General features: G+C 38.4%; 1 protein-coding gene across 1 annotated transcript; it reads left to right on the top strand.

The window, feature by feature from the left end:
• Positions 1-31981: 31981 nt before the first annotated feature.
• Positions 31982-41678, top strand: AVPR1A (arginine vasopressin receptor 1A). The gene is made up of 2 exons (XM_059082215.2): positions 31982-34443; positions 36682-41678. The coding sequence occupies exons 1-2, from the start codon at positions 33459-33461 to the stop codon at positions 36966-36968; spliced, it is 1272 nt and encodes a 423-aa protein (XP_058938198.1). The 5' UTR covers positions 31982-33458; the 3' UTR covers positions 36969-41678.
• Positions 41679-72089: the final 30411 nt, after the last annotated feature.

Genomic DNA, 72089 nt, shown 5'->3' with positions numbered 1-72089 from the left:
TTGAAGGAATCAAAGAAAGAATTATAAAGTATATTTTGAGCTATAAGAAAGTGAGAGTACAACACATATTTGTGGGATACCACTAAAGAAGTACATGGGGGTAACCTTAGAGCAGTAAATGCCTATGTGAGAAAAGAAAGGTCTCAAATTGACGACTTACTTTTCCAATTTGTGGAGAGCAAAGTAAAAGCTTACTTACTCAAAGTAAGCTAAATAAAAGAAACAATATCAAAGGAAAAACTACAGAAACATGAAATAGATAAGAGGAAAAAAACATAGAGAAAATCAATGAAAACAAAATTTGGTTGTGGTAGGGAGAATCCTAAAATGGCCCACCAACATTCAGTCCCCTAGTCTATCCCCCCCCTCAGAATCTTGCCATAATCCTCTCTCCTTGAGTGTAGGAAAGACATGTAACTATGATAGAATATCGCTGCTGTGATTATGTTACATTATATAGCAAGAGAAAGTTTGCAGGTATAATTAAGGTCCTTAATCAGTCAACTTTGAATTAATCAAAAGGAAAGCAATAATCCCTTAAGGTAATACTTGAGGGATAAGAAGCAGTAGTAGGTGCTCCCATGCTGGTTCAAGAAGTAAGATAGCATGTTGGGAAAGGAAGAGACCATATGGCAAGATTCTGAGGAAGGCCTCTGGGAGCTGAGAGCAGTTTCTGGCTAACAACAAGAGAGAAAATGAGGACCTCAGCCATACAGTCACATGGAAAAGAATTCTGCTGTCAACTAGTGAGCTTGGAGGAGGATCCCAAGCCACAGAAGAGATTGGAGTCCTTGATTTCAGCCTCGTGAGGCCCTGAGCAGATGACTCAACTACACTCTGGCCAGACTCCTTACCCAAAGAAACTACAAGATACTAAATGTGTATTGCGTTAGACCACTAAGTTTGTGCTCATTGTTAATGCAGCAATGAATACAATGGTTCTTTGAGAAGATCAATATAATTGATAAACCTCTAGCCAGAGTGATCAGGAAAAAAGAGAGAAAATGCAAATTAAGAGTATCAGGAATAAGAGAAAAGTGAATCACTAAAAATTCCACAGATATTAAAAGGATAGTAAGGGAATATTATGAACAATTTTATGCCAACAAACTCAACAACTTAGACAAGATGGACAAATCTCTTTAAAGACATGAACTATCAGGGAGCTGGGAAGATGGCGGAAGAGTAAGACGCGGAGATCACTTTCCTCCCCACAGATACATCAGAAATACATCTACACGTGGAACAACTCCTACAGAACACCCACGGAACACTGGCAGAAGACCTCAGACTTCCCAAAAGGCAAGAAACTCCCCCAAGTACCTGGGTAGGGTAAAAGAAAAAATAAACAGAGACAAAAGAATAGGGACAGGACCTGCACCAGTGGGAGGGAGCCGTGAAGGAGGAAAGGTTTCCACACACTAGAAGCCCCTTCACGGGCAGAGACTGCGGATGGCAGAGGGGGAAGCTTCAGAGCCACAGAGGAGAGCGCAGTAACGGGGTTCAGAGGGCAAAGCAGAAAGATTCCCACAGAGGATCGGTGCCGACCAGCACTCACCAGCCTGAGAGGCTTGTCTGCTCACCCACCGGGGCGGGCAGGGGCTGGGAGCTGAGCCTCGGGCTTCGGAGGTCAGATCCCATGGAGAGGACTAGGGTTGGCTGTGTGAACAAAGCCTGAAGGGGCTAGTGCACCACAGCTAGCCAGGAGGGAGTCCGGGAGAGGTCTGGAGCTGCCAAGAGGCAAGAGACTTTCTCTTGCCTCTTTGTTTCCTGGTGCACGAGGAGAGGGGATTAAGAGCACTGCTTAAAGGAGCTCCAGAGACGGGTGCGAGCCACGGCTGTCAGTGCGGACCACAGAGACGGGCATGAGACACTAAGGCCACTGCTGCCACCACCAAGAAGCCTGTGTGCGAGCACAGGTCAGTCTCCACACCTCCCCTCCTGGAAGCCTGTGCAGCCTGCCACTGCCAGGGTCCCGGGATCCAGGGACAACTTCCCCGGGAGAACACACGATGCACCTCAGGCTGGTGCAATGTCACGCTGGCCTCTGCCACCGCAGGATCACCCCGCACTCCGTGCCCCTCCCTCGCCCTGGCCTGAGTGAGCCAGAGCCCCCGAATCAGCTGCTCCTTTAACCCCGTCCTGTCTGAGTGAAGAACAAACGCCCTCCAGCGACCTATACGCAGAGGCAGGGCCAAATCCAAAGCTGAACCCCGGGAGCTGTGAGAACAAAAGAAGAGAAAGGGGAATCTCTCCCAGCAGCCTCAGAAGCAGTGGATTAGAGCTCCACAATCAACTTGATGTACCCTGCATCTGTGCAATACCTGATTAGACAACGAATCATCCCAAATTGAGGTGGTGGACTTTGAGAGCAAGATATATTATTTTGTCCCCTTTTCCTCTTTTTTTGAGTGTGTATGTGTATGCTTTTGTGTGAGATTTCATCTGTATAGCTTTGCTTTCACCATTTGTCCTAGGGTTCTGTCCGTCTGTGTTTTTTTAACTTAAAAATAATGTTTTTTCTTAATAATTATTTTTATCTTAATAACTTTATTTTATTTTATCTTACTTTATTTTATTTTATCCCCTTCCTCCCTTTCTCCCTTCCTCTCTTTTCCTTCTTTCTTTCTTCCTTCCTTACCTCCTGCCTCCCTCCCTCCCTCCCTCCTTCTCTCTCTCTCTTTCTTTCTTTCTTCTTTTCCTCCCTTTTATTCTGAGCCATGTGGATGAAAGGCTCTTGCTCCAGCAGCTAGGAGTCACTGCTGTGCCTCTGAGGTAGGACACTGGTCCACAAGACCTCCCAGCTCCACGTAATATCAAAGGTGAAAATCTCCCAGATATCTCCATCTCAACACTAACACCCAGCTTCAATCAATGACCAGCAAGCTACAGTGCTAGACACCCTATGCCAAACAACTAGCAAGACAGGAACACAACCCCACTCATTAGCAGAGAGGCTGCCTAAAAACATAATAAGGCCACAGACACCCCAAAACACACCACCAGATGTGGACCGCTCCACCAGAAAGACAAGATCCAGCCTCATCCACCAGAACAGAGGCACTAGTCCCCTCCACCAGGAAGCCTACACAACCCACTGAACCAACTTTAGCCACTGGGGACAGACACCAAAAACAACGGGGACTACAAACCTGCAGCCTGCAAAAAGGAGACCACAAACACAATAAGAGAAGCAAAATGAGAAGACAGAAAATCACACAGCAGATGAAGGAGCAAGATAAAAACATACCAGACCTAACAAATGAAGAGGAAATAGGCAGTCTACCTGAAAAAGAATTCAGAATAATGATAGTAAAGATGATCCAAAATCTTGGAAATAGAATAGAGAAAATGCAAGAAGCATTTAACAAGGACCTAGAAGAAATAAAGAGAAAACAAGCAACGATGAACAACACAATAAATGAAATGAAAAATACTCTAGATGGGGTCAATAGCAGAATAACGGAGGCAAAAGAACAGATAAGTGACCTGGAAGATAAAATAGTGGAAATAACTACTGCAGAGCAGAATAAAGAAAAAAGAACAAAAAGAACTGAGGACAGTCTCAGAGACCTCTGGGACAACACTAAACACACCAACATTCGAATTATAAGGGTCCCAGAAAAAGAAGAGAAAAAGAAAGGGACTGAGAAAATATTTAAAGAGATTATAGTTGAAAACTTCCCTAATATGGCAAAGGAAATAGCTAATCAAGTCCAGGAAGCACAGAGAGTCCCATACAGGATAAATCCAAGGAGAAACACGCCAAGACACATAATAATCAAACTGTCAAAAATTAAATACAAAGAAAACATATTAAAAGCAGCAAGGGAAAAACAACAAATAACACACAAGGGAATCCCCATAAGGTTAACATCTGATCTTTCAGCAGAAACCCTACAGGCCAGAAGGGAGTGGCAGGACATATTTAAAGTGATGAAGGAAAAAAAACCTACAACCAAGATTACTCTACACAGCAAGGATCTCATTCAGATTTGATGGAGAAATTAAAACCTTTACAGACAAGCAAAAGCTGAGAGAGTTCAGCACCACTAAACCAGCTTTACAACAAATGCTAAAGGAACTTCTCTAGGCAAGAAACACAAGAGAAGGAAAAGACCTACAATAACAAATGCAAAACAATTTAAAAAATGGGAATAGGAACAAACATATCAATAATTAACCTAAATGTAAATGGATTAAATGCTCCAACCAAAAAACACAGAATGGCTGAATGGATACAAAAATAAGACCCACATACATGCTGTCTACAAGAGACCCACATCAGACCTAGAGACACATACAGACTGAAAGCGAGGGGATGGAAAAAGATATTCCATGCAAATGGAAATTAAAAAAAAGCTGGAGTAGCAATTCTCATATCAGACAAAATAAACTTTAAAATAAAGACTATTACAAGAAACAAAGAAGGACACTACATAATGATCAAGGAGTCGATCCAAGAAGAAAATATAACAATTGTAAATATTTATGCACCCAACACAGGAGCACATCAATACATAAGGCAAATAGTAACAGCCATAAAAGGGGAAATCGACAGTAACACATTCATAGTAGGGGACTTTAAGACCCCAATTTCATCAATGGAAAGATCATCCAAAATGAAAATAAATAAGGAAACACAACCTTTAAATGGTACATTAAACAAGATGGACTTAATTGATATCTATAGGACATTCCATCCAAAAACAACAGAATACACATTTTTCTCAAGTGCTCATGCAACATTCTCCAGGATAGATCATATCTCGGGTCACAAATCAAGCCTTGGTAAATTTAAGAAACCTGAAATCATATCAAGTATCTTTTCTGACTACAATGCTATGAGACTAGATATCTATCACAGGAAAAGATCTGTAAAAAATACAAACACACAGAGGCTAAACAATACACTACTTAATAATGAAGTGATCACTGAAGAAATCAAAGAGGAAATCAAAAAATACCTAGAATCAAATGACAATGGAGATACAACGACCCAAAACCTATGGGATGCAGGAAAAGCAGTTCTAAGAGGGAATTTTATAGCAATAAAATCCTACCTTAAGAAATAGGAAACATCTCGAATAAACAACCTAACCTTGCACCTAAAGCAATTAGAGAAGGAAGAACAATAAACCCCAAAGTTAGCAGAAGGAAAGAAATCATAAAGGTCAGATTAGAAATAAATGAAAAACAAATGAAGGAAATGATAGCAAAGATCAGTAAAATTAAAAGCTGGGGCTTCCCTGGTGGCACAGTGGTTGAGAGTCCTCCTGCCAATGCAGGGGACATGGGTTCATGCCCCAGTCTGGGAAGATCCTACATGACGCAGAGCAGCTAGGCCTGTGAACCTTGGCCACAGTGGCTGTGCGTCCGGAGCCTGTGCTCCTCAATGGGAGAGGCCACAACAGTGAGAGGCCTGCATACTGCAAACAAACAAACAAAAAAAAAAACCCCAAAATTAAAAGCTGGTTCTTTGTGAAGATAAACAAAATTGATAAACCATTAGTCAGACTCATCAAGAAAAAAAGGGAGAAGACTCAAATCAATAGAATTAGACATGAAAAAGGAGAAATAGCAACTGACACTGCAGAAATAAAAAAGATCATGAGGGATTACTACAAGCAACTCTATGCCAATAAAATAGAAAATATGGAAGAAATGGACAAATTCTTAGAAATGCACAACCTGCCGAGACTGAACCAGGAAGAAATAGAAAATATGAACAGAGCAATCACAAGCACTGAAATTGAAACTGTGATTAAAATTTTTCCAACAAACAAAAGCCCAGGACCAGATGGCTTAACAGGTAAATTCTATCAAACATATAGAGAAGAGCTAACACCTAGCCTTCTCAAATTCTTCCAAAATATAGCAGAAGGAGGAACACTCCAAAACTCATTCTACAAGGCCACCATCACCCTGATACCAAAACCAGACAAAGACGTCAGAAAGAAAGAAAACTATAGGTCAATATCACTGATGAACATACATGCAAAAATCCTCAACAAAATACTAGCAAACAGAATCCAATAGCACATTAAAAGGATCATACACCATGATCAAGTGGGGTTTGTTCCAGGAATGCAAGGATTCTTCAATATATGCAAATCAATCAACGGGATACACCATATTAAAAAATTGAAGGAGAAAAACCATATGACCATCTCAATAGATGCAGAGAAAGCTTTCGACAAAATTCAACACCCATTCATGATAAAAACACTGCAGAAAATAGGCATAGAGGGAACTTTCCTCAACAGAATAAAGGCCATATATGACAAACCCACAGCCAACATCATCCTCAATGGTGAAAAACTGAAACCATTTCAACTAAGATCAGGAACAAGACAAGGTTGCCCACTCTCACCTCTCTTATTCAACATAGTTTTGGAAGTTTTAGCCACAGCAATCAGAAAAGAAAAAGAAATAAAAGGAATCCAAATCGGAAAAGAAGAAGTAAAGCTGTGCTACCGGAAAACTACTAGAGCTAATCAATGAATTTGGTAAAGTAGCAGGATACAAAATTAATGCACAGAAATCTCTTGCATTCCTATGATGAAAAATCTGAAAGTGAAATTAAGAAAACACTCCCAGGGGCTTCCCTAGTAGCGCAGTGGTTGAGAGTCCGCCTGCCGATGCAGGGGATACGGGTTTGTGCCCTGGTCCGGGAAGATCCCACATGCCACGGAGCGGCTAGACCCGTGAGCCATGGCTGCTGAGCCTGCAGGTCCAGAGCCTGTGATCTGTAACCAGAGAGGCCACAACAGTGAGAGGCCCTCGTACCACAAAAAGAAAAAAAAAAAAAAAAAAAAAAAAAAGAAAGAAAACACTCCCATTTACCATTGCAACAAAAAGAAAAGAATACCTAGGAATAAACCTACCTAAGGGGACAAAAGACCTGTATGCAGAAAATTATAAGACACTGATGAAAGTAATTAAAGATGATACAAATAGATGGAGAGATATACCATGTTCTTGGATTGGAAGAATCTACATTGTGAAAATGACTCTACTACCCAAAGCAATCTACACATTCAATGCAATCCTTATGAAACTACCACTGGCATTTTTTACAGAACTAGAACAAAAAAGTTCACAATTTGTATGGAAACACAAAAGACCCCGAATAGCCAAAGCAATCTTGAGAATGAAAAATGGAGCTGGAGGAATCAGGCTCCCTGACTTCAGACTATACTACAAAGCTACAGTAATCAAGACACAAAAACAGAAATATAGATCAATGGAACAGGATAGAAAGCCCAGAGATAAACCCACGCACATATGGTCACCTTATCTTTGATAAAGGAGGCAAGAATATACAGTGGGGAAAAGACAGCCTCTTCAATAAGTGGTGCTGGGAAAACTGAACAGGTACATGTAAAAGTATGAGATGAGAACATTCCCTAACATCACACACAAAAATAAGCACAAAATTGGTTAAAGACCTAAATGTAAGGCCAGACACTATCAAACTCTTAAAGGAAAACATAGGCAGAACACTCTATGACATAAATCACAGCAAGATCCTTTTTGACCCACCTCCAAGAGAAATGGAAATAAAAACAAAAATAAACAAATGGGACCTAATGAAACTTAGAAGATTTTGCACAACAAAGGAAACCATAAACAAGACCAGAAGACAACCCTCAGAATGGGAGAAAATATTTGCAAATGGAGCAACTGACAAAGGATTCATCTCCAAAATTTACAAGCAGCTCATGCAGCTCAATATCAAAAAAACAAACAGCCCAATCCAAAAATGGGCAGAAGACCTAAATACACATTTCTTCAAAGAAGACATACAGATTGCCAACAAACACATGAAAGAATGCTCAACATCATTAATCATTAGAGAAATGCAAGTCAAAACTACAATGAGATATCATCTCACACCAGTCAGAATGGCCATCATCCAAAAATCTACAAACAATAAATGCTGGATAGGGTGTAGAGAAAAGGGAACACTCTTGCACTGCTGATGGGAATGTAAATTGATACAGGCACTATGGAGAACAGTATGGAGGTTCCTTAAAAAATTACAAATAGAACTACCATATGACCCAGCAATCCCACTGCTCGGCATATACCCTGAGAAAACCATAATTCAAAAAGAGTCATGTACCACAATGTTCATTGTGGCTCTATTTACAATAGCCAGGAGATGGAAGCAACCTAAGTGTCCATCATCGGATGAATGGATAAAGAAGATGTGGCACATATATACAATGGAATATTACTCAGCCATAAAAAGAAATGAAATTGAGTTATTTGTAGTGAGGTGGATGGACCTAGAGTCTGTCATATAGAGTGAAGTAAGTCAGAAAAAGAAAAACAAATATTGTATGCTAACACATATATATGGAATCTAAAAAAACAAAACAAAAAAAACGGTCATGAAGAACCTAGGGGTAAGACAGAAATGGAGACACAAACATACTAGAGAATGGACTTGAGGATGTGGGAAAGGGGAAGGGTAAGCTGTGACAAAGTGAGAGAGCGGCATGGACATATATGCACTACCAAACGTAGAATAGATAACTAGTGGGAAGCAGCCGCATAGCACAGGGAGATCAGCTCGGTGCTTTGTGACCACCTAGACGGGTGGGATAGGGAGGGTGGGAGGGAGGGAGACACAAGAGGGAAGACATATGGGAACATGTATATATGTATAACTGATTCACTTTGTTATAAAGCAGAAACTAACACACCATTGTAAAGCAATTATACTTCAATAAAGATGTTAAAAAAAAAAAGACATGAACTATCAAATCTCATCCAAGAAGAAATAAATAATGAATAGACCTATACCTGAAATTGAATTTGCAGTTAAAACATTTCCTCAAAGAAAACTCCAGGCTTCTGTTATTAGTTCTACCAAATATTTAAGGGAGAAATAATGTCAACTCTGTACAAACTCTTTCAGAAAATTGACAAGGAAAGAGTATTTCCTAATTCATTCTATGAGCCCAGCAATACCCTGATATCAAATCCAGAAAAAGACATAAAACGAAAGGAAGCCAAGACCTGAAATCATAAAACTCCTAGAAGAGAACAGGCAGTAAACTATTTGGCATTGGTCTGAGCAATATTTTTTTGGAGCTGTTTGCTCAGGCAAGGACAAGAAACGTAAAAATAAATAGGACTACACCAAACTAAAAAGCTTTTGCACAGGGAAGGAAACCATCAACAAAATGAAAAGTCAACCTCCTGAATGGGAGAATATATTTTAAATGATATGTCTGATAAGAGGTTAATATCCAAAATACTTAGGAATTCATACAATTTAGCATCAAAAAAAAAATGGGCAGAGTGTGGCGAGCATTGCCCTCTGAGGAATGCGCCATTAAGACCCTCATAAGCCTCAGGACCCGATTGTACTCTCCTTGGTATGCATCCTGGACTTTATGGTATGAACGTAAAAAAGGAGATGGCCTTTGGCCAGATCGCCCCAGGGACCTGCTCAGTTAATGAGAGTGCCTGGTTGTTCCCTAAAGCTAGGAAAAGCAACCCTGGAGGGGAAATTGGTGCCTTTGTCGAACAAACGATAAACCCGCTGATGCAGATATGGTGGCGACTAAGCCTAAGATGAAAGACTAGTTCTATAGAGCAATGACTATGCAAAGTCCCTGCTTTAGGGGTATATATATGGCTATGCTTTGTTATTAAATTTGCCTTGCAACCATCAGTTGTTTGTGCCCTTCGATCCCATACCTTGGTGCTTTCCGTTCCCTAGCCCCTCTCGTTGATTGTTGCTGCACTTTGAGGACTCGCCGCGGCTGGTGGCAGCAGAGCACCTGAATAGACATTTTTCCAAAGAAGATATACAGATGGCCAACAGGAAGATGAAGATGCTCAACATCACTAATCATCAGGGAAATGCAAATCAAAATCACAATGAGATCTCACCTCATACCTGTCAGAATGGTTATCATCAAAAAGACAACAAATAAGCACTGACAAGGATGTGGAGAAAAGGGAACCCTCATGCATGGTTGGTGGGAAGGTAAATTGGTATTATGAAAAACAATAAGGAGGTTCCTTTAAAAATTAAAAATAGAACTACCATATGATCCAGCAATTCTACTCTGGGGTATTTATCCAAAGAAAAAGAAAACACTGATTTGAAAACATATATGCACCCCCTATGTTCACTGCAGCATTATTTACAATAGCCAACATATGGAAGGAACCTAGGTGCCCATCAACAGAAAATGGAAACAGGAGTTGTGAGATATATATATATAGTGATATATTATTCAGCTATAAAAAAGAATGAAACCTTACTATTTGCAAGAACATGGATAGAACTAGAGGGCATCATGCTAAGTGAAATAAGTCAGACAGAGAAAGGCAAATACCATATAATTTTACTTACATGTGGAATTTTAAAAACAACACAAAAGAACAACACAACAAAACAGAAATGGACTCACAGATAAGGAGAACAAACTAGTGGTTGTCAGAGGGGAGGTGGGTGGGGAGATGGACAAAATAGGGTAGGGGAATTAAGAGGTACAAAACTTCCAGTTATAAAATACAGAAGTCATGGAGATGTAATATACAGCATAGGAAATATAGTCAATGATATTGGAATAACTTTGTATGGTGAAAGATGATAACTATACTCATGGTGGTGATTATTTGGCAATGTATAAAAATACTGAACCACTTTATTGTACATCTGAAACTAATATAATTCTGTTAGCCAATTATACTTCAATAAAAAGAAAGGATGCTACAGACCAATATCTCTCATGAACATAGATGCAAAATTTCTAAACAAAATGATAGCAAATCCAATCCAATAATATATAAAAAGGAAAATACATCATAACCCCAGGATTTTATCCCTAAGTTTGCAATGCTGGTTTAAAATTTAAATGATAATCATTATAACTCCCCATATGAACAACAAAAAAGAAAAAAACATGATCATTTTAATAGATGCAGAAAAACCATTTGACAAAATCCAATACTTATTCATGATTTAAAAATAATAACCAGCTCTGTGTGTGTGTGTGTGTGCACTTGCCCATGTAATCTATCTTGGGTTTTGCTACCCAAATACTTCTCAATTTATAAAAGAATATAGAATCTTTCCTATTTTTTCCTACTCTAAAACATTTTTCTACTCTAAACAGCATTGGATAAATCTCTTTAAATATTAATATACAATCCCTCTGAGAAATCTCTGAGCCTTCTGCTATAAGGGCAGTGGCTCTTTGATAACTCTATTTATTCTATGGTAATTGGTATGTTTATATTCACTCTTTCCTCTGGAGTCAATTTTGCTAAATTTTATTTTCCTTAATATTATCAAATTTATCCAGGTTTTCAAATACTTACACAGGGTTGAAAAACTTTAAATATTTAAGAAATCAAAAGAAGTAGTTTCTTATGATTCTTTTGGTTTCCTAAATATCTACATTACTTTTTTTTTTATAGATCTTTATTGGAGTGTAATTGCTTCACAATACTGTGTTACTTCCTGTTGCAGAACAAAGCAAATCAGCCATATGTATACAAATGTCCCCATATCCCCTCCCTCTTGAGCCTCCCTCTCATCCTCCCTATCCCACCCCTCTAGGTCATCACACAGCACCAAGCCGATCTCCCTGTGCTATGCTGTTGCTTCTCACCAGCCAACTATTTTACATTCAGTAGTGTATATATGTTGATGCTACTCTCACTTCGCCCCAGCATTGCCCTCCCACCCCATGTCCTCAAGTCCATTCTCTATGTCTACCTACTGCCCTGCAACTAGGTTCATCAGTACCATTTATATTTTTTTTAGATTCCTTATACATGTGTTAGCATATGGTATTTGATCTTCCTCTTTCTGACTTACTTCACTATATGACAGGCTCTAGGTCCATCATCTCACTACAAATAACTCAATTTCATTTATTTTTATGTCTGAGTCATATTCCATGGTATATATGTGCCACATCTTCTTTATCCATTCATCTGTCAATGGACACTTAGGTTGGTTCCATATCCTAACTATTGTAAATAGCGTTGCAATGTACATTGTGGTACATGTCTCTTTTTGAATTATGGTTTTCTCAGGGTATATGCCCAGTAGTGGGATTGCTGAGTCATATGGTAGTTTTATTTTTAGTTTTTTAAGGAACCTCCATACTGTTTTCCATAGTGGTTGTATCAAGTTACATTCCCACCAACAGGGTAGGAGGGTTCCCTTTTCACCACACCCTTTCCAGCATTTATTGTTTCTAGATTTTTTTTGATAATGGCCATTCTGACCTGCATGAGGTGATACCTCACTGTAGTGTTTATTTGAATTTCTCTAATAATTCGTGATGTTGAGCATCTTTTCATGTGCCTCTTGGCCATATCCCTATGTCCTCCTTGGAGAAATGTCTATTTAGGTCTTCTGCCCATTTTTTAACTGGATTCTTTGTTTTTTTGATATTGATCTCCATGAGCTATTTGTATATTTTGGAGATTAAACCTTACCTGTTGTTTCATTTGCAAATATTTTCTCTCATTCTGATGGTCATATTTTTGTCTTATTTATGGTTTCCTTTGCTGTGCAAAAGCTTTTACGTTTAATTAACTCCCATTTGCTTATTTTTGTTTTTATTTCCATTACTCTAGGAGGTGGGTCAAAAAAGATCTTGCAGTGGTTTAGGTCTAAGTGTGTTTTTCCTACATTTTCCTCTTAAGAGTTTTATAGTGTCTGGTCTTACATTTAAGTCTTTAATCCATTTGGAGTTTATTTTTGTGTATGGTGTTTGGTAGTGTGCTAATTTCATCCTTTTACATGTAGCTGTCCAGTTTTCCCAGCACCACTTATTGAAGAGGCTGTCTTATAAATTAGGTGCCCATATGTGAGTAGGTTTATCTCTGGACATTCTATCTTGTACCACTTATCTATATTTCTGTTTTTGTGCCAGTACCATACTGTCTTGATTACTGTAGCTTTGTGGTATAGTTTGAAGTTGGGGAGCCTGATTCCTCCAGCTCCATTTTTCTTTCTCAAGATTGCTTTGGCTATACGGGGTCTTTTGCATTTCCACATGAATTGTAAAATTTTTTGTTCTAATTCTGTGAAGAATGCCAGTGGTAGCTTGATAGGGATTGCACTGCATCTGTGGATTGCTATGGGTAGTACAGTCATTTTCACAATATTGATTCTTCCAATCCAAGAACATGGTATATTTCTCCATCTGTTTACATCATCTTTGATTTCTTTCCTTAGTGTTTTACAGTTTTCTGAGTACAAGTCTTTTGCCTCTTTAGGCAGGTTTATTCCTATGTATTTTATTCTTTTTGTTGCAAAGGAAAATGGGAATGTTTCCTTAATTTCCCTTTCTGATTTTCTGTGGATGGTGTATAGGAATGTCAGAGATTTCTGTGCATTAATTTTGTATCCTGCAACCTTATAAAATTCATTGATTAGTTCTAGTAGTTTTCTGGTGGCATCTTTAGGGTTTTCTATGTATAGCATCATGTCATCGGCAAACAGTGACAGTTTTACTTCTTCTTTTCCAATTTGTATTCCCTTTATTTCTTTTTCTTCTCTGATTGCTGTAGCTAAGACTTCCAAAACTATGTTGAATAAGAGTGGTGAGAGTGGACATCCTTGTTTTGTTCCTGATCTTAGTGGAAATGCTTTCAGTTTTTCACCATTAAGTATGATGCTTGCTGTGGGTTTGTCATATATGGCCTTTATTATGTTGAGTTAGGTTCCCTCTATGCCCATTTTCTGGAGAGTTTTTATCATAAATGGCTGTTGAATTTTGTCAAGAGTTTTTTCTGCATCTATTGAGATGATCATATGGTTTTTATTCCTTAATTTGTTAATATGGTGTATCACATTGATTGATTTGCGTATATTGAAGCATCCTTGCATCCCTGGGATAAATCCAACTCGATCATGGTATATGATACTTTTAATGTGCTGTTGGATTCTGTTTGCTAGTATTTTATTCAGGATTTTTGCATCTATGTTCACCAGTGACATTGGTCTATAATTTTCTTTTTTTCTGATATCTTTTTCTGGTTTTGGTATCAGGGTGATGGTGGCTTCACAGAATGAATTTGGGAGTGTTTCTCCCTCTGAAATTTTTTTGGAAGAATTTGAGAAGGATTGGTGTTAGCTCTTCTCTAAATGTTTGATAGAATTCGCCTGTGAAGCCATCAGGTCCTGGACTTTTGTTTGTTGCAAGATTTTTACTTACAGGTTCAATTTCATTATTTGTGATAGGTCTGTTTATATTTTCTAATTCTTCCTGGTTCAGTCTTGGAAAATTGTACCTTTCCAAGTATTTGTCCATTTTATTGGCATATAGTTGTTTGTAGTAGTCTCTTATAATCCTTTGTATTTCTGCAGTGTCAGTTGTGATTTCTCCTTTTTCATTTCTAATTTTATTGATTTGCATCTTCTCCCTTTTTTTCTTGATGTGTCTGGCTAATGGTTTATCAATTTTGTTTATCTTCTCAAAGAACCAGCTTTTAGTTTTATTGATCTTTGCTATTGTTTTCTTCATATCTATTTCATTTATTTCTGCTCTGATCTTTATGATTTCTTTCCTTCTACTAACTTTGGGTTTTCTTTGTTCTTCTTTCTCTAGTTGTTTAAAGTGTAGGGTTAGATTGTTTATTTGAGATTTTTCTTGTTTCTTGAGGTGAGATTGTGTTGCTATAAACTTCCCTCTTAGAACTGCTTTTACTGCATATCATAGGTTTTGGGTCATCATGTTTTCATTGTCATTTGTTTCTGTGTATTTTTTAATTTCTTCTTTGATTTCTTCAGTGATCTCTTGGTTATTTTGTAGCACACTGTTTAGCCTCCATGTATCTGTGGTATTTTTACAGTTTTTTCCTGTAATTGATTTCCAATCTCATAGCATTGTGGTTAGAAAAGATGCTTGATATGATTTCAATTTTCTTAAATTTTCTGAGGCTTGATTTGTGACCCAAGATGTTCTCTATCCTGGAGAATGCTCCATGTGCACTTGTGAAGAAAGTGTATTCTGCCACTTTTGGGTGGAATGTTCTATAAATATCAATTAGATCTATGTGGTCTATTGTGTCATTTAAAGCTTATGTTTCCTTATTTATTTTCTGTTTGGATGATCTGTCCATTGGTGTGTAAGTGGGGTGTTAAAGTCCCCTACTATTATTGTGTTACTGTCAATTTCTCCTTTCATGGTTGTTAGCATTTGCCTTATGTATTGAGGTGCTCTTATATTGGATGCACGAACATTTATAATTGTTATATCTTCTTGGATTGATTCTTTGATCATTATGGAGTGTCTCTCCTTATTTCTTGTAACAGTCTTTATTTTAAAGTCTATTTTATCTGATACAAGTATTGCTACACCAGCTTTCTTTTGATTTCCATTTGCATGCAATATCTTTTTCCATCCTTTCACTTTCAATCTGTATGTGTCCCTAGGTGTGAAGTGGGTGTCTTGTAGACAGCATATTTATGGGTCTTGTTTTTGTATCCACTCAGCAAGCCTGTGTTTTTTGGTTGGAGCATTTAATCCATTCACATTTAAGGTAATTATCGATATGTATTTTCCTAGTACCATTTTCTTAATTGTTTGGGGTTTGTTTTTGTGGGTTTTTTTCTTCTCCTGTGTTTGCTACCTATAGAAGTTTCTTTAGCATTTGTTGTAAAGATGGTTTGGTGGTGCTGAATTGTCTTACCTTTGGCTTTTGTGAAAAGCTTTTGACTTCTCCATCGAATCTGAATGAGATCCTTGCTGGGTAGAGTAAACTTGGTTGTAGGTTTTTCTCTTTCATCACTTTAAGTATATCCTGCCACTCCCTTCTGGTCTCCAGAGTTTCTGCTGAAAAATCAGCTGATAACCTTATGGGGATTCCTTTGTACATTATTTTTTGTTTTTCCCTTGCTGCTTTTAATATTTTATCTTGGAATTTAATTTTTTGTTAGTTTGATTAATATGTGTCTTGGTGTGTTTTTCCTAGGGTTTATCCTGTATGGGACTCTCTGTGCTTCCTGGACTTCGGTGAATATTTCCTTTCCCATGTTCAGGAAGTTTTTGACTATAGCTTCTTCAAATATTTTCTCAGACCCTTTCTTTTTCTTTTCTTCTTCTGGGACCCCTATAATTCAAATGTTGGTGTATTTATTGTTGTCCCAGAGGTCTCTGAGATTGTCTTCAATTCTTTTCACTCTTTTTTCTTTATTATGCTCCTTGGCAGTTATTTCTACCATTTTGTCTTCCAGCTCACTTACTCGTTCTTCTGCCTCATATATTCTGTTATTGATTCCTTGTAGTTTATTTTTCAATTCAATTATTGTGTTGTTCATCTCTGTTTATTCTTTAGTTCTTCTAGATCTTTCTTAAACATTTCTTGTATTTTCTCAATCCATGCCTCCATTCTGTTTGCGAGATTCCGGATCATCATTACTATCATTACTCTGAATTCCTTTTCAGGTAGATTGCCTATTTCCTCTTCATTTATTTGGTCTTGTATGTTTTTACCTTGCTCCTTCATCTGTGACATATTTTTCTGCCATCTCATTTTTTTTTTAATGAGTATGATTGTGTACCTGTCTTACTGGTTGTTTGGCCTGAGGCTTCCAACACTGGAGTTTGTAGGCTATTGGGTAGAGCTGGGTCTTGGCACTGAGATGAGGAACTCCATGAGACCCACTCCCATGAATATTCCCTGGGGTCTGAGGTTCTCTGTTAGTCCAGTGGTTCAGACACAGAGCTCCCACCACAGGAGCTTCGGCCCAACCCCAGTCTCATAAATCAAGATCCTGCAAGCCACATGGGATGGCAAAAGGAAAAAAAAAAAAAGAGAATAATAACAAAGTTAAAAATAAAATTAGACTAGGAAACTAATGGATATGTTAGAAAGAATAGAAAAATAAAAATATAAATGAATCAACACCCAGAAGGTACATCAGTACCACAATAGTAAAAAAGAGGAGGAGGGAAAAGAAAAAAAAAAATGGGTGCAGGGGGGAAGGCCTTGGCTGTGGAGGGTGGGGTCTAAGCAAGTTTTGGCTCGTGGGCAGGGCCAATGCTCAGGAACCACAGGGCTGGAAAAGGCCCTGGAGGCTGTGGGGTGTGGAGCTTAGGCTCAGGAACAGAAGGGGCCCCAGTGTGCCCCCCACCCCTGGTCTCAGAGGGTAAGGGACCTCACCTGGAAGCCCAACAGCCTTCCTGTCCTCAAGTGGGTGGGACAAACGCCCTCCTCTCCTCTCCTGCTCCTCTGGTCTGGGAGGGTCCCTCCCACCTGCATCTCCTGATCTCCCCAGCCTCCCTCCTATTTCCCCAAGAATAGTGTGGCTGGCAGGGAGCAGGGGGGGGCCTTGGAGGGCAGGAGACCAGCCTGGGAGTTCAGCGGGCTCCTGGGCCTGAGTGGGTGGGGCAATTGCCCTCTGCTCCTCTCCTGCTCTTCCCGGTGAGCCCCTCCTGCCTGCTTCTCCAGATCTCCCCAGCCTCAGGGGCACCAATCCTGTCTGGCCTCCACTTCTCCTCCCCCTTCAGTCCCACTATGTCCTACTGGTTCAGTTTAGGATTCCTCCCATTTGCTTGGGCATCAGAGTCTTCCACCAGTGGCCGGTAGGTGCCCTAGTTGTGGTGAGACGCTAACTCCGCGTCTTCCCACACCACCATCTTGACTCTGCCTCTGAGATCTGTGTTTTAGAAAAGCCTCTTATTTTTCTTATTTGCACTTTCCCATCTTTTTCTTATTAAGTTAGTCAAAGTGTGTCTGTTTTATTTCCCCTACAAGAGCTACTCTTTGGTTTAATTTATTATATCATTATTTTCTGTTTTTTCATTTACTGCTTCCATTTTCTATCGTTAAGTTCCTATTTCTACTCTCTTTACATTTATATTTTTTTCTTATAGCTTCTGGTAGTTGTCTTAATTCACTGATTTTTATTCTTGTTTATTAAAATAAATATTTAATGCTATGACTTATCCTCTGAATATTCTTTAGATATATATTTTATATGTATAAAATATTGTATATGAACATAGCATACATTATAGATAAAATACAATATAATATAATATGAAATATATATAGTATATATGAAATTTTAAAAATGTAAGATCATAACTAAGAAATAGATATACACAATATACAGAGCTAAAGAACTATTCAGAAGATAATATGTAGCATTCAATATTTATAATATTTATATTCACATATGAATATCTTAGAAATAAAAGTATATATTATATAATAATAGTATTTCCTAGGTATTCTGTAATTTGATTTGTATTTCCTTTGATCTAAGAGTTGATTCAAAAGGAGTTTTGTTTGTTTGTTTGTTTGTTTTGGCCCTGCCACATGGCACACAGGATATCAGTTCCCTGACCAGGGATTGAACCCATGCCCCCTATAGTGGAAGCACAGAGTCCTAACCACTGGACTGCCAGGGAAGTCCCAAGGAGTTTTTTATTTGATTGTTTAGTTTTATTTTGTTTAAATCCAACTGGTCAGGATACTTGATGTTCTGCTTCTGTTATTAATTTCTAGATTAAATACATAATAATCAGATAATGTTGTATGTACTGTTTTAATTTTTATTAGATAAGCATATGAAAAGAGGGTGTATTTTTTGTTTTTAAAATACAGGTTTGATATAAATAAATTAGATATAACATATTAAACACATTACTTAGCTTTTAATATCCTTATTTAATTTTTATCAATTTAATCTGTTACGGCTAAGAGAAAGTTTACTTAAATTGTCCTACTATCAATACTATTGTAGTTCTATTTATTTTTGTATCTCCTAAGTTTGCTTTATGAATTTTTCCTCCTTCCTGACTTTTGTTGGGTTGATAAAATTCACTACATTCCATACCTGTCTTCAGCTAGTGTGGAGGCTATAGATTTTCTTTCCTTTTCATTGATTTCCTTAATTTTTAACAAGCATACTTAACTATGAAAGTTTCTAACAACACTTTAATCTTCTATGCTGATTAACAAATTACCACAAATGTAATGACTTAATGCAACATAGTAGCTACCATTTCTGTAGGTCAGAAGTCTGGCATGACACAATTGGGTTCTCTGCTTTGGGTCTCACAAGCCAATATCCAGATGTTGACCAGGCTGGGCTCTTGTTTGGAGGTCCTAGGAAAGAATCTGCTTCCAAGCTCTTTCAAATTGTTGACCAATTTCAGCTCCTTGCATTTGTGGAACTGAGGTCCCCATTTCCTTGCTGGCTGTCAGTGAGGGCTTCTCACAGCTCCAGGAAGTTGCCTCAATTCCTTTTCATATGGCCTTGTACTTCTTTAAACCAGCAACAACACACTGAATCCCACCTTGTGCTTCTACTTCCTCTGACTTTCACTTCTACTTGCCGACCAGAGAAAGCTCTCTGAATTTAAGGGTCCATGCAATTGGATCAGGCCCAACCTAGATAAACATAATACAATTACAGGAGTGATAACTGAGCATATTCACAGCTTTCAGGGATTAAGGACAGACATTTGGAGGGACCATGTCAGAAATTCTGCATATGGCAAACAACACCTAAATTTATTCCATATTTCTTTCCCCTGATAAACACGATTACACCCTAGTGCATCAAACCCATTGAAGACCCTATCCCTTATATTTATTTTTGTTTTTCTTTTTTAAAAAAAAATATTTATTTATTTATTTACTTACTTATTTATTTGGCTGCTCCAGGTCTTACTTGCGACATGCGGGATCTTCGTTGTGACAGGCGGGATCTAGTTCCCTGACCAGGGATGGAACCCAGGCCCCTTGCATTGGGAGCGTGGAGTTTTAACCACTGGAACACCAGGGAAGTCCCTATTTTTGTTTTTCAAAATATTCTTTTACCTTTTTTGTTAAACACATAAACATAAATCTGACATTGTTTTGCAAACAAATAGCTATTCAAATTATTTACTGACTTCTTTAATAAGTTTACTGTGTTCTCTTCTTGAGAGATTACTTCTCTTCCTGCTGAAATATATCCTGTAACAGTTTTCTGGGGGGGGACTGTGGGTAGAAACTCTCTAAAAGTTTATGTGTCTGAGAATATCTTTAATGTGCTCCTAAGATCATTGTTTAATATCAGCTTCAGATTGACAAATATTTTCCCTCTGCATGCTGAAAGCATTACTTTATTGTTTTCTCAATTTTCTGTCAGTCTGATAAATGAGAGTTTTCATCTGTGTTATATTACCAACTTGGCTATCTTGTTAATCTGTATTTATGATAGCTCATTCCAATATATTCTTTTTTTTTTTTTGCTGTACGCGGGTCTCTCACTGTTGTGGCCTCTCCCGTTGTGTAGCACAGGCTCCGGACGCGCAGGCTCAGCGGCCATGGCTCACGGGCCTAGCTGCTCCACAGCATGTGGGGTCTTCCCGGGCCGGGGCACAAACCCGTGTCCCCTGCATTGGCTGGCGGACTCTCAACCACTGCGCCACAGGGAAGCCCCCAATATATTATTTTCCTATTAAAAACAAGGAAAATAAATGAGCTACCAAATTTATTGTATCTGGGTCCTTTATAGGAGGATAATATATAGGACTCATTTCACCAGTTTGGCCCCAATTATGTTACTAGCTTTAAAACAGTAAGCAGGTTGAAGAAAAGCTCACTAACAGGCAGGACAATCTTCCTGCAGTCATTATTATTTCCAAAATTCATCATTTACTTACTGTTAGGAAAACAACAGAAAGCAGTTTTGGGGGTTTCTTTTTTGCCAAACTGCTCAGAAACGCTAGAACATTTCATTGAAAATCAGAAACAACATCTTTAGGCAATATTCTTTTCATTCCATGTATATATTTTTTCTGTTTCCCAAGAGAAAGGAAGAGGAAACATTTGACAATATTCTCCTTAAGGGAGAAACTTGTTTTAATATTTACTTCTCGTCAAATATTAATAATTTCTCATTTTAGAAAAGATAGAACATTAAAAATAAAATAACTTGCTATGAAGAGAGTTGTCAGGAGAGATAAGAATTAATTTAATGCTGCCTTTCCATAGTACTCTGTTTTGACAAAACAACTTTCTGCATGGTTTAAATTGACATATACAGAGTCTTATTAGGAGGAGGCAGTGTGACTTGCAATTTCCTAAAGATAAAAAGTATGGTAAGACAAAACTTCTAAGCACCAAAATACTTAATGGAATTATTTTAAATGGTATACCTTCCCAAGATTAGTCTCTTATGAGACATGAAGTTCTGAGTTTTAACAGCATAACCAAAAGGCATCAGCTACCTATTTGCTTAAATAATACTATACTAGGACCTCAAAAAAAGGTGAGAATTTGGAAAAGCACGAATATTATAGGAAACAAGGATGATGGTGAAAATGGGTAGTAATTTTCGGCATCAAAACGTATAAGGAAATAATCAGTATTCAAGTAGAAAACCATTTGTCATAATATAATGGTAATCTTCACATTTGAATGTACATTAAAAGAAAATGCTCTTCCAGTGGAGGCACTGTGTTAAGAAACTTCCTGGGACTTCCTTGGTGGTCCAGTGGTAAAGAATCCGCCTTGTAATGCAGGGAGACATGGGTTCGACCCCTGGTCAGGGAACTAAGATCCCATATGACGTGGGGCAACTAAGCTCGCACGCCACAACTACAGAGCCCATGCACCCTGGAGCCTGTGTGCCACAACTAGAGAAGAGAAAACCCACATGCCACAACTAGAAAGAAGCCAGCACACCACAACGGAAGATCCCACGTGCCGCAACATGCCGACGCAGCCAAAAAAAAGAAAAAAAAAAAAACTAAACTAAAAGAAAAAAACATTTCCCATTTTAGAAAAGATTCAGCTAATAGTACCCAATATGCTTACTTCTAAATTCCCTTTAAAAATGGACATGGATTCACAAAAATGCAAAAAGCTATGACAATTCTGGAAATCAAGGGAAAGGGATCAAGCATTTACAAGAATCTGGGGAAAATTTCCACATTAAGACAGAGGAAGTTAATTTGAAAGAACAGAGTTGTGGTCACCTTGCCTAAAAACAAAACAGCACAACCCATTAGTAAATAAGCATAGAAAGGTTCAGCTGTGGCCCCTCTGTTAATTTCTAGCTCACTAGAAATTAATTACTTAATTAATTTCAGAGCTTTCACTCCATACAGAAAACATGTAAACACCACCACGTTAGCATTTTCAGAGATGGTTAAGAATCCTGACCACCCATCAGTTCAGGGAAGGTTGGTATAATACCAGGTATGGTCCTAAAGTCAGCAAAACAGTAAAAAACTGGTACAGTCCAAATGACCCTTGAAAATTCTCCAAGTAAGGTTTCATGGAGACGAACATACTACCTCTCTATGAGTCAAACACAATCAGTGTCTTCTCTAGCATTAGAAGCCAGAAGACATGGCTGGCTTGTGCCTGAGAATAACGTTGTTTGAACAATCAATATCCTGGATCACACACAGCATTTTAAGATGACATATAATGGGAACTGAACCAAACAGAATAGACTCCTTTTATCCTCCTTTCGGGGCATATGCTTTATAGGTGGAATTCCAAGTAGAGTCCACTGCCACTACCTCCCCAGTTTCTCTCTTCTTCTCACTCTGTCTGGGACATATAGCTAAATTAATGTAAGCTGAGTGTGCAAAAGATATGATGACTCCACTGATTGTCCCTTGCTGAGTTAGTCCAGTTGCATTTTTGTGAATCCATGTACATTTTTAAAGGGAATTTAGAAGTAATTCAAACAATTCTTCCCAAAACCCTGTGGCCAGAGGTAGAGGGGTAAGACACATCTGGTGGCATGGCACTCTGGGATATGCAGTCACCTAACATGATATATTTTAATGGTAACTAAAGCAGGATGAGTTCTGGTAGCAGTGGATATTGTGGGATATTTCAGTGCTTTTCAAAAGTACAACCCACAGACCATCTATGTGCTTGTTATAAATAGAGAGATTTTTGTGCTTTACTCTAAATCCATTGAACCTGGAGAGGGTGATTCAGTGATTCTCCAGAAGAACTCACAGAACTCACAAAAGCTCTTATACTCATGTTTATCATTTATTACAGCAAATGATACAGATTAAAATTAGAAAAGAAGAAAGGCACAGAGGGCTGAATTCAGGAGAGCACAAGTGTGAGATTCCAGTTGTCCTCTTCCAATGGAGTCATACAGATAGTGCTTAATTCTCCCAGTGACAACGTGTGACAACATGTTCAAAGTACTGCTAACTAGGGAGGTTCGCCTTAGTCAGGCATGTAGGCATGGAGTGCCCACGTGATGGACCTTAGTTTCTCAGTCTCCAGCACCTCCAGAGGTGAAACTCGTGGCCCAAGGCCACCACCATAAAGAGCACTGTTAGCATAAACTATCTGACATGGGGGAGGGAAAGAGGGAGGAGGAAAAGGAAAAAGAGGGATAATTGTCCAAATAGACACAAGGTTTGTTATGAAACTATCATAATAAGACAGTGTGGGCTTGGAATAGGAATAGATAACCCAGAAAATTTACATATACATGAAAATTTGATTTATGACAGAGTTTTGTTGTCATTGCAGATCAACAGGGAAAGGAGAAGGTTATTTTTCCTATAAATCCTGCTGAATCAATTGGTCATCTATATGAACCAAACAATGACAATAGATCCCTATGTTCCATCATCAACAAGAATTATTTCCAAGTGGGTTAAATGTGTAGACAGAATTTAAAACCTTTTATAAGAAAAAAGTTATTAAAATATCTATAAAGCCTTGATATTTGGAAGAATTTCTTAGGCAAGACATGAAAGACGTTGCTTAGGCTAATCATAAAAGAAGAAACTAGTAAACTCAGGTACAGTAAAATTAATAACTGTTATTTATGAAAAGACAGCATCATACAAGAGAAAGACTAACCTCTAAGCAGACAAAAAGATACACTGTGGATTAGTATCCAGCTATATGAGGAGCTTCTATAAATCAACAAGAGAAAAAGATAAAGAACCGGTAGTAAATTGGGCAACCTATAGAAAGAGCATTATATCAAAGAAAGAAAGAAAAATAATGGCAAACAAATATATGAAAATATGTTCAACATTCTTATTAAACAATAATATGCAAATTAAGACCACTGAGATAATTCCATTTACTCTAGATTGATGAAAATTAAATCTGATAATAACGTGTTGGCAAGAATATAAAATATTGGGAACTAAACTGCTAATGAAAGAACTACCACTTTGGAAGACAATTTGGATATTCACATATGCCATGACCCAGCAATTCTGCTCATAGATCCCTCGAGATCTCTTGTACATGTGTGCCAGGAGAAATAAACAAGAATGTTCACAGTAGCACTATTTATAAGAGCAAAAATCTTAATGCATTCCAAATGTTCATTGACAAGGAAATAAATTTTGGCATATTTATAGGGTGAATAGTAAACTGTAGTTAAAATGAAAGAATTGTACCCTATGTAACAACATGGATGAATCTTAATATTTCTAACATGGGGTGGCAAAAAACAAATTACATAGGATTATATATAATGTGATGTCATCACTATATAGCTAAAAAATAAGCCTAACTAACCAATATATTGTTAGGGATCTCTCTCTCTCTCCCTTTCTCTCTCTCTCTATATATATATACATAACAACTGTAATACAACCATTTGCTTTTACAAAATGAAAGAACATAAAAAAGTATAAATTATTATCTATGATAGGTGAGAAGGCAGGAGGGTGAGAGAAGGAAGGAACATACAGGTAAATGCAAAGTGTTGTTTTATTTCTTGAGTAAGGTGATAAGTTCATGTGTAATGATTTTGTTTTTATGATTCATAACTTCAGTTGCATATGTATTATCAAATGTTCTATGATACAATACTTTATTTGCAACTGTAAAAAAAGGAGGCTCAGAAGAGAATTGGGGACAGGATATATAGATGGATTTTTTTTTTTTTTTTTTGCTATAAAGGGGAGCAGAAAAATGGAGCAAAAACTGTGGGATTTATGAGGTCAAGGGAAAGTTTTGTTTTAAGATGGGAGATATTACAGAATATTTATAAGTCGATGGGAATAAGCCAGTTGAGAGGGGAAAACTGATGGTTTCAGAAGCAAAATCCTTAAGTAGATTAGAGGGGAAGAGATCCAGTGAACTGGTGAGAAGATTGGGAAATTGACACTATAAAAGAAGTACAGGCAGAAGATGTGGGTACAGCTGCAGGTAAATCGCTAGAGGGAGGGGTGTTAAGTTCTCTTCTGATTTATGTCCATTTCTTATGTGAAATAAGAATGAAGATCATTAGAAGAGAGTGAGGAAGTGTAGATGGGGAATTAAAATAAAAGAAGGTGTGGAAGAGTTATCTTGCCAGTTATCTTGACCGGTCATTGTGCTTTTCTTGTCAATTCCAGCTGCTCTGCTACAGAAACAAAACTGTATTTAACAAAAAGTGGAATTTTTCCATAGGAAGTACAATTTTTTTTAAAAGAGAGGGCAAGGAGAAACGTGAATTCAAAAGAATTAATTAAACTAATGGACTATGGAATGTAAAATAGGTAATGAGATAAGTGAGGACCTAGAGAATGATGATGGACATCAAAAGCTGGCAGGTTAATGTGTTGGAGAGTTCTGGAGGTACCTAAGACTTGTTTATTCAATAAATGATATTGGAATAACTAGCCATTGCAAGGGGGTAGTAGAATCCCTAATTCACCCCTCACACCAAAATAAGTTCTAAATGATATGAAAATCTAAAATTTAACAATATACATCAATAAAAATGCATATATACATAACAGCTATAATTTCAATTTGAAAAAGACCTTCTAAGCATGTCATTGAAAGAAATGTTTAATAAATATGACTAGAGGAAAACTAAAAACTTCTGTATTGGAAAAATATGCAAATATGTGTATATAATTCTTACCAATCAATATCAAAAAAAGTATAGCCAAATAGTAAATTAATCAAAAGATATACGTAAGCAATATATAAAAGAAGAAATACCAAAGGTTAGAAATATTTGAAAAGATATTCAACCCCACTAGAAAGCAAGGAAATAGAAATTCAATTTAAAAGCAAATTAAATAAGGTAAATGATAAAATGGAGAAAATATCATATATATATTAGAACGCTTCCAAATGAAAACTAAGAAAGCTACCAGAAATGTACCAAAAATGTAACTAATTTGCAAAAGAAGAAATATAATTAGATAAGATGTTTATGGAAAATATTTAACCTCATTATTTGTCAATCAATACACATTCAAACAACTAGTTATTCATTTATCAAATTTGGAAAGACTTCTTTTTAATTAAGATATTTTATGCCCATAAAGCTGTGGGAAATGGGCACTCCCATGCATTGCTGATTAATTATTATATGTTATATAATTAGGCTGATATATTGTGATTTGATAAGAAGGTCAAATTTCTATATAACCTTTGACCCAGTAATTCTACTTTCAGAACTTTGACCTTAGGAAATAAACATGGATGTAAGTAAAGAGGTATCTGTAATCAGCATTGTGTGTAAGGGGCAGGCAGGTGGGACGGGGGCAGGGGTGAAGGGAGAATGTAAGAAATCCAGGAGGCCAAAACTACCCTCCTCCTCAAAAAAAGAAAAACATATAAAATAAATAAGTTAGGTGCATCAATGGGATGGAAAAGTCTGAAGCCATAAAACTGATGATATAGAAGAATATTCAATGACATGGAGAAAAGTTTACAATATGTTGTGAATTTGAAAAATCAGATTATATTATATAATATGGTCTAATTTTAGTTTTATAAAAGACATACACACAGGAAAAGAACTGGAAAAGCATAGCAAATGACAAGTGTGATTATCTATGGATGCTGGGAGTAGTATGAAACATTTTAAATTTTTACATTTTTCTCTGTTTTCACATTTTTATAAAATAATATTGTTCTAGGAAGAAAATACAGCTATTATCATTATAAATGAATGAATATAGCTTCTTTTTCTTCTTCCCCTTATTCATAACCATGGTAGAAGTAATATTAAAAGTGTGTTCCAGATTTTTTGCCCCCCAAAAAATACATAGGTTGTCTATGGCTGAGTACTCCAAGTTAATATTCCATTATGATAAAATAAATCCATACAGGATTTAGTTGTGTGAAAATGCTGCATTGTTGTGATAGATCCTCATTGAAACAATAGTTATATTCTTGAGAAGATGGAATGGCTTTTCAAATACAAGATAGGCAGAGATTCTGGAAAGTGTAAAAGTCTTCTCTCAAGATCAGTTACATAATAATTATTCTTTTTAATACTGTATTCCATGTAGGAATAAATAAAGAGCATTGGACATCCATTTGATTGCACGTACTTAGGAAATTGTAATGATGATGTCTTTACAGTTATTTCATTCTACTGACTTACCATGTACTCAGAAAACATCTTCAGATAAAAGTCTGTTTGGGAACACTGAGGCAAAGCCCCAAATATTTCAAACCTATTCTATTTTACATACATATCTTAAATAATACTTGGAGAAATTAAACCTTAGAGATTCTTACATATGCATAGAGGTTGTAGTCCAAATGGATTAAACCTTTTCTCAGGCAACATGTCTGCTTTATTCAGGGATAAATTAGTTGTAAATATGTAATTATCACCATGAAAATCCTAATAGAAAATAAAATGCAACATATTTCATATTAATCACAGTCCTCCCCGGTAATAGCAAAAAAAGAGATTTTCAGAAACTTTCAAGCATCTGGCAAGTGTGTGTAGGCGGCAGACAGAAGAGGTAAGAGGAGTGGATGTAGAAATGGAATGTACTTCTCCAAAACTAACCTCTTGTCAAACCTCAAAAAAGAAGAAAAGGAGAAGCAAAAAGAATTCTCGTCTATTTTAAAAAGATAGTATTCACAGTAGACAAACAAAACAATGATAGTATCACAATTTCTGATGTCAGCACCCTTCAAACAACACAAATCTTTTCTCTTGTGAAAAAGGAATTAATGAATACACAGAGGTGGATTCAATTATGCCGACTCACTAAAAGAATGTGTCTTGATTATTATCAAATTCTAAGCATAATATTGAAGCTGCTGAACTATGAAAATGCAGAGAATCCAAATACATACTAATTCATCAGGAGCAAAATTTTTAAACTCAACATTTTAAATGAGCTTATATTTTTTAAAGTTTTAAATTAAATCAACTATATAATTTTTAATGCAAACAATTTTCTGAACATATGATATCAATAGTAAATTTAGAAATCTTCCTTTGGAGTGGCTTTTCTACTAATGCTGTACTGACTTAGAATTTTTCAAATTCAAAACAAGTGATGAGATTTTAATTTTTCATCAACAAATATTAGGATATTTGAGATTTTGTTGAGCATGGGAGCCTCTCTTTAATGCCATAGCTCTGTTTTCTAACAGGCAAGCCCGTTTTCTCACATAAGAAAATAAAACTTTTTAAATCGGACCAAATTCCATCCTCATTTTTCATTTGACCCCATAGAGTAAACAGTATTATAATGAAGACATGATGTTTTTCCATGTTTGACACACAGCATTTTTTAGAATCCAGTGTGTGTGTGTGTGTGTGTGTGTGTGTGTGTGTGTGTGTGTGTGTGTGTGTTAAAGACAATCATTCACTGGGTAATTTTAAAATCAAATATACACTTACCTGTCCAGGATTCGTGAGGCAGAAAGGTGACTAGAATCATTGAAGACCCTTTAGACATAAAAGCTGACTCTTTGTTTTCATGGAGATACTAGAGAGATTTAGGTGCTTAAGGATGGCTCCTCAAGAACTCACCCCTAATTTATCCAATCATTAAACACTTTCTGAAATGTATGTTCCTTCAGCACTCAAAACACAGTTTCTATTACAATGTTTGTTAATTCTTTCTGCAAATATGTTTTAAATGCTTGTGATGTATATGGGAAGCAGTAGGGCACAGAGTTAGAACACAGGCCTGGACTTCAGACAGACTGATGTGTGACTCAGCCCAGCCACTTGGAGTCTTGTGACTCTGGTTAAGTTGCTTAACCTCCCTAACCTTTGTTTTATTCACCTGTAAAGTGGGATAATAATACGTATATTCCTGTACACAGTTTATTTTAAATACTACTTGAAAGGGTAAATAAAATAATAAATTTAAAGCTCTTAGCTCAAGAATTAAGAGCTTATTCAGCTTTGGTAAATATTAATATTACCTATTATTATTTATTCTACTACTACTACTACTACTACTACTACTACTACTACTATCTTGTACTTAGTTTACTAATGAGAAAACCAAAGATATAAAATAACCATAGCCGATCCTACCTGATCTCTTAGTCTTAAAGGAGAACATATCATACACAGATGAAATGTTAAATAACCACCCAAGTACCCCATATGAGTCTGTAAGGTGCAGGAACATGAGGCTCACAGGTGGCAGTACAATGTGATGGTTATGATTGTAAATTCTGCCAGAGTCAGTTCCTTCTGTTCAAATCCTTATTCTAACACTAACCAACTGTGTCACCCAAGGCTAGTTATTTAACCTCTCTGTGCCTCTGTTTCCTCAAATGTAAAGTGAAATAATAAGAGTACATCCCTTAGAGGGTCACTGGGAGGATTAAATGAAGTAAAGCACTTGTGAGAGTGCCTGGCCCAAAATGTTTACTAAATGTTAGTGACCATTACACACTTCTTGGTATCCAGCTCAAGACCTAGCAGAGTGACGTGCAACAAATATTTGTTGATTTGCTAGAAGTAATGGTATGAATACCAGACTACAGCCCTGTGACTAGAGTGTCATTAATTTGTAATTGAAGGGTAAAGAGTCATTGTGGGCTATGGAAGTAAAATGAATGCTCCTACAGATACCCAATTTCTTCCTTTTTCTCACTAAGACAAGAAGTAAACTGAAAGTTTTAGGAAAGGAAGAAGAACATATTGATTGCAGCTATAAAGCAGTATATAAGGTAATATTGTAAACTAAATGTAATCCATTGACATTGGGCATCTCTGCCCCTGGACTTTCTGATTTGACTAAATCTGGTGGTAGTCCCCCAGAGTTCTGGAACTCCAAGTACATTTACTCAGTGTTCTTCAAACTGTATCCATTGTCCTGTGACATGTTCATCACTATTCCATGGGGAAAGTAAAAGGATGGGTGTTTTCCATGGTCAAATAGCTTTGGGAAACACTGATAAACACAGTTAAGTAGGTTTCTCAGAGATTTTTTATGTATGAATCTCTAGGAGAGAATAAGATGCAAATACAGCGCTTCCCCCAATGTATTCAACTGTGGAACTCTTTTCTCATAGAAAACCTATCATCATTTTCTATTACGCAGAAGGGAGGTGGGGAAATGCTGCTTTAATTGGAAGGAAAAATCTTATCAGCAAAATAACAAGTAATATGGAAGATATTTACTTATTTGGGGGAAAAAGGGAGAATTAATGTTTTGAATACCCATGAAATGCCAGAAACTTAAATGACAACTTAAATAATCCTTGCAGGGACTGAATTATGTTTTATCACCAAGATTTTACAGATGAAGAATTTGAAGCTCAAAGATTAAAATAAAGTCACACAGCTATTGTAGTGAGGGGAAGGGGTGCCTGTTTTCATTAATTGAAATAATTCTTAAATGTATGGAATTGCAAACTGGAAGAAGGAAGACTGACAGAGAAAGGTAACTCCAGGACAAGTATGCACAACTTCCATTTTTTTCTTTTCATCATTTCACCCCCAAAATATGTTAACTGAAATCCACTGAGAATAAGATGGGGAAAGTAGTAAGTCTTAATACAAGAAGTACAGAGCAAATACAAATTTCTCTAAGACAAAGCACAAGATGCCACAGAAAATACTATGTTCTTTCCACATTTTAGGACCACAATTCCTTTACCCTCCACTGAGTAATTTTCATAGCAGATACATGAATAGTGAGTCAGTATTTCAGTGGTCCTGGTTTCCTTTGAATAGAGAACCAGTAAAACCAAGACAAACACATTTTTAAAACTCCGTAGTTTAAAAGAGGGACTGGGTTGTGGAATCTGCCTTGAACATTTTTTCATATATATATATATATATATATATATATATATATATATATATACACACAGGTAATTAGTACTATTGTTCACTGAAGAAGAATATCTTCCAACTGTGCACACCAATGTAACCTAACAAGTTATTTTTATAACTTGGATATAGTTTTATTATTATATCAGAGGGCCTGACACAGATGAATGATTTTCTGAGAGGCTACCACACCATCTGTCTGGAATAAGAACACGCAAAGGAACTTTGGTAACCCTGTACTGTAGATTCCTTCCCTTCAGGAAACCTCAAAGCTCAAAGGTGTAGGGCCAAGGGCAATAAAATTGCCAGGTCTTGGCCAATGGACCACTTTTGCAATACTCCGGGACACTAGGGTCAGACAACATTATTTTTCATATGCAACACTAATAATGTAATTTGTGACTAAAAAGAAGGTCACCTCTCTGAGTCAGTGACTATTACCTAATTGCTTGAAGGATTTTTCCAGACAGGTGGTCTGGAAATGTTTTACTTATTGACATCTCTGAACTTTTCAAATCTTTTGCCTCCTAGATATCTTGTAGAAAGTGAGACAACACCACACACCTTGTAGTTTTGAGAGCATTTCCCCAAACAGAACATTGTCTTACTTGATCCTCAAAGTAACCTCAAAAGTAGGTAAGGCGGGTACTTTCATTCCCACATTAAAGATGTATAACCGAGGCTCATGCAGTCACAATGAAGGACTCCCAGGGTCGAGTCCAGCACTCTTAGTGTGACAGCCTTGGGACTCAGCGTGCATGAACTGGGAAGCAAAGTGGAATTATCGCTAAGAACTGCATCTCAGAAAATCTTTTGGTTTCTTTGCCTACATTTCATAGATATTCTTCTCAGACAATCAAATTTATACCATGGCCACAATATACAAATGTTCTGACCAAAAAGTCATGTTCGTGTATCTACAGAGTAGATAACCTTATAAAGTGTTTACTTTTTCCTTTTTTCTTCTTTCGTGAAATAGCCTGAAAACAGCTCCCCCTTGCCGTCCTTCCAAGCGTATCTTCACCAAAGTATAAAGGCAGAGCTAAGGGAGAGCGTTAGTAATCCTGCCCGTCTCGTGCCCCTCAGCTGGGCTCCAGCTGTCCAGAGTAACTAATTAATAGGTAGGTGGTCTTTTCTCTCTGCTTCAGCGAGTCTCTTTTCTGCCTGGAGGTTGCCTCTTTCTCACCCACCAGCACAAGGAACCTGGCGGCTTTTCGCTCCGGTGTCCTGGACAGCCGCTCTGCAGCAGCGGCTCTTCGTCCGCCCGAGGAGATGTCCCCACGATTCAGTAGTAACCAGACGAAGTCCCCACGGACTACAGTGGCCCAAATCCCGCCCATCCCAGCTGTGGGAATCAGGCTTTTCCCGGAGAAAACCCCAGGAATCAAGTTTAGAGAAAACTCCTTAAGTCCCACCCACCCCCCAACACGCTCCCAGGCCCGGGGGAAACTGGAAAACCAGGAGACGTTCCTTTTCCCCCGCTGTAGATAAGTGCACTGTACAGGCAGCCGCTGGGACTGCCAGCTCGTCCTGTTACCCTGCCCGCTTCTGCGGGCAGGGTAACAAACAGCAGGCATCAAAGTTACCGGGAAGAGAGCGCCCTTTAAGTCACCCAGTTGTTACCCTACAGAGGAGGGTGGAGAGGAGCGGGGTTGGTGTGAGACGAAATTCCCATAGCCAAGTTGCCCTGAGAATAAAATTAGACTGGCTTCCCCGGGATGGGCGGACTCGCTGCGGAGGGAGACACCCAAACTGAAGCAGGTGGGCACACGCGCCAAGTTCAGCATCAAGAGCACCCGCGCGGGCTGTGGACTCGGGATTTCTGCGTATCATGTTGACAGCCTCTGTTGAAGTCAAACGCGGGGGTTAAGGTGACCCCTGAGGGAGGCTAGAGGAAATGATGGTAAACCCTGAAAAGGCATGACATGTCCAGATCTCCAAGGTTTTTTTTTAGAAAAGAAGAGAGGGAAAGCGCCACGGTCAACCCCCTATTACGCCAAGTAATCCGCGAGTTCCCAGCCCCACCCCTGCAGCAGCGATGCAAAAAGGACATATCACCGACGTAGGGAGGGGGGGGGGAAGAAAACCCCCAGGGGAGAGGGAAGGGAGGCAGCGAGTGTAGGCACCGAGCAGTCTCCAACCACTGGGGCGAGAGGGAGCGCGATCTGGGAAAACAAACTCCACATCAATAATTTGAGTTTGGAGCCCAGTGCTTTCAGAGAAGCGGAACGCACCTCCCCAGCTTCGCCCGAGTTGAGACAGGGCAGCGCTGGCGAAGGGGCGGGCAATTCGACCGAGAGTGGCCGAGCTCGCTGGTGGGACACGCTGCTCCGGGAGATATCCGCAAGAGAGCGAGCAGATCCTGGCTCGCGGTGAGCGCTGCAAAGAGGGAGCGCACCACGCGAGCAGGCGGGAAGGGAGAGGGCCTCCGCCGAGGCTGAGGAGGCTCTGTATGGACAGCATGAGTTTCTCCGGGAGCCCCGGCGCGGGGCCCGCGGGCAACTCCAGCCCATGGTGGCCTCTGGCCGCCAGCGGTGCCAACACCAGCGGGGAAGAGGAGGCGCTCGGGAAAGGCGACAGCCCGCTGGCGGACGAGCGCAATGAGGAGCTGGCCAAGCTGGAGATCGCCGTGCTGGCCGTGATTTTCGTGGTGGCCGTGCTGGGTAACAGCAGTGTGCTGCTGGCGCTGCACCGCACGCCTCACAAGACGTCCCGCATGCACCTCTTCATCCGCCACCTTAGCCTGGCCGACCTGGCCGTCGCTCTCTTCCAGGTGCTGCCTCAGCTGTGCTGGGACATCACCTACCGTTTCCGCGGACCCGACGGGCTCTGCCGCGTGGTGAAGCACCTGCAGGTGTTCGCCATGTTCGCATCGGCTTACATGCTGGTGGTCATGACCGCCGACCGCTACATCGCCGTGTGCCACCCGCTGAAGACGCTGCAGCAGCCTGCGCGCCGCTCGCGCCTCATGATCGCCGCCGCCTGGGTGCTGAGCTTCGTGCTGAGCACTCCACAGTACTTCGTCTTCTCCGTGGTCGAAGTGAGCAACGTCACCAAGGCCTACGACTGCTGGGCCAACTTCATCCAGCCCTGGGGTCTCCCCGCCTACGTGACCTGGATGACCGGCAGCATCTTCGTGGCGCCCGTGGTCAGCCTGAGCACCTGCTACGGCTTCATCTGCTACCAAATCTGGCGCAACGTCCGCGGAAAGACTGCGGTGCGCCAGGGCAAGGGCGCCAGCGCGGAGGGCGCAGGTAGTGCCTTCCACCAGGGGCTCCTGCTCGCGCCGTGTGTCAGCAGCGTGAAGACAATTTCCCGCGCCAAGATCCGCACGGTAAAGATGACCTTCGTGATCGTGACGGCTTACATCGTTTGCTGGGCTCCCTTCTTCATCATCCAGATGTGGTCTGTCTGGGATAAGAATTTCCCCTGGGTCGGTAGGTGTCGCGGGACGATGGAGTAAGGTGCACAGATGGGGTCTGTGTGCTTGGAGGGGGCGGGAGGGGGAAGGGAGAGAGTTTCTTTTCATAATATCCTCTAGGGCAATAATTTTTAAACTTCGTGCATGAGAATCACATCTTGAGCGGAACGGTTAAAAGCCAAAGTCGTGGGGTCCCCACCCCAGACGTTTCGATTCAGTAGATCTGGAATGGGGCCCATGAATCTGCATTTGTAACGAGCTCCTAAAACCACAAATCCAGAAAACTGTGCCCTAGAGTCAGCCGCGCAATTACAGAATAGAATAATGATTTTTTTGCCAAAGCACTAACCGCTGTGTTAATACCCTGCTTTCAAGTCTGCTGGATTCAGAGAAATATGTATACTGTCACAACTGCTTTTTGCTAGTTTGTGAAAAGTATTGCAATGTAAAATTTTTGTAGAAATGCCCCAAAGTAAGGGTAAAACGGACATATTTTTAATTTGAAAATAGTTTTATTTATTCCTCACCCAGTTAATAAATATAATTATGTATATTATGTACCAGATTTTATGCTAGGTCCTGGGGGTATGAAGATTAAATGTGGTGAAGAAAGATTCTTAAGTCAATAATTTTAATTTGGCATTTAGCTAGTGTTCCATTTCTTATCATAATGTTTTGACTTTTTCCTCCAATTACTTTAACACTTTTTTCTCCCCAGTGTTTCAAAGCAGGATTATTGATAAACTCTAAATTTGTTAGACTGATTCATTAGTCTTTCAGCACTAACTTGAACACACAGTTGTATATCTCTCCACACAACTCTTGTAGTTTTCTGAGAATGTCCTCTGCACCTACTAGCTCATTTGATTCCTTCACAAACTAGGAAAACCAGCTTCACAAGAACTTACCCCCAAAAGCATTATTTAATATTGTATCTTGAAAAAAATTTTGTCTGATAAGGAAAAGAAATTTTTTTCACATCAAATATATTACAGAAATGTTACTGACAACATCTGTAATTGGGAAATAGGTATCTGGGAAGAAGTGTCTCCTTTTGTTATTTGTGATATACTTTGAAAGTTGTGTGTACAAATTAAACACTTGAGAGTGAATTTAATTCAAACAAATAAAAGTGCTATAATAGCACTGATGATGAAAAATACAACATAATGCTATATTTCCTGTCTTGTTTGATCTTGGCAGCCTCTTAGGTATTGCCAATCAAATAAAAAAATTCAGCCTATTTGTTGCTTTATCAGGATTCAGACACAATTACTAAAAAATTCTTCACTTGTGCACAAGTATGTCGATGATTTCCATTCTTTTTGAATACGGTCTTAGTCACGGATCCTGATCACCTTTAAGAGTAGCATCTTAGCACAAAGTTTGATTAACTAACCTGTAATTTATTCTGGCACAACAAGAGTGAGAAGACCCAAGTTCATAATTAATAAGGGAAAATCAGTGCTTGCCTATTATTCTTATCTTTAGAAAAGGTATATTCTCTGTGCAATAGTTCTATGGTGAAAGGTTATATTATGTAGTTTACCAGTGCAAATACACAAAAAATAGTTCAAAGGACTGTTGGAATTTCTTAATTTATCTCTTCTTCATAATATAATTTAATTGTTCAAGCCACAATCAAAGATGATTTTCTTTTAAAATCAAACAAAGCTTCTAATTAACCAAAGAAAATAACTAAATATTGCATCTTTCAGGGACCTATTTCAACTATCCCCTTCAGTATAGATTTCTTATTACAAGAATATGTTTAATATTGAAAAATTTAAAACAACTAAACATGGTCCATAATGTCATATTTTGCCTGAGTTATCAGGATGGATATAATTTGGTATATGTGGCTATAGCCTCTAGAAATTTCACTGAAATGGAAGCCATTCTCTAAGTGCTGTGTTCATTAGCACACGCTAGTGCTAACACAAAGGATTCAAAACTTTATTAAGTTATTTAATATTCTTAACCCCTTGAAAGTCCCACTCATTCTACTTAAACATTTTAATAGTGGTTTAAAATCCCTGAATTAATTTCAAGGCATCTTTCTTATGAAAATATTTTACAACCAAGCAATTTCCATTCAACAACCATTTCCCTGACTGATAAACAAAATACTTTATTTCCTATATTGACCCATAACATTTTCCAGCTTTCATGAACCAACAGAAAAATGAGTTTATCCAGTGCTGTCACTTGCATTTGACTAGTTAAATGCTCTCCCCTTATGTTTTCCATACAGAGTCGGAAAACCCGGCCACCACCATCACTGCATTACTGGCTTCCTTGAATAGTTGCTGCAATCCCTGGATATACATGTTTTTTAGTGGCCATCTCCTGCAAGATTGTATCCAAAGCTTCCCATGCTGCCAAAACATGAAGCAAACATTCAACAAAGAAGATTCTGACAGTACGAGCCGAAAACAGACTTCCTTCACTAAGAACCGAAGCCCCACATACAGGACCGGCACGTGGAAGGACTCAGCTAAATCTTCCAAGTCCACCCAATTCATTACTGTTTCATCCTGAGCATGCAGCCTGACTCCTGTAACGGACTTTCCAGCCCACTGACTGAATCCAGCTAGAAATTATTAGAACAAATATAAGATAAATCGATCTGTTGAGTACAAGACTGTGCTTCTAGTTGCATTTTCACATTGCTACAAGCAAAAGCTATGAATTGTTTTATATGGAATGTTAATAAAAACAGGCTACTAAAATCTGCAGACGTAACCCAGAAATAACATGTCATATTTCTAAAGGAAAAATCATAACTACCTGGCTTTATATTTTGCTGTGGGTTTCTTTTCTTTTTATTTCTGACATAAATAAGGTTTGGTTGGTTTAGAAGTCATATAATGTAGGAGCATTATTTCTGGACAAAGTAAGCTCATCATCAGCCTTAGGGTTTGAAAGGAATTAGAAGAGACTTCAGAGAAATTATGTTTCCGTCCAGTAAAATCAATTTATGTATCAGAAAATGCAGTCTCAAACCGTGGCCTGGAGTGGGATGGTGCCTTGGAGAGGCATGAGAGCTTGAGGCATATTGAGTAGGGGGTGCCTGTTGCAGAGTGGAAAGAGGAAAGTTCTGTTAGAAGCTATAATCACCTCCATTTCAAAACAGTAACTTTAAAATTGGCAGTTCCCTCTTTTGGTTCCTCATGTTTTATTGATTGTGAGAAGCATGATTACCAAGATGCTGAAGGTTAGAGAAAATGTTGTCAACTGGCCGATAATATCTTTTTCTTCCCACCACAAAGTTGCTTTAAGGTCAGATTTGTACAACAAATATGCAATTTTATTAGAAGAGGAGAAAAGGTAGATTGCCCAAGGTATTATGTAGGCTTTCTCTAGAAAATTGTAAACATGTTTTGGCCAGTGTTACATGGTATCCTGTGCTATACTGGATATTAACACCATCATTACTTCATGTCTGAGGAATCCAGATTCATAGATATGAGTCTCCTAAAGAATGACTCAGGATACTGAATGTTCCCTCATGTTTAATTAAAAATAACTTGGTCTTTCCTTCTGATCACCCACCCGTCAAACAGTCTCACAGTGGAGGAGAAGCAGGGCTGGGCAGGAAGAGGGCAGGGAAATAGAAAGAAAACTGCTCTGCATCTGGTCTGGCTTCCTTCGTTATTAAGTGCATGACTTTAGGCAAATGGCTTAAAAAGACATAAAGCCTCCATTTCCTAGGCTGTACAATGGCATTGATAACACTTACCTCACAGGGTCCTTGTAAGGACGGAATGAAATCAAATGTGTGAAAAGATTTTCCTAAACTGTCAAGTGCTGTATGAGTGTTAGCTCTTGCTTTTATTACAGTCTTTTGCCCGGGTGGAAGTCTTCAAAACTGCACAGTTTTTTCCTGTTTGCTTTTCATTAACCAGAATGTGTTGGTTTCATGTCTGGCACACAAAATCCTAAAATTTAAATATAGCTCTGCTGATTAATCGGAAAGCATCACCAACGGCCACTGTTAAGTCTAACTTCTGCCTAACCAAAGCTTTCCTATTTAAAGAGAGAATTTGCTTTCCTTTGACTGCAGGTAAACTGAAGCCAGCCAAGAGCATCAATTTCTTTCATTTCTAAACAGAGGTAAATTACAACACTACTTGGCTGTTGTTACTGCATTTTTCATTAATAGAACTCAGTGGGGTTTTTTGAGCTATTCTGCCTGGCTCCTTTTCCTTCTTAGAGACCTTGCAATGATTTGAGGATACATCATAAATACTTTGCATCCCTTAGAAGAAGTAATAGCTATTTTAATAGTATTATTGGTCTTTTTAAAACTTTGTCGATAAGAAACTGAGCACTAAATGGCACCACGAGAACCTGGAAGCATTAACCTCACTCCTCTTCATTCTCTTGCCTTTCCAAATTCTCAGGCCTTTTTCTCCCTGTGCCTAAAAAAAAAAGTTTCCCAATGTTTAGAGATTAAGCCTTTAGGTTTTAGAATTCTGCTTTTTTAAAAATAAGAAATATGTCTCTTAAAGGGCATTGTCCAATATGAGCCATCAATTAAATTCATCAATTCTTCATTATTTGAGTCATAGCAGCATCTCAGTATCCCTGCCCTCTGTAATGTTGTCAGCCCTTTTGACAACTCAGAACTAAAGCCTTTGGGGTTAGAACAAATATGAGCCCGCATTTTTCTAAATGCAATTCCAAAATAATAACCTCATAGTTCTTGTATAGATTGTTTCAAAATGTTGACATGTTATCTCCAAGTTAAAAAATTCGATTTGAATCTTATTTCCAGGGACATCTCTCAAATAAGGTGCAAATGAACTACCCAGCCATGTTTTCTCCTTTTAAATGCATCAGGACATGAGATAGTAGAAAAGGGGCTGGGGAGACACCAGAAGATCTGGCTGCTACTTCTGCACTAGGCAAGTACATGGTCTTATTCTTTGCGGTTTAGGCTGAGAAGCTTAACTTACCTAGCTGCTAAACTTTCCTAATGTTATACACCCAGGAATGGCATTTAGATCTCCCAAAACAATGTTCCAAATTGGAAGAGTCCTGACCATCTATTTCAGAAGAAAGGAAATTGTAGGTGGTAAGGAAGAAGAGTATGCTGGGAAGGGATGATTTCTCTTTCTTGACCAAAGAGAAGACCTGGGATATCTTAACAAATGAAGGTTTGCAGTCAAGGATAAATGTGTTGCATCACCTTATTTTATTTGGCAGTTACCTGTGGGAAGATCCTGCAAGTATACAATATTAATGTATCTATGTGGGTATGGGAAATGCAATTGATAACCCACCAATAAGGAGAAACTGGTGATATTTCTATTGGACATTTGATAAACATTAACTGATGATGAAAAAACCATTTTTAAGTACATACTAAGTGCTTAATGGGTTAATTTTGGGACATGTATTTTTAAAGTGTAAAAATAACTGTGAAGGAAATTACTGAAATTCTTTGGTTAATTAAATATTTGTCCTACACACAGAACTTCGACCATCAGCACAGAAGTCTTATGCCATGATTGAGGAAAAGGTTTTTGTTTTTGTTTTTCTTAAGACAGGGAGGTATTTTTTTATTTTTATTTTATTTTATTTTTTTGGCCACATGCATGGCATGAAGGATCTTAGTTCCCCCACCAGGGATGGAACCTGTGCTCCCTGCAGTGGAAGCACAGTGTTCTAACCACTGGACCACGAGGGAAATCCTGGGTGTGGTTTTTAAAGAGAAAAAAAATCAAGTAGTCTTCATAACATGCAGTACCCTTCCAAACTTATTATAGTTCCTAGAATGGACAGCCACTGATGATTAAGAAACAACTTTCATTCTGTTATTCACAAGTAAAGTAACCCAATTAGGTAAATTTTTATGTTTTTCAGACTCTAAAACCTAGCTTTTTGTAACATAATTGGACACTCAGAGCTTTAAATTATAGCTTCAGAGTTTGACCCTACCATAATTAGACGCCATCTAGAGAGAAATTAAGCCTCATCCTTACCTCAAATATCAGAGATTTGGTTCCTTTAAACCCAATGTAAATTGGGCCCTTATAGATTTTCATACTGGAGGCAACTTCTTTATTTAGACTAAGCTCAGGGCAGGGCTACCTGGGATGCTAGTCCCGGAGCTGTAGAAGCAGCCACTGTATCCCTGCCCTTTCCCTCCCTGTGGTTTTAGTCCCACTCAGTGTCATTGGCAACACTTGACATCATGAGTAGCACATGGAGAATAAATATTAGAGAATGTTTCTTAATTATAATTTGACCTCTAAATGTGAGCAAAAATTTAAGAACTATTCACAGGAAGAGTTATTTCCTTTAAGGCCCCAAGAGAGCCTTAAATGAGTTGAATCACATAAATTCCAGTGCATACACAGGCATTTTAAAAATATTGTTCTAACTCAGTTTTTAGGTACATTAAATTATGATGCAAAAAAATGTACATGTGACCTATAGTATGTCAGCATCAAAAATATATATTATAGGTGAAAATTAAATGCCATTTTTTATTATAGATATATATAGTGGATATATATTGCATCTTTTTACATTAATTTTTATGTTAAATAAAAACAAAGTGTTATAGAGTGAATTAAATATTTTTGTGTTCCAGGGTCAAATTAGCAAATTCAGAAAGGGAAATCTGAGAATAAGACTGATAGTAATATCAGAATAATTAACAATTAGCATTAATATAAAATAATTAGCATTTCCACATTTACACTTGAAAGTAGTTGTATTTATATCACAGGATTTCTGACTTAACATATTCTATGATGCTTTAGCTCATTATTATAGCGAACTTATTAAGAATTGATGTTGTGTATTTAGTATTCCATTTTTTGAACTGCTTTTTCAAATGTTCGGTATCTCCTAGCTTAGTATGCTGTAGAGAAGAATTTCAGTGTGTTTTCTTGGGACAATTGTGTGGTTCTGGTTTTGATGAATATTGAAATATTTTGTGATTGTATCTAATATTTGGTCCTTTACAGAAAAAAATAGCTTGTGGGATTATATATTTTTTAACATCTTTATTGGAGTATAACTGTTTTACAATAGTGTGTTAGTTTTTTGTTTACAACAAAGTGAATCAGTTATACATATACATATGTTTCCATATCTCTTCCCTCTTGCATCACCCTCTCTCCCACCCTCCCTATCCCACCCCTCTAGGTTGTCACAAAGCACAAAGTGTGGGATTATATTGAAATAACTGGTGGATTTATTACTCAGTTTTATTGTGTATTAGCTTGATTCTATAAATAAAAATAAATATCAAATTTGACAAATGGATAAAGAAGATGTGGTATATATATATATATATATATACAATGAAATATTATTCAGTCATAAAAAGAATGAAGTTCTGACATTTGCAGCAACATGAATGGACCTAGAGAGTATTATGCTTAGTGAAATAAGTCAGAGAAAGACAAATACCGTATGATATCACTTAAATGCAGTATCTAAGAAATAATACAAATGAATGTATATAGCAGAATAGAAATAGACTCACAGATATCGAAAACAAACTTGAGGTTACCAAAGGGGAGAGAGAAGGGGGGGAGGGAAAAATTAGGGGTAGAGGATTAACAGGTAGAAACTACTATGTATAAAATACATAAGCAACGAGGATATTGTAGAGCACAGGGAATTATAGCCATTATCTTGTAATAACTCTTAATAGAGTATAATCTTTAAAAATACTGAATCATTGTGCTGTACACCTGGAACTAATAAAATATTATAAATCAACTATAGTTCAATTGTAAAAATGTCTGATCAAAAAAAGGAAAAAAATCAAATTTGTCTGAAATAATTCTCTTACAATCTCATTTAATAAAAATATGTATTTCAAGTTAGTTATGCTGATTTTGAAAAAAACATAGACTTGCTCTACAGCTGGTAACTACTGATAGGTTCATATATGAGCACAAATGTGTTCATGTTTATACTCTTTGACTATAGCGAGAACAGGTGAAACTCCATAACTGCCTTTTCAATAAATTATAGTCACAAAAGCAAATTAATTTTGTTATATATTAAGAAAATCAAAATCATTGGGTTAGCTGAGGTCTTGTGTGTCATCCTCTAAAAATGTCATCTGTTTACTTGTTTCTAGAACTTGGTGAGACTGACTTCTGGGCCCATTTAATAGTCTTTCAAATCATAATTCTTTACCCTGTGGGCTAATAAATTCAGATCATATTAACTTTCAACTTATGTTGTAACATTATTTTTCTTTTACAAGTTAAACTCTAATAGCATAAACTAAAAGGCTTATTTTGAGTTTGGCTTAAATTCTAGAAGCAGTGAATGCCCAGAATGGAAGAAAGGGAATTTGAAGTCTCTATTTTAAAACACTGTTATTTTAAAACTCACTGTTATTTTAAAAGACTTATAAACGTTATAGAATAAACAGGATTCTACCAAAGCATATTTTCACAAGGTCCTACGAATCAGGTAGAACTGAAATAATAGTTTCATTGTATACGAGACGAGACTCATAAAGAAATGCACTAGTTTAAAATTCATTCATTCACTCATTCTCTATATGTATCCCTTCTGAATCTCTAGAGTTAAATGTTTCTTCCCTTCTGCTTTCCAAATGCCCTCTAAATACCTTCACTATGACACACAGCAAATGATTTGCAATGTTGGTTTATTGGCCTATCTTCTCCATGACAATCACATCGTGTTTATCTTTTAAGTAAAAGGTATGTCTTCTTCACCTGTGCATCTTCATATAGTAGATGTTGTCTATAGTAGCTGCGTGACTAATATACTTAATATAGATATTCTAAATATAAAATATATATATGGTAATCATATGTTACACATGTTAGACATTGTGAGTGTTTAACAAAAGTGAGAAGCTTTAATTATCAATATAAGAGCATTGTACAGTAAAAAAAAAATTTTTTTTTTAAAGGACTTTACCAGGGAATCAAAAACCCCAAGTTTTTCCACCATCAATACTTGAATGATCTTGGGAAAAATCACTTAAATAAATCTGGAGAGCCTAACTAATATCATCTTGATTGAGAAAAATGAACTTATAGATTCAAACTCAATCTTATTAGAAAGGCTCTGTCACCACCACAGTAGTGGACACTCATCCCTAGGCACAACTCAGAGGAATTCAGCAGAACTTAAGTAAAGTGTACGTTTATCCCCCTTCCCAAATCCCAGCTTCCATGGTTCACCAAGTCATCCATGTTTTGACCACAACCACTCTCATTAACTTGTCTTTCATAAGTATCTACAGCCTAGATGGATTCCTTAAACCTTGAGCTTTCTGTGCTCTCTCTCTCCTTTAATATCCAGATAAAATAGTTTTAGCCTCATCTCATGCATTGTGCAAAGTCTGTGCCTTTCCGTAGATCGAAGAGGAATCCTGAGTATTATGAACTCCTCCTTCTTTTGAACTCTCAATCCACAGCTCATTAGTTTACTTCTCATGACTATTTTTTTCTTCACTCATTCGCCCTGACACCCTCCAACAACTCTCTGAGCACTTGGCTTCCCTGTGTGATGGGGTTCCCCTAAAGGATGGAGTATCACATAGAGGTTTAGATTATGCCTCAGATGAGACAGTGATTCATGGTAAGTGTTTTAAAGGTCCATGGCCATCCCTTCTCAGGTTGATTAGTTGCTAATCATTCTTGCCTTTAGGACCTTGCTGGCTGCCATATTGCTCAAGTTTATTCTCTCTACCAAGATCCCGAATCCTTGTTTTTACAAATGCCAGTAATTAATCTTTCTTCCACCTCATTTTGTAGAATTATTTACCTTTTATTTGCCTAAAGCCCTCTCACTTAGACTCTGTCTTTCAAAACAGTGCATTGTCTGTAAGGTGTTTCCTCAAGCAAAAGACCCATTTTCATACCCAAAGGAATACTGTCTTTTTCCAAGATCAAAGAGTTCAAACTGCATTAAGCTTTTAAAATAACCTCTTTGTGAAATGCAAATAAAAACTACAATGAGGTATCACCTCACACCGTCAGAATGCCCATCATCAAAAAATCTACAAACAGGGCTTCCCTGGTGGCGCAGTGGTTGAGAGCCCGCCTGCCGATGCAGGGGACATGGGTTCGTGCCCCGGTCCGGGAAGATCCCACATGCCGCGGAGCGGCTGGATCCGTGAGCCATGGCCGCTGAGCCTGCGCGTCCGGAGCCTGTGCTCCGAGACGGGAGAGGCCACAGCGGTGAGAGGCCCGTGTACTGAAAAAAAAAAAAAAAAAAAAAAAAAAAAAAAAAAAAAAAAAAAATCTACAAACAATAAATGCTGGAGTGGGGTGGAGAAAAGGGAACCCTCCTACACTGTTGATTGGAATGTAAATTGGTACAACCATCATGGAGAACACTATGGAGGTTCCTTAAGACACTGAATATAGAATTACCATATGATCCAACAATCCCACTCCTGGGCATATATCCGGAGAAAATCATAATTCAAAAAGATACATGCACCCCAGTGTTCATTGCAGCACTATATTTACAATAGCCAAGACATGGAAGCAACATAAATGTCCATCGACAGAGGAATGGATAAAGATGTGGGACATATACACAATGGAATATTACTCAGACATAAAAAAGAAAAAAATAATGTCATTTGCAGCAACATGGATGGACCTAGAGATTGTCATACTGAGTAAGTCAGACAAAGGCAGATATCATATGATATCGCTTATATGTGTGGAATCTAAAAAAATGGTACAAATGAACTTATTTTCAAAGCACATATAGAGTCACAGATGTAGAAAACAAACCTATGGTTACCAGGGGGGAAAGCAGGGAAGGATAAATTTGGAGATTGGGATTGACATGTACACACTACTATATATAAAACAGATAACTAATAAGGACCTACTGTATAGCACAGGGAACTCTACTCGATACTCTGTAATGACCTATATGGGAAAATAATCTAAAAAAGAGTGGATATATGTACATGTATAACTGATTCACTTTGCTATACACCTGAAACTAACACAACATTGTAAGTCAACTATACTCCAATAAAATTTTTTAAAAATAAAATAAAATAATCTCTTTTTCTTCATTTCTTTTATGCTAGTCATGAAACATATGTACGGTACCTAAATAATTCAGATTTTGCCTTTTTTTATGCATTTTGTGTAACTTTTGCACAATTGATATTATTTCATGTTGGATTCCTCTCTGTTCTCACAGGTGCACAGTTATAAGATCATCTCAAAATACTCTTAACAGATATTCATCTCATAATACTCTTAGATGGAGGCCAGTTAGAGATGGCTGGTTTTCTATTCCTTCTTGATTACTGTATATATTGGTTTTGTTCATGTGCAAATTATGTAACATTCCTTTCCACAGCAGTCAAACATAAGCAAATGTACAGGCTAATAATGAGATATAACTATAGATACAGATATATAATAGGCGTTATTTTTTCAGAGCAGTTTTAGGTACACTGCAAAATTGAGTGGAAGGTACAGAAATTTCCCACATACTCCCTACCCCTACACACGCACAACCTCTCCCATTATCACCATCAGCCACGCAAGTGGTACATTTGCTACAATCCATGAATTTAAACTGACACATCATCATCACCCAGAATCCACAGTTTACATTAGGGCTGTACATTCCATGGCTTTGGTCAAATGTATAATGACATCTATCCACCATTATGGTATTATAAATAGTATTTTCCTCTGCACTCCGCTATTTATCCCCCCTGCCCCATGTCTCCCCCACTTCCAGAAACCACTGATATTTTTACTTTCTCTGTATACAGAGTTTTGTGTGTTATATTTTTATAGCTATTGTATCCTTAATGCCCTGGCCCAGATCTTTGCTCCAGCTTACCTAATTATTACCTCATCATATAAAACAGATTCAGCAACAACTCTGATATTTTAATACAAATGGAAACATAAGCAGAAAAAAAAAATCCTGCCTCAATTACTCTTTCACCTGGCCCCAGACATCTGTCAAAACCTCTGCTAGAGGCATTTACACCCTTCTCTTTCTCTTTCTCCCTCCTCCTCATACCAACTCTAAATCATTCTCCATTTCCCAGCCTCTATTTACCAGCTACGGCTCAACTTTTAAGCAACAGAACCAAAATGTTCAAGGGAACAGGGCTCTTCCACCATCTGAATATGATTGATGTGTCATGTTCCTCAGGTCCTTAGTTTGTCAGTGAGAAATCCAGGACCAACAACATGCAAAAGTGCTTACTCTTGAGGAGCTCTTGAAAGCAAAAGAACAGTCTATAAACAGTGAGAGCCTTTAGAAAACCCAAAGAATCTGAAGATGGGAGACAATAAAGATCTCAGATAAGATTCTTATCTAAATCCAACTTTTTCAAAAAACATCCAACACACAAAATATGAACATTTTGGAGGTATTTCAACTGATAATTATCCTTCAACTGCTTCATTTTGTAGAAGCACCACTTACTACTGCATCCAAATAACCTACCAAACCTCTGACACAAAATAGTGCAGAAAAATGGTTAAGCTGCTTGGGATGGAAACAATGACAAAGATAGAAGAGGAAAATCAGCCATTTGGAAGTTTTTGTAAATGTGCATAAATGTCTTTTTCCCCCATTTCTATTTTAAGTTACAGTGTATCTTGAGAAGAATTCTGAAGGAACTTCAATAAGATGATTAAAGTTTAGATAACTATAAAAATCAGCCTCCAAGTATTTTTTTAATGGCTTACTTACCTAAGCAAAACTGTAATTTCCTTTAGCAAATATATAAACTATTCAATAAAGGAATGGATCTTTACTCTTCACTATATATAAATATTTAATATATAGTCAATGGGTGATTACATACATGGTGTGGGAATGAATGTTTTGAGTAGGTGAATAAGATATTTTTTGGTGTTCAACATGAGCTAAGTATATCACAGTTCACTTGTTTCAAAACCATTCACTGCTTTTCCTGTTTCTGTCTGAATTTCAAGGCCTGCACTGACATTCCAGGAGATATAAAAAGTTTAAGATCTTTGGAAAATAAAATGCTAAAATCATTTATATCTTCATTGGGATGAGGACATACTAAAATTAGACTTTATCATTTCAAATCTTTTGATTCATGAATTTCTCTGTAGAAATTAGAAGTGTTACCAGCTTAACAGTCCTATTGGTAAATGAGAGATGAAGGGAGACCTATCATTAGGTTTTATGAATTTTAATATTTTTTCTGAATATTTTAGTCTTAATTAGGTGTTATTTTTCTCTCTTGTTCAGAAGAGATGGGTATGTCAGAAAATACATCTCTGAACATTTCAGGAAGAGGAGAGAAAAATTCTCATCAGCTATACTTCTTTAACTTTGGAAAAGATCACTACTTCTAGCCATCTTGCATATGCCTTTGCCTTTGCCTGTCCATCTTTGGGTTGAGTGGTGGGCAGAGTGCTGGAGCTAAAAATAAATTTCTACACTAGATTATTTCATTTCTTAATCTGAAAATTCTTTCTCCTTCCCAGTAACTGGCACTAGACATTGATGGTCCATTTAGCCCTGTAATGCATTCCTCTCTTGTGCTCACCAGCTTCTGTAACCCAGCCAGGCTCCAGCCCTTGTGCAGCTAGAGATCAACTCCTTCCAGCTTGGCGTTTTAACCCTTGATTATACAACTCCCATCAGCCCATCTGTTTCCACGTCTTCATTACTCAAACCAGTGATTCTTCAACTTTGATGTGCATATAACCTGGGGATCTTACTCAAATGCAGATTCTGACTCAGTGGATTCTGATTCACTAAGATGAATTATAAGATACTGGCTTTCCAACAGCATCCCCCGTGATGGCATGGCTGCTGCTCTGTGCACCACACTTTAAGTAGCAAAGCCTTAGAGGGTCTTGAGGTTCTTTTCAATGTGAAGATGTAAAGTACTGCTTAACCATTTTCAAAGTTTTATCCCAGATTGGTTCCATATCTGGAATATATAGCCTCTGAAATGTCAAAATAAAAGCAAATTGTCCAATCTGGTCACTTTCTGGCAAGTGATCTCTGAGGTTCCTTATTCTGCTTCTCTCACCAGAGTGTTATCCTCAGGATTTCCATTTGTAGTTACCAGATTCCAGACCAGGAATGTTGAAAAAGAGAGAATGGACCTGGGAACTCAAAGGCTAAAGTAAAAGTAACTTTAGAAAACGAGTCTACGTTTCTGACAAAAAAAGCAGGGGTGGGGAGGGGAACCCTGCCTTCCAGTATAGAAGATTTTCCCTACCTAACTACCCTATGATCACAACGTATCTCATAAAGACCAATCCTCTATACCCCTTGTTTCTAAAAGAGACACCTGAGTATCTCTCCTATAAGTCTTTCCCCAAGGGCAAGATGATTAAGCTGTACTCCCATAGCAACTGGACGTAGTCAGCTCATAGTAGCATCATTAATCTATTGAAAATGTTCTATCCGATAAATGCACATCTTTATCTTTAGTACGCTTACCTCCATACTTTTAAATAACATATTCTTTAATTCACGTATTTATTTAAGTTACTTATTGACTTCCTGTTATAATATGAGAGATTCAGCACACTTCCCTTCACCTTTCCTCTCCCACCTTCACAATACAGCTATACTGCCAATATTTTAGTTAATTTAATAATCAGTGTTACATCATTATGATGTCGAAAACAAGACTACAAGCTCAGAACTTAAAAAGAAGATGGTCATTGTTTATAAAAAAAAACTCCACTGGGGGCCTTCCCTGGTGGCACAGTGGTTGCGAGTCTGCCTGACGATGCAGGGGACATGGGTTTGTGCCCCGGTCCGGGAAGATCCCACATGCCACGGAGCGGCTGGGCCCATGAGCCATGGCCGCTGGGCCTGCACGTCCGGAGCCTGTGCTCCGCAACAGGAGAGGCCACAACAGTGAGAGGCACGCGTACCACAAAACAAACAAACAAACAAACAAAACTACACTGGTGAAGAAAGAAGCAGCATGCTCATGAGCCAGCGTCTGGACAACCACATTCCTGGACTCTGTAACACTTAAAAATTATAGGCTTGCTTTCTTACATGAGGACAACTTAAGACCCCAAGACCCCCTCCAAGCATTGCCTTGTAGTCAGAGTGTTCGAGAACCTTCAAATTATTCAGGTGGGAAAAAAGAGACCTCATAGTCCTCAAGTTGGACCCTGTACATTAAAGAATGAGCTTCAAGAAGACTTATAAGAGGTACTGAAAGCATATATTTGAATGAGGTCACAGCATCTGCCCAGTAAAACATTTATATGGGAAGTCACGGTGCCCATCCAGGGAAGTAAAACATTAAGGATCTCTTTGATAATGGAACTGTGAAGTGTTTTTCTCTAATTATTGATATCCAGTACTCATTCTTTAACAAGATTCTTTATGAAATAGAATTTAGCCCTAGAGAAAAATTTAAAATAGCTACTATTTATTGCCCATTTTCTAAATCTGATAGGCACTGTCCTAAGCATTACCCTTATAGTTTCACCCTTCATACTTAGGAAAATCTTATTATTTAAGTTAGGAAACAGATATTCAGAGTACTTGCCAAAGACCATAGAGAAACCAAATTCAGGGCAAGAATTTAAAACCAGGCCCATGTGAATGTTGTATGCTCTTACCAGTGAGGCTGTGCTGCTTCAGAGGAATGGGTAGTTTGCTGTTGCTGCCCCTACTTCTCTATTCCGTGTCATTTCCCTCACTCTACCAAAATGTGTTCAAATAAACACTTACACAACAGTCATAACTCAACATATCTCACCTCTCTAATGAAGGATTAACAGGTTAACTTTTTCATCATGAATGAAATGGATGGCTTTCCCCCCATTTAAATATATCTAAGGCCTTAGGGGACTAGATAAACTTTTATTTTTGTGAGCATTTCTTAAATCATTCCACCTATATAACAATCTAATTCTTGCAAAGAGTTAACTCTCTAAAAAGAAATTAGACTCTACTGAGTAACTTCACCTATTCTCAGAAGCTCTGTGTAAACTTTCTAGCACAGGGCTGGAAGCCAGGAAACACATGATATGTATTAGTTTTCATGCCTTTTCAGATCCTTATATTGTTAACTGTAAATGTATTACAGATTGTCCTCATGTAATGACAGTGTTCATTCATTTAACACTTATTGAGTACCTACTAGATGCTGGAGAGTTTTCTAGGCACTAGGGATATATTGGTGAACAAGACAGACAATAAGCAAACAAAAGAAGTGTCAAATGAAAATAAGTGCTATGAAGAAAAATGATACAGAGAATGGATAGTGACTAGCGTAGATAAGAAGGACCATTTTATGTAGCATGATGGGAAAAGCTCTTGGATAAGATGTTATTTTTAAGTAGAGACCTGAAGACAGTGAGGGAGCCTTGTGGACATCTAAGGGATGAATGTTGTAGGGACATAAAGCAACAAGTGCAAAGGCATTGACACAGGAGAATAATGGTCAGCGAGGTGCAGGAGGCTGGAGTGGATGAGAAAGGTAGAGAGTAGTATGTGATAATGTCATAAATCGGGGTGTGGTGTGGAAGCAGGGAAACTGGTGGATGTTAGGGGCCTTGGGGTTTTCAGTTTAACATGAAAAGTCAATGGAGGATTTGAGGCAGAGGAACAACAAATCTAAGTTGTATTTTGTGTGTGTGTGTGTGGTATGCGGGCCTCTCACTGCTGTGGCCTCTCCCGTTGCAGAGCACAGGCTCCGGATGCACAGGCTCAGCGGCCATGGCTCACGGGCCCAGCCGATCCACGGCATGTGGGATCCTCCCGGACCAGGGCACGAACCCGTGTCCCCTGCATCCGCAGGCGGACACTCAACCACTGCGCCACCAGGGAAGCCCTCTAAGTTGTATTTTACAGGATGGTTCTGGCAGCTGTGCTGGGAATAGACCACATAGAAACAAGGACCGCAGCAGGGAGAGCAGTAAGGGAGCTTCTGCAAAATTGCTGAACGACAGGTGCTAATGGCTCAGGCTGGAATGGTGGCGGAGGGGGCTGTGTGAAGCCATGGGATACTAGGTAAATTTTGAGTGTAAAATTGATCGTTTTACTAATGGACTGGATGAAGATTTCAGAGAAAGAAAGGAGTCATGAGTGATCCAGCGTTTTGACCTGAGCAAAGTAAAGGACAGTGCTTCGCTTTACTCTAGTGGAGAAAACGAGGGATGAGCAGGTCTGGAGATATTAAAATTGAGATACTCATTAGACATAAGAAGGTTAACACTTGAGACTGCATGCCAGTCTGCCTCTCAACAAGGACTATATAGAATCAACACATATCATACAAAATGTAATATTAGAGACATTCTGGTTAACCCCAGACATAAGAATATCAGATAGGCAGCTGGATACATGAATATGGTCAGGGCTGGAGGCAAAAATTGGAGAGTCATTAGTACACAGATGGCATTTAAGTCTCAGGATTGGAGGAGACCCTCTAGGGAATGAGAGAATCTAGGAAAAAGAGAATATTTGTGAAACCAGAGACTACATTCTAGTTGTCATGGCTTCCTGGGGCCCCATGCCACACACACCCAATCATATCTGTGTTGACTAGGCAGAAGCCAGTATAAGGCAGAAATTGACCACGGGAGCCACCTTAAACTTAACAATTCCTTTTAAAAAAATAAGGAGCAGTACTGTTTTTGAACGAATGCTAAAAAGGTAGTGGCGTCAGCTTAGGCAGCAGGGCTTTATAGCAGGTGGAACTACTAAAAAGCCACACTTCATTTCCAGCAGCCTAAAACTACAGAAATATAAATGGTATAAATTTACACACACTCCAAGTAATAAATAATATTCTTTGGAAAATGTTAGAATAGAAAATATTGAGCTAATTTCATACACTTCAGCATGAAAACAGAGAGGGGCAAAAAAGAAAACACTGAAGTACTACACTTCAACAGTAGAATGTTTTTAAACTAGCACACTGCTCTTGTTCTGAATTATTAGTGCATTTTGAATGTGTCTAAAAGCCATTGATAAAATAAAGCACACTGCTTTATTGGTGGAATCAGTGCTTAATATAGTATCAAAATTCTTGTAAATGCTTATAAAATATTTATTTAACCCTCATGAAAACTGTATGAGGTAGAAACTTTATTGCCCCTGTCTTAGAGATGAGCACAGTGAGGCATAGAGAGGAGAAGAAACTTGCCTAAGTTTACACCTCCAGGAAGATCCAGCCAGGATGTGAACCCAGTAATGAGGCTGCAGAGACTTCACTTGTGGCAGTATGCCATTCTGCCTCTCAACAAAGACTTTCAATTTTATACTAAACGTTGACATTAGAGGTAATCTGATTATCATCAGGAACAGTAAGAATTTCTATTATTACCATTGCTATTTACTGTTGTTCTACAAGTTTTCAAATAGCAATAAAACATGAACTAGAAATAAAATACAGAGGATATGGAATTATCATAGTTTGCCCATGATGTGATTATGTAACATAAAAACCCTAAATAATCCAATGCAAAGCTATTAAAATTAGTAAGACTACTAGACAAAAACAAAGAGCATTTGTTTTTTACCACCAGTGATTAGAAAGGCAATAGACTGATAAAAAATCCTTTCACGATATTAACTATCTAGAAATAAACAATACAAAATGTTGGAATCTATATAAATAAAATTATGAAGTTTTAAATGAGATGTATAAAATAAGGCTTAACTAAATGGACAGAATATGTTTTTGAATAGGAAGACAACATAAGATGGCAATATTTCTTAATGTATAATTTTAACACAGTTTCAACAACAAAAATCACTGATAATACTTTTGAGGCCTACCAGGTGTTTGAGAGTAGATTTGAGGACACCAAAATGTTGACAGTGATTATACCTAGGGAGGAAGGGAAGAAGTGGAAAAGTGAGGGCAGGGAAGAACATGGAATTTCAGCTTTTCCTATTTATATTTCAATAATGTTTCCACTTTTTATGATATTATACTTTAAGAATTACCAAAGATTTTTTTAAAATAAGTTTATCTATGTAAAGAGATTTTGGCAAGAATAGATTAGATCTTTAAAGGGAAGGAGTGCCAGCCCTCCCATATACTGACACATATTTCAAGGTCACTGGCACAGATGTAAACAGAAAAACTGATGAAACAGAACAGACTGTCCATAAATAGATTCTATTTCAGATTTCATATGAGTTTTATATGATAATGAAGTTCTGACAAATCAATAAAGAAGACAGCCATTATTCTAATAAATGGTGCTGATACAATTGTTTAGTAATTCAGAACAAAAAAAATCAATGTAGTTTCTCATTTCATTCCATTCTCCCACATTAAGTCTGGAAAGACTGAAGAGCTAAATAGTAGAAGATAACAAATTTGAGCCCTTACCAAAATTCTGGAGTAAGGACAATCTTTTCAGTATAAAATTATAATGGGAAAACCCACAAAATAAAAAGATGAATGGATTCGACCTCAAGTAGCTTTAATATTTCTCTTAGCACCCTTTAAAAAATAGTACAAGTAAGGCATAAGATATATTTAAATATATTATGATATCTAGTTAAATTTCATGCCTGGAATTTTCCTATATACCCCTGAAATATACTATCTCAGAAGATAGAAGTAAAACCAAAGATTATTTGCAAAAAACACAAAGGCAACATCATATATATGTCCCATTGATCTGCTCAGAACAAACATAAGGCCAAAAGTATACAGATCTACAGACATTTAAAATGTTCCATCAGGCATTGTTTAAGTTACAATGGAGATGAAAAAGAATAGATAGTCCAGGTAAAGGTAGAAACACCTGGGGGGGGGCGAGAAGATGGCGGAAGAGTAAGACGCAGGGATCACCTTCCTCCTCACAGATACATCAGAAATACATCTACACGTGGAACTTCTCCTATAGAACACCCACCGAACGCTGGCAGAAGACTTCAGACCTCCCAAAAGGCAAGAAACTCCCCACGTACCTGGGTAGGGCAAAAGAAAAAAGAATAAACAGAGACAAAAGAATAGGGACGGGACCTGCACCAGTGGGAGGGAGCCGTGAAGGAGGAAAGGTTCCCACACACTTGAAGCCCCTTCACGGGCGGAGACTACGGGTGGCGGAGGGGGAAGCTTCAGAGCCGCGGAGAAGAGCGCAGCAACAGGGTGCGGAGGGCAAAGCGGAGAGATTCCGCAGAGGATCGGTGCCGATCAGCACTCACCAGCCCGAGAGGCTTGTCTGCTCACCCGCCGGGGCGGGCAGGGCTGTGAACTGAGCCTCGGGCGGATCCCAGGGAAAGGTCTGGAGTTGGCAGAGTGAAAACAGCCTGAAGGGGTTAGTGCACCACGGCTAGCCGGGAGGGAGTTCGGGAAAAGTCTGGAGCTGCCGAAGAGGCAAGAGACCTTTTCTTCCCTCTTTACCTCCTGCTGCGCGAGGAGAGGGGTTTAAGCGCGACGCTTAAAGGAGCTCCAGAAACGGGCGCGAGCTGCGGCTGTCGGCACGGACAACAGAGACGGGTGTGGGACGCTAGGGTTGCTACTGCCGCCACCAAGAGGCCTGTGTGCGAGCACAGGTCACTCTCCACACCGGCCCTCCCGGGAGCCTGTGCAGCCCGCCACCGCCAGGGTCCCGGGATCCAGGGACTGCATCCCCGGGAAAACGCGCGGTGCGCCTCAGGCCGGTGCAGCGTCACGCCGGCCTCTGCCGCCGCGGACTCGCCCCACATCCGTGCCCCCCACCCCACGTCTGAGTGAGCCAGAGACCACGAATCAGCTGCTCCGTTAACGCTGCTCCTTTGACCCCGCCCTCTCTGAGTGAAGGGCAGATGCCCTCGGACGACCTGCGCGCAGAGGCGGGGCCAGGTCCAGGGCTGAGCCCCAGGAGCTGTGCGAACAAAGAGAGGGGGAGGTCCCTCCCAGCAGCCTCAGAAACAGCGGGTTAAAGCTCCACAGTCAGCTTCAAGTGCCTGCATCTGTGGAAAACCTGAATAGACAGCGAAATATCCCAGGTTGAGGAGGTGGACTTTGGGAGCAAGATATACTATTATTTTCCCCTTTTTTCTTTTTGTGAGTGTGTATGTGGGTGCTGCTATGTGAGATTTTGTCTGTGTAGCTTTGTTTTCACCATTTGTCCTGGGGTTAGACCGACCCCCCCCCCTTTTTTTTCTTTTTTTTCTTTATTAGAAATTTTTCTTCTTAATAATTATTTTTTATTTTAATAACTGTATTTTACCCTACTTTATTTTCTCTTCTCCCCTTTCTTTCTTCCTTTCTTCCCTCCTTTCTTTCCTATTTCCCTCCTTCCTTCCTTCCTCCCTTCCTTCCTTTATTCCCTCCTTCCTTCCTCCCTTCCTTTCTTCCTCCCTCCCTTCCTTTCTTTATTCCCTCCTTCCTTCCTCCCTTCCTTTCTTTATTCCCTCCTTCCTTCCTCCCTTCCATTCTTCCTCCCTCCCTTCCTTTCTTCCTTCCTTCCCTCCCTTCTTCCTTCCTTCCTTCCTTTCTTGCCTTTCTATTTTTTTCTCCCTTTTGTTTTAAGCCATGTGGATTAAAGGCTCTTGGCACTCCAGCCAGGTGTCAAGGCTGTGTCTCTGAGGTGGGAGAACTAACCTCAGGACACTGGTCCACAAGAGACCTCTCAGCTCCACGTAATATCAAACGGCGAAAATCTCCCAGAGATCTCCATCTCAACACCAAGACCCAACTTCACTCAAGGACCAGCAACGAACAGTGCTGGACACCCTATAACCAACAAAGAGCGAGACAGGTCTACAGCCCCATCCATTAGTAGAGAGGCTGCCTAGAATCATAGTAAGGCTACCAACATCCCCATACACGCCACCAGACGTGGACCTGCCCGCCAGGGAGACGGGATCCAGCCTCATCCACCAGAACAGGGGCACTGGTCCCCCTAACCAGGAAACCTGCTCAACCCACTGAACCAACCTCAGCCACTGTGGACAGCCACCAAAAATAGATAGAACTACGAACCTGCAGCCTGCAAAAGGGAGACCCCAAACACAGTAAAATAAGTAAAATGAGAAGACAGAAAAACACACAGCAGATGAAGGAGCAAGATAAAAACACACCAGACCTAACAAATGAAGAGGTAATAGCCAATCTACCTGAAAGAGAATTCAGAATAATGATGGTGAAGATGATTTAAAATCTTGGAAATAGAATAGACAAATTGCAAGAAACAGTTAACAAGGACCTAGAAGAAATAAAGAGGAAGCAAGTAACGATGAGCAACACAATAAATGAAATGAAAAATACTCTAGATGGGATCAGTAGCAGAATAACTGAGGCAGAAGGACGGATAAGTGACCTGGAAGATAAAATAGTGGAAATAACTACTGCAAAGCAGAAGAAAGAAAAAAGAATGAAAAGAACTGAGGACAGTCTCAGAGATCTCTGGGACAACATTAAACGCACCAACATTCGAATCATAGGGATCCCAGAAGAAGAAGAGCAAAAGAAAGGGACTGAGAAAATATTTGAAGAGATTATAGTTGAAAACTTCCCTAATATAGGAAAGGAAATAGTCAACCAAGTCCAGGAAGCACAGAGAGTCCCATACAGGATAAACCCAAGAATAGACACGCCGAGACACATAATAATCAAACTGTCAAAAATTAAATACAAAGAAAACATATTAAAAGCAGCAAGGGAAAAACAACAAATAACACACAAGGGAATCCCCATAACGTTAACATCTGATCTTTCAGCAGAAACTCTGCAAGCCAAAAGGGACTAGCAGGACATATTTAAAGTGATGAAAGAAAAAAACCTACAACCAAGATGACTCTACCCAGCAGGGATCTCATTCAGATTTGATGGAGAAATTAAAACCTTTACAGACAAGTAAAAGCTGAGAGAGTTCAGCACCACCAAACCAGCTTTACAGCAAATGCTAAAGGAACTTCTCTAAGCAAGAAACATAAGAGAAGGAAAAGACCTACAAGAACAACCCGAAACAATTAAGTAAATGGTAATAGGAACGCACATATCAATAATTACCTTAAATGTAAATGGATTAAATGCTCCCACCAAAAGACACAGACTGGCTGAATGGATACAAAAACAGGACCCATATATATGCTGTCTACAAGAGACCCACTTCAGACCTAGGGACACTTACAGGCTGAAAGTGAGGGGTTGGAAAAAGATATTCCATGCAAATGGAAACCAGAAGAAAGCTGGAGTAGGAATTCTCACATCAGACAAAATAGACTTTAAAATAAAAACGATTACAAGAGACAAAGAAGGACACTACATAATGATCAAGGGATCGATCCATGAAGAAGATATAACAATTGTAAATATTTATGCACCCAACACAGGAGCACATCAATACATAAGGCAAATACTAACAGCCATAAAAGGGGAAATCGACAGTAACACAATCATAGTAGGGGACTTTAACACCCCACTGTCACCAATGGACAGATCATCCAAAATGAAAATAAATAAGGAAACACAAGCTTTAAATGATACATTATACAAGATGGATTTACTTGATATTTATAGGACATTCCATCCAAAAACAAAAGAATACACATTTTTCTCAAGTGCCCATGGAACATTCTCCAGGATAGATCATATCTTGGGTCACAAATCTAGCCTTGGCAAATTTAAGAAAATTGAAATCGTGTCAAGTATCTTTTCTGATCACAACGCTATGAGACTAGATATCAACTACAGGAAAAGATCTGTAAAAAATACAAACACATGGAGGCTAAACAATACACTACTTAATAACGAAGTGATCACTGAAGAAATCAAAAAATACTTAGAAACAAATGACAATGGAGACACAAAGACCCAAAACCTATGGGATACAGCAAAAGCAGTTCTAAGAGGGAAGTTTATAGCAATACAATCATACCTTAAGAAACAGGAAACATCTCAAATAAACAACCTAACTTTGCACCTAAAGCAATTAGAGAAGGAAGAACCAAAAAACCCAAAATTTAGCAGAAGGAAAGAAATCATAAAGATCAGATCAGAAATAAATGAAAAAGAAATGAAGGAGACAATAGCAAAGATCAATAAAAGTAAAAGCTGGTTCTTTGAGAAGATAAATAAAATTGATAAACCATTAGCCAGACTCAGGGAGAAGACTCAAATCAATAGAATTAGAAATGAAAAAGGAGATGTAACAACTGACTGCAGAAATACAAAAGATTATTAGAGATTACTACAAGCAACTCTATGCCAATAAAATGGACAACCTGGAAGAAATGGACAAATTCTGAGAAATGCACAACCTGCCGAGACTGAACCAGGAAGAAATAGAAAATATGAACAGACCAATCACAAGCACTGAAATTGAAACTGTGATTAAAAATCTTCCAACAAACAAGAGTCCAGGACCAGATGGCTTCATAGGCGAATTCTATCAAACATTTAGAGAAGAGCTAACACCTATCCTTCTCAAACTCTTCCAAAAGATAGCAGAGGGAGGAACACTCCCAAACTCATTCTATGAGGCCACCATCACCCTGATACCAAAACCAGACAAAGACGTCACAAAAAAGAAAACTACAGGCCAATATCACTGATGAACATAGACGCAAAAATCCTCAACAAAATACTAGCAAACAGAATCCAACAGAACATTAAAAGGATCATACACCATGATCAAGTGGGGTTTATTCCAGGAATGCAAGGATTCTTCAATATACACAAATCAATCAACCTGATACACCATATCAACAAACTGAAGGAGAAAAACCATATGATCATCTCAATAGATGCAGAGAAAGCTTTTGACAAAATTCAACACCCATTTATGATAAAAACCCTGCAGAAAGTAGGCATAGAGGGAACTTTCCTCAATATAATAAAGGCCATATATGACAAACCCACAGCCAACATCGTCCTCAATGGTGAAAAACTGAAACCATTTCCACTAAGATCAGGAACAAGACAAGGTTGCCCACTCTCATCACTCTTATTCAACATAGTTTTGGAAGTTCTAGCCACAGCAATCAGAGAAGAAAAAGAAATAAAAGGAATCCAAATAGGAAAAGAAGTAAAGCTGTCACTGTTTGCCGATGACATGATACTATACATAGAGAATACTAAGGATGCTACCAGAAAACTACTAGAACTAATCAATGAATTTGGTAAAGTAGCAGGATACAAAATTAATGCACAGAAATCTCTGGCATTCTTATACACTAATGATGAAAAATCTGAGAGGGAAATTAAGAAAACACTCCCATTTACCATTGCAACAAAAAGAATAAAATATCTAGGAATAAACCTACCTAAGGAGACAAAAGACTTGTATGCAGAAAACTATAAGACACTGATGAAAGAAATTAAAGATGATACAAATAGGTGGCGAAATATACCATGTTCTTGGATTGGAAGAATCAACATTGTGAAAATGACTCTATTACCCAAAGCAATCTACAGATTCAATGCAATCCCTATCACATTACCACTGGCATTTTTTACAGAACTAGAACAAAGAATTTCACAATTTGTATGGAAACACAAAAGACCCCGAATAGCCAAAGCAATCTTGAGAACGAAAAATGGAGCTGGAGCAATCAGGCTCCCTGACTTCAGACTATACTACAAGGCCACAGTAATCAAGACAGTATGGTACTGGCACAAAAACAGAAATATAGATCAATGGAACAGGATAGAAAGCCCAGAGATAAACCCACACACATATGGTCACCTTATCTTTGATAAAGGAGGGAAGGAAACACAGTGGAGAAAAGACAGCCTCTTCAATAAGTGGTGCTGGGAAAACTGGACAGGTACATGTAAAAGTATGAAATTAGAACACTCCCTAACACCATACACAAAAATAAACTCAACATGGGTTAAAGACCTAAATGTAAGGCCAGACACTATCAAACTCTTAGAGTAAAACATAGGCAGAACACTCTATGACATAAATCACAGCAAGATCCTTTTTGACCCATCTCCTAGAGAAATGGAAATAAAAACAAAAATAAACAAATGGGATCTAATGAAACTTAAAAGCTTTTGCACAGCAAAGGATACCATAAACAAGACCAAAAGACAACCCTCAGAATGGGAGAAAATATTTGCAAATGAAGCAACTGACAGAGGATTAATATCCAAAATTTATAAGCAACTCAGGCAGCTCAATAACAAAAAAACAAACAACCCAATCCAAAAATGGGCAGAAGAACTAAATAGACATTTCTCCAAAGAAGATATACAGATTGCCAACAAACACATGAAAGAATGCTCAACATCATTAATCATTAGAGAAATGCAAATCAAAACTACAATGAGATATCATCTCACACCGGTCAGATTGGCCATCATCAAAAACTCTAGAAACAATAAATGCTGGAGAGGGTGTGGAGAAAAGGGAACACTCTTGCACTGTTGGTGGGAATGTAAAATGATACAGCCACTATGGAGAACAGTATGGAGGTTCCTTAAAAAACTACAAATAGAACTACCATACGACCCAGCAATCCCACTACTGGGCATATACCCTGAGAAAACCATAATCCAAAAAGAGTCATGTACCAAAATGTTTATTGCAGCTCTATTTACAATAGCCAGGACATGGAAGCAACCTAAGTGTCCATCAACAGATGAATGGATAAGGAAGATGTGGCACATATATACAATGGAATATTACTCAGCCATAAAAAGAAATGAAACTGAGTTATTTGTAATGAGGTGGATAGACCTGGAGTCTGTCATACAGAGTGAAGTAAGTCAGACGGATAAAAACAAATACTATATGCTAACACATATATATGGAATCTAAAAAAAAAAAAAAATGTCATGAAGAGATTAGTGGTAGGATGGGAATAAAACACAGACCTACTAGAGCATGGACTTAAGGATATGGGGAGGGGGAAGGGTAAGCTGTGATGATGTGAGAGAGTGGCAGGGATATATACACACTACCAAATGTAAATTAGATAGCTAGTGGGAAGCTGCAGCATAGCACAGGGAGTTCACCTCTGTGCTTTGTGACCACCAAGAGGGGTGGGATAGGGAGGGTGGGAGGGAGGGTGACACAAGAGGGAAGAGTTATGGGAACATATGCATATGTATAACTGATTCACTTTGTTGTAAAGGAGAAACTAACACACTATTGTAAAACAGTTATGGGATAAAATATTTGCAAATGAAGCAACTGACAGAGGATTAATATCCAAAATTTATAAGCAACATCAAATAAAGATGTTAAAAAAAATAAAAATAAAAAAAAAAGAATATCCCTGTTTGGGGGAGAGATAAATTGGGAGATTGTGATTGACATATACACCCTACTATATATAAAATAGATAACTAATAATGACCTACTGTATAGCACAGGGAACTCTACTCAATACTCCGTAATGGCCTATATGGAAAAAGAAACTGAAAAAAGAATGGATATATGTATAACTGAATCACTTTGCTGTATACCTGAAACTAACACGACATTGTAAATCAACTCTACTCCAATAAAAATTTTTTTTTAAAAAAAAAGGTAGAAACACCTTTCCATGCAGATCATTAGTCAGCTAGTACATCTGACAAGATTCTGTTGACCCTTGGACATGATTGGAAAGCCAATACTTTCTTTCCTATGACTTCATCTGGACCATGTGGTTAAAAGGTATAGATCATGTGGGTATCTGGAGAAATGGCTACTTTTCAAACACAGAAGAGAAATTTTACTTTTAGGCAGTCTCTTAGTCTGTTCGGCCTGCTGTAACAAACTACCATGAACACTGAGTGGCTTATAAATGACAGAAATTTCTTTCTCATAATTCTGGATCAAGGGACCTGCAGATTCAGTGTTTGGGTATCTAGTGAGAGCCTGCTTCCTGGTTCATAGACTGCTGTCTTCTTGCTGTAACCTCACATGGTGGAAGGGGAAAGGGATTTCTCTGGGGTCTCTTTCATAAATTTATTTATTCTTTATTTATTTATTGTTGGCTGAGTTGGGTCTTTGTTGCTGCATGTCGGCTTTCTCTAGTTCAGCAAGCAGGGGCTACTCTTTGTTGCAGTGCGTGGGCTTCTCATTGTGGTGGCTTCTCTTCTTGCGGAGCTCAGTCTCTAGGCACGCAGGCTTCAGCAGTTGTGACTCATGGCTCTAGAGTGCAGGTTCAGTAGTTGTGGCGCAAAGGCTTAGTTGCTCCGCGGCATGTGGGATCTTCCTGGCCCAGGGCTCGAACCCATGTCCCCTGCATTGGCAAGTGGATTCTTAACCACTGCGCCACCAGGGAAGTCCCTCTGGGGTCTCTTTTAAAAGAACATTAATCTCATTCATGAGGGCCCCATTCTCACGACCTGATCACCTCCTAAAGGTCCCACCTCCAAATACCATCATACTGGGAATTAGGTCTCAACATATGAATTCTGGGGAGACACAAACATTCAGTTTATAGCAGGCAGTCTATAAAAGTCTATTTTATGTGAGTTCTCCAAATTTTAAGAGTTATAAGGGGCTTCCCTGGTGGCGCAGTGGTTGGGAGTCCGCCTGCCGATGCAGGGGACACGGGTTCGTGCCCCGGTCCGGGAAGATCCCACATGCCGCGGAGCGGCTGGGCCCGTGAGCCATGGCCGCTGGGCCTGTGCGTCCGGAGCCTGTGCTCCGCAACGGGAGAGGCCACAACAGTGAGAGGCCCGCGTATCGCAAAAAAAAAAAAAAAAAAAAAAGAGTTATAAGACAAACATTCTGTAAAACCATATCTAAAATTATACTTATCTTCTATATATTTATCTATTGCCATGCCATCCTCTCAAATTTGATGGGCTATGAAGCTGAACTATAATCTGAATGACAGCTTTTCATTAAAAGGTATTTCAAGTCTATCCATAGAATTAAAGGCACATGAGTCAGACCTCATCTAAAACTAGACCTAATTTACTTGATTAAAAACAGTTGTAGTGGCAAAAGAATCTATCTTTCCACTTGTTTTCAACATGACTGCACACTGAAAAAAAATTTTTTTATGATTTTAGCATTTTCTAAATCAGGTCCATATGAAGGCAATATATGAAATAAAAATTCAAAAGCAGTAGAAAATTTTAAATTTTAGAGTATTGAATATAAAATTGCAGATATTTTAAAACAATGCTTAAAATCGGATTTTCCTTTGAACAACAGGGGTTTTTTTCCTCCTAAAAATTCGTATCTAAAAACAATTTTGTAGAGCTCATTTGACATTCGGTAACTTCCCACCCCCAAAGAAATGCTAAAGGACCCCTGAACCTCAGCTATCAGATATAACTCCTTAACTCTTGACCAGTCCCATTCCAGACCAAGCACCAATTGGACTTATCCCCACTGACCTTGTGATTTGGGTTATACCCCAACAGGAGTCAGACGCCCTCCATCTAGGCTACTTCTCCTAGCCTCGTGTCTGTACCTAGCTTAATCCAATGTTGAATTTTTATAATGTTGTTTTGAGAGTTTTTTATTCACAAGTCTGCTTCACCATTAGGCCAGTGGTTCCACTGTGTGCCCATTTAAACCACCTAGGGAACTTAGGAAACATAAAATACCCCACCCTAAGCCAGAATCACACCAGAAACTCAGAAGAGAAGCCTGAGTGTTGGTCTTTCAAAAAACACTTCCCAGGTAATTCAAATATACAGTCAGGGCTTAAAAACAACTGGACCAGGCTATGAGATTCTCAGAACTGGAGCTCTTAGAGTCCCTATTTATTAAGCACTGCCAGCTCCCTGCAGTGGGGGCTGACATACATGATCTTATTTATTCCATGTAACTAAACCCACTGAATAAGTATTAATACCTCCATTTTGCAAATACTGAAAGTGGAACTCAGGTAGACTAAGCAATTTTTTCTAGGTTATACATATTTTACGTTTGGGAGCCAGGATATGATGATCCCTGAAATTTCTAATATCTGGGTTATCCTCTTAGCCTCCCCTTTTTGCTTTTTCGTCCTTCCAACTTGTGTGTAACAAATTTCCTATACCAAGTCTCCTCTCTTTGAAAGATCTAGTGTTGTTCAGTTTTCTTGAAACAGTCATGTGGTCTTATACAATTCACCTACCTCATATACAAGGTCTCTTCTAGCTTTTTATCTCTCTCCCTTGGCCAATCTTACAATTGCTATTATCACAACAGTCCCTAGATTGGGACCTCCTTAAAGAGGCCCTACCAGGGATGAAAGCCTATATAGAGGAGTCATGTTTGAGAATAATTTTTCTTAGAAGAATTTCACTGAATGCCCTCAAGACAAAACAAAGGAGAAAGAGGAAAAGAGAAGAGGAGAGAGAGAGAGTGGAAAATTTCAATAGTGCAGGCTATTCTTCCCACCATTCCACTCCATAAGCTAAGTCTACATTGATTATGAGACGGAAGATGTAGATCCACCTTTCTCTGCATTTCCATGAGCTTCTCATAACATGACTGTTATCACCCTGCTGAATACACGCCTCGTGCTTAGAGATGTATATACATATTTCATACAACATGACCCCTGAAGGAAAGCAATGCTTCATCTTGTACTCAACTAAAGAGAAATTAACCTGATCCACCTTGGCATAGTTAATGTCCAATCCAAATCCTTGCAAATGGATTGCTGAGGGTGGTATTACCTATACTAAATTTTTGTCCTATATTCTGACTTTAGAACATAAGCTGCCAGTAAAATGTAGCTTCTCTGTATGGGTCAGTGGGAATTTTAAGTTCCATACAACTAAATGACCTATGTAGGATCTAATTAAGTACCTCCCTGAAGTTTCCAAATCAATAGAATAGCTGAAATTTCTCAGACAGGAGATTCTATCATCTCTTTGTCCTACACATTACCAACAGTTGCCTGAACCAAGAGCACAAGGTATTCTCCTACTATGTTCCCTTTAAGCCTTCATTTTTGGAGCCAGGGGGAGACTTCTCGCTTATGGGCTCTGGTTGCCTATAATGATCAGGGTCCTGAAGTCGACATCTATTGTTGATACACCTGTTGTTCCCTGCATACCCTGGACCAGTCTCAGTCATATCTGCATAACCTAAGTTTTAAGATGAAGAAAAAGGTAGGGATTGCCTGGTACATAGGACCATGGCAATAACAACAGATAAGGAGAAATGCTAAGTGGATGTCTCTGAGCAACATGAGGACATTAGTATTAGGCACAAATTATGGAGACAATGCAGGAGGTAGAACAGAGGATGCTGTGATGGGAAGGGAGGGGCTGAGTCACATCACTTGAGATCTATGTAAAGTGTATGTAACTCAGTGTTTTTCCATGGCATTCAAAGCCTTCAATTCAGTGAGCCATAATTAATATAAATGAATAAAACATTGGCTGTGGCCTTAAAAATAGTATAATACATGGACATACAAAATCAGGCATTTTCAGATCTATGTGATATGGTAAATTATAAGAGAGATGAGTATAGAGAAAATCTAGGAAGCCCAGAGAGTGGGCATGAAATCAATCATGTGGCAAATAATTTTCTAGACCAACTATTTGATTTGTGTTAGGCATATAATCTTTCCATCTAGCCCAGAATGAAGACAAAGACTTCAGTGAGACAATTATAAATTGACAAGAGAAAAACATCTAGTCGAACATTCCATTCTCTCTACTCAACCCTGATCCAACATGTCTACTGAAGATGATTTCTCATGTTTAGAGGCGTTTTGTGGAAACTATCACCAGCTGTTACAGCAGGTCCTGGAGCAGGAGATAAACTCTGGGGATTGGCAAAGAAGAGAAGAGGCTGTACCCGAGAAAACCCAAGGGAAGAAATATATAGTTAATTCAATTTCCCAGGCTGACTGTATTTGACTTGTTCTGTTTCACCACCACCCCACCCCCCCACCAAAAAAATGTGTTCCAGATGAGAGTCTTTTAAAGAGAGTGTGAAAATGAGTCCAGCTCTCCCAAGCCATCCATATTTTATCATGCCTAGGATTACACAAGGTCACTGCAGAGGAAACAGATCTCTTTCCTGGGTTGGATCTAAGCACTCAGACTTTGCATTTCTGTTGCCCTAGCCAAAGAGATCTCAAAATTCTCCTTTGTCCTCTTCCCTGACATCAGATATTGAGCTCTCCAATTTACATAAGGTCTATTCTCTTCCTACTTTTACCATCTTCCCTTCCTAATCCAGACTGTCCATTGCTCAAAAACTTATCTGCAAAAGTACACTCTGAGTCACATATTTACAAGTCCCTTTGGGCTCCTGAATCAAGCTGAAACTATCTCCTTGGCCTTCAGTGCCCTTGGATTCAAGGAAGCGAAATTAACATAGAAGAATTAGATACTGACTATGACCTAAAGATAGTCCAGTGAAATCTTAGAAGAAAAGTTTTTCATCTCATCTCTTTTAAAAAAGAATATAGGTAGCACTGTTCTGGACACAAAAGGTAGGATCGAAAACAGTTGCCTGGGCAACTTAAAAAGTCTACTATAGATGAGAAAACTACTCAAAAAACTGTTTGGGTTTCCCTGGTGGCACAGTGGTTAAGAATCCACCTGCCAATTCAAGGGACACGGGCTCAAGCCCTGGTCCAGGAAGATCCCACATGCCAAGGAGCAACTAAGCCCAGGCGCCACAACTACTGAGCCTGCTCTCTAGAGTCCATGAGCCACAACTGCTGAAGCCCGTGCACCTGGAGCCTGTGCTCCGCAACAAGAGAAGCCACTGCAATGAGAAGCCCGCACACCGCAATGGAGAGTAGCCCCCACTCGCCACAACTAGAGAAAGCCCGCACACAGCAACAAAGGCCAAATGCAGCCAAAAATAAATAAATTAAATTTTTAAAAAATAGTTTGTTTGAAATGCATTATGCGTATCATTATGCTTAACTCTGCCCCTGTAGATTCCTGGTAAATGATAAAAACAAATGTTCAGTATTTTTATCACAAACTATTATCCAAACCTAGAAAAGCTTTGCCTGCACACAGTCCCACAAGCTCATGTTATCTTTTATGTAATGAGTTTAACCAGTGATGCTCCTGCTTCCCCAGGTTTGCTAAGAGGAACATCAGTCTCTAGGATCCCCAGGGTCGCACGCTGGGCTGTATATTTAACTTCACCCCTTTCTCTACATTCTATCTGCAACCAGTCATCTAGTTCTGAAGTTTTATCAGTCTCATGGTTTGCAGGAGTTTTCCTTTCTCTCTACATCACTGCCAACACCTAGACAAAGACTTCTGTCACCACCTTCTTGTAAGAGTAATCCTGAACTCTGATTGAAGTGGCTTTGATTTGTGTCTCTTTTCTCTACATGATATTGGCCAAGTCATTATCCTCTCCAAGTTTCCTTATCTTTAAAATGAGACTAATAATACCTGCTCAAAGGATTAATATACTTAGAATTAAAGGCTTAAATTTCCAAGAAATTGCATATAAAGCATCTTTCACAAAACAATGTTATGCACATATAAAGCATTGTTATTCATGTGTTATTGTTGTTGTGTCAGCTTCCTCTTTTGTCTTCCTGTTTCTACTGTCTTCCCTTCCTCATCCAGGCGGCCCAGTGCTAAAATCTATATTCCAAAAATACTCATGTAATCATACTGCTTTTCAGCTCAAGAATTTAAAATGACTGCCTTTGACCCCTTATTTAAGCCCAAATTATCTCCATGGCATAAAGTGTTTCAATTCAGTGATCTGGAATTAGTGTAGATGAATAGAACATTGACCGAGGCTTTAAAAATAGTGGAATGCATGGACATGCAAGCAGGCACTGTGATATTAATGCAATATAGTAAATTATAAGAGAGAAGACCATATGGAGTCTATTTTTGTGTATTGTGTGAGGGAGTGTTCTAACTTCATTGATTTACATGTGGCTGTCCAGCTTTCCCAACACCATTTGCTGAAGAGACTGTCTTTGCTCCATTGTATATTCTTGCCTCCTTTGTTGAAGATTAACTGACAAATAAACTCAAAATGGCTTAAAGTCTTAAATATAAGACATGGTACCATGAAACTCCTAGAAGAGAACATAGGCAAAACATTCTCTGACATAAGTCGTAGCAATTTCTTCTTAGGTCAGTCTCCCAAGGCAATAGAAAATTAAAGCAAAAATAAATGGGACCTTATCAAACTTATAAGCCTTTGCACAGCAAAGGAAACCATCAACAAAATGAAAAGACAACCTATGCAATGGGAAAAATATTTGCAAATGATGCAACCGACAAGGGCTTAATTTCTAAAATATACAAATAGCTAATACAATTCAATAACAACAACAAAACAAAAAAACAACCCAATCAAAAAATGGACAGAAGACCTAAATAGACATTTCTCCAAAGAAGACATACAGATGGCCAACAGGCACATGAAAAGATGCTCAACATCACTAATAATTAGGGAAATGCAAATCAAAACTACAATGAAGTATTACCTCACACTGGTCAGAATGGCCATCATCAAAAAATCTCCAAATAATAAATGCTGGAGAAGGCTGTGGAGAAAAGGGAATCCTCCCTACACTGTTGGTGGGAATGTAACTTGGTGCAGCCACTATGGAGAAAGTATGGAAGTTCCTTAAAAAACTACAAATAGAACTACTATACAACCCAGCAATCCCACTACTGGGCATATACCCTGAGAAAACCATAATTCAAAAAGAGTTGTCTACCAAAATGTTCATTGCAGCTCTATTTACAATAGCTAGGACATGGAAGCAACCTAAGTGTCCATATACAGATGAATGGATAAAGAAGATGTGGCACATATATACAATGGAATATTACTCAGCCATAAAAATAACGAAATTGAGTTATTTGTAGTGAGGTGGATGGACCTAGAGTCTGTTATACAGAGTGAAGTAAGTCAGAAAGAGAAAAACAAATACCGTATGCTAACACATATATATGGAATCTAAAAGAAAATGGTCATGAAGAACATAGGGGCAAGATGGGAATAAAGACACAGACCTACTAGAAAATGGACTTGAGGATACAGGGAGGGGGGAGGGTAAGCTGGGACAAAGTGAGAGAGTGGCATGGACATATATACACTACCAAATGTAAAATAGATAGCTAGTGGGAAGCAGCTGCATAGCACAGGGAGATCAGCCCGGTGCTTTTTGACCACCTAGAGGGGTGGGTTGGGGAGGGTGGGAGGGAGACACAAGAGGGAAGAGATATGGGGATATAGGTACATGTATAACTGACTCACTTTGTTATAAAGCAGAAACTAACACACCATTGTAAAGCGATTATACTCCAATAATGATGTTAAAAAAATAAAATAAAGTGAACCTCAATAAAAAGAAAGAAATGTATCTGTGGCTTTCTGGAAATGATAAGGGAGATGAAGGAGCAGAAACTCTCTGTCCTGTGCTGTCTCCTGCTTACCACCTTCAAATTCAGTTGTTCGGTAACATCATGCCTGGAGTTGCCCTAGCCACCTTTGGACTATTGGTCCCCTGGTCAGGGACCTAGAGCCCTGACACCACTGAGCTCTCAAACCATCCCTGGAGGCTGCCCGCCTCTGGGCACTATGTGAGGCGAGAAATATAGACCTCTCCTCTCTTAGTTAAGCAACCACACATCAGAGGGTCTTTTACTTACTGTGCACGTGTCACGTGTACTTGTGCCTAAAGCTGTCCTGACTGGTATGCATCAGTGCTATATCATTTAGGGTCAAATCTGATTTTTTTGAGAAAATACTTTTTAGCATTGTTTTTGGAATTATTCACAAATACGAATGTGTGTGTATTATCAAATATAGGGTCTGACCTACACAAAATTGTGAAATACATGGAGTAGTTTTGGATCACCTTTTGCCCACTGGACCACTACTCCATACCCTCACTGCCCCTCAGAAATCTTACTCCTGGGTACCTCGCCTACAATACACTCCTGCGGTTTCCATCCCAAACAGCATGTGGGGTACTAGTCAACAACTTGCTCCATGAGCTTCATGGCATTTGCCAGACTGGTATACCATAATAATGACAGCAATATTACTAACCTGTATGGAAATTTACCACATGTTAAGCATCTTACATGCACTATCTCATTTGATTCTCTCAGCAGCCATATAAAAAAGGTAGAATTATTAGCCCATTTTGCTGACAAAAAAGTGAAGATTAAGAATGATAAAGAACTTTCCTAAGTCTCACAGTTATTCAGTGGTATAGCAGGGAAGGAAATGCAGGTCAACTTTATACCAAGTTCATACTTTTATCTACAATGCAATATACCTTCTATCTTAGGTAGAATTGGGATCTTTTTGTCAAGGAAATACCCCTAGTCTATACCAATTACTCTGTTGACTGAATCAGTGCAAAAAGATTTAGAGGTTTGCCATCCAGGAATTAAACAACTTGCTTATATGACTCTGTTCTCTGTAACATTTTCCTTTTACACTAAGTTTTTTTGTCAAGTCTTAGAAAGAAATCTACAAAGTATAGTTTAGGAAAAAACATCTTAAAATTCACACTCCATTTTATTCTCTAAAGGACATAAGGCTGTTCAGATAAATTTATATACCACAAAAGAATTTTTTTAATGATGGGGAAATTATTTCATAAATAAAATAAGACCAAGTGTAAGATTAGCCAATGGGAATACATGCCACACTATCTTGTATGGCTGACGGAGATGGGTCTCACATTTGCAGTTCCCTGGCAAAGAGGGGATGTGATCAATTATGAAATTCAGTGTTCATAAGCTAAAATCAAACCAGCCATTCTAGAGAAGAACAGATTGTCCTGACACCAAGAATCAAGAAAATGATCTTCCACTGTCTTCCAAAATAGAAACAGTGCATTTAAAAAACTGTGGAAGAAACATAATGTCTTAGAATATTTTAATGTTTTCTTCCTGGGTACTCTGTTTTCAAAGAAAATCACACCCAACCTCAAATATCTACTAGAAATTTGACTTTGTAAACAATCTTACTAGTTTTAGAATAATTCTGATAAGGAATTTTGGAGTATTTTTTGCTTGTAGGGTAAAATTTGAGTCACTGATACATTCATATTTTGGAGGTATAATTTTAGGTTAAATTTAGATATTCTACATTATGGGGTATTCACCTACAAAGAAAAAAATCACTGGACTACATGTTAGAAGATATTACTCTAGTTGTAATAACAGTGTGGTGTTTCAGAGCTCAGTTTTAGATTCAAACAGAGCTAAGTTTGAATCACAGATCTGCCATTTACAAATAGTATGATATTTGGATGAGTTATTTCATCCTTCTGAGTTTGGTTTCTTCATTTGTGAAATGGGGATGATATTAATTGCCTTTGGGTGGTGTTTTGAGAATTAATTATGCATCCAGTTAATGATTGACATCAATGTCATTACCATTCTAACAAGTCATATGAAGTTACTTTCTGGGCTTTGGCTTCCTGATCTACAAAATGAAGGGACTGGACTAGATGACATCTAATTCCTTGTCCAAATTTTATATCCTATGAATCCTATGATTCATTATTACCTATTTCCTTTTCTGTGTCTTCATAGCATATCAACAGACATATTATTGTTTTTGGCAACATGTATTATGATTTGGTTTTCCCCATGCCTTTTTCAATGCCAAGCCTGCCATTTAAAGAGTGGTCAAGAAATGTTTATTTGAAAAAAAAACTAAACGTTTACTTTTGAGTGAACAAATAAATAAATGACTAGATGAATGAATGAATAATAATATCATATAATCTATGATAATAAAATACTATGAAAAGGAGATTTAAAAAGAACTATTCATTTTGAACTATATTCCAGGGTATATTTTTAAGGAGTCTTTCCAAAGTAGAAAATTATAATAATTT

This window comes from Kogia breviceps, chromosome 12 (genome assembly GCF_026419965.1).
Source record: "Kogia breviceps isolate mKogBre1 chromosome 12, mKogBre1 haplotype 1, whole genome shotgun sequence".
Lineage (NCBI taxonomy): Eukaryota > Metazoa > Chordata > Mammalia > Artiodactyla > Physeteridae > Kogia > Kogia breviceps.
This window is presented reverse-complemented; position numbering and strand designations above follow the sequence as displayed.

Excerpts from the sequence above, each read along its gene's own strand:
- AVPR1A (XM_059082215.2), top strand. The coding sequence starts at position 33,459 with ATGGACAGCATGAGTTTCTCCGGGAGCCCCGGCGCGGGGCCCGCGGGC. Across the intron at positions 34,444-36,681 it reads TAAGAATTTCCCCTGGGTCG|AGTCGGAAAACCCGGCCACC; the intron begins GTAGGTGTCGCG and ends TTTTCCATACAG.